We start from the raw sequence: 70,403 nt of genomic DNA, 5'->3' as shown, positions 1-70,403 counted from the left end.
CTGCAACGTGAATGCAGCCCAGTAGCCACCTGTTATGAGAGTGTGTGTGTGTGTGTGTGTGTGTGTGTGTGTGTGTGTGTGTGTGTGTGTGTGTGTGTGTGTGTGTGTGTGTGTGTGTGTGCAGCTGGGAGCAGCATCAGCTGAATGTTACTCAGCTCGATCCTTTGCTTTGAATAAATGTGGAGCTGGTGTTTTTATGTGGCTGATTGTGTTTTGATGAGGCGAAAGACCACAGAACCTAATGAAATACACAAGATTGTAACTTATTATTTTGATCCTTTTTTCTTGTCTTTGCAGTTTTCCATGACACCACCTCTTTTCTTCTCTACCTGGTAATACTGGCTGAGCTATTTGTCCATTCGTCGTCCCGTCCCACCCCTTGTCCGTACAGCGTGTTTGAACCAATGATTCATCAGTTGGACAAGATCATCACCTCCTCCAAAAAACTCCATGGTTTGGTAAGGTTTAACTTTACACTTCCTGTTCCAGATCCATGTTGGCTTTTCTGTCATAGAACCATTTTTTTTGTTTCAAAACTTGTTGTTATTAGGTCAAAATAAATCAGATCTTTCCTCACTGACCGAAAACTGGACTCCAACTAAGAAATAGAAAAATTTGAGGCGTAATTAAAAATAAGCACGATACACTCGAGCACAAACTTTGTAGGAGTGTTACTGCAAAAGGCTTGTAAAATGTCTCGGTAAATGAGAGAATTGGTTGTGCGCTTTTTAATAAAGCAAGTGAAAAATGAGTCATTTAAAGAACATAGTAAATCACCAAAAGTGAAAGTGCATAACTGTGAACTGAAAGCTTGAAAAATGTCTTATCTGATTCAAGTGAGCATTCTAGTTTATGTTTAACAATTAAAAATCCTATATAATAAGTATTATAAGAAAATGTGGTTATGTTTTAAACCTCCGTTTTCGCTATATTTTAACAGCCAGAAGCCGAGCTTGTGACCTTCATGGACATAGAACACAAACTGGACAGTCTTCCTGTAATAAAACACACTGCTGCCCATCTCAACTCGTTGAAGGTAATCATCCAGTTTCTCCTATCAGTGATTTAAACGGTCGAAATGCACTCTAAATGCTATCAAAGTTTAAAAGATATTCACTTAATTTGTCGCCTTAACATCTCTGCAGGTTAACGAGTCTCTCTCTCAGCTCTACGTGTACGTCGAGTCCTTCAGGCTGCACACCAAGTGGTTGAAAACTGCACAAGTAAATGTCAGTGTGCCCTTTCAGGCAGCTGAGGGCGCCAGCAACCACCTCGAGCAATTGTCCGATCTCACTAAAAAATTTCTAGAAAAGGTGAGAGCAACAGTATGGCTTGAATTTACTGAGTCTGCTTGTTTTTAGAAAGAAAATCCACTGAAAATGACACACAAGAGATTTCTTACACTTTAATTTAATATTAACTTTAACTGAAAACTGATACTGTTGATATTAGAGCAAAAAGTAAATTAAAGAATATGGCTACAAAATGTAAAAGATAGTGTTTGACATAACAATGTAAAACTTTAACTTTGACTCACATTCATCTTTTGATTTTTTTGTTTTTTTGTGTTGTTTTTGACCACGTAGTCATTACATAATTTAATCACCACCTGGGTTAAAAAAATAAAGGAATAAAGACTAAATTCTTAAACTCTTTTTTCCTGTCTCTCAAAGAAAGCAATGACCAAAATATAGATTAACAAAAGGAAACAAACAAATTAAGAACAGACCTGACATTTAATCATTCAACTCCACAGCTAAATGTATTGATTCCCATTAAAACTCATCCAGAGAGTGAAGAGAAAACAATCAGTTTTTGTGCTTTCTCTGATTCAACCAATGACTTTGGTTTCTTTTTCTTTCCATCTTCAGATCGGTGAACAAGTTCCTCAGACGGCGTCTCCCTCCCTCCCGGTCGTCTCCACAGCCTTCGAGGCTCTCAGGTTCTCTGTAGAGATCTCAGACCGGCTACAAGTCTTCTGTCACTGGTCAAAAAGAATCTTACGGCAACTCCAGAGACGATCCCCCTGTCCAAAACATTAAACTCAAGCCTCCAAGACAAAACTAGTGATGTCTTCCTACATAACCACTGTCACGTTTTATGATTTTCCCTTCAGCATTTGAGCTGGACTAAAAAATATTGAATATTTGATGTCATATCATGTCATGACAGGATATGATATTTAATTTTCCATTACTCTGAAATTTCTCATATTTGATTGAGGTCCATGATACAGAACTTTGAGTTAAACGTCTCAACAGTGATAGGGTAATAGATGTTGATGTCTCCCTTGAGATGAACGGTCTGACGTCTTGTCTGTATTTTGTTTATTTGTTTAAAATTCAGTTACTTCACTTTAGTTTATTTTTAACAAATGCCTTTAAAACTGCAACTCCCAGCTGGACTAAACTTTGTGTTTTGTGCTAATAAGTCAGTTTTAGCCTGCTAACATGCTAATCTGAGACAGTGAACATTGAATATCTGCTAGCACCAGAATGTACTGTCATTGTTATTGTGAGCATTCTTAAATAGCTACTGTAGTCCAAGTACAGCCTTACGAAGCTACTAGCATGTCAGAAGTGGTGAGTAGAGAGTAGAGCTACAGAAAAGTTCAAAAAAATGCAAGATCAAGGTTTCAGCATTTTTAAAATGAGAGAAATCTTACTGGATTATTGGGATTTTCTTTATGCTGCCTGTCATTAAGACCTATTTTGAGAAAAGGAAACGGAATGTACTGTACGTTAATGTAATTTGCTATTTATAAGACGTGTATGTCACAGTTTACGTGTCGCCTTTGGAAATGTATTGTATTAATGCACTGTGCTAAGGTACTGTCACCCGTGACCTTTACTCCCTCTCAGACTGTTTACACTCACAGTGCCTGCAGTTCGTGTTTTTTATTGTTATTTTCGGTACATAATTAGGTTACTATTTATAAGCTTTTATATTATGTATTTGTATATCAGTTTAGCTGCAGATGCAGGCATCTCCAGCTAAACATTTTTCTATGTCAAAGTATTTTGTAATATTTAATAATAATATCTATTATCATTCTATAAACCATCATATTGCTATTTATATATTTGTATGTCTTGTTTTACAGTCATTAATAAAACTGCCTTAGAAACTGATGTAAGTGCTCAGTGTGATACTTTTGGGGTTTAGGGACACAAGAATAAGTGTGTGTGTGTGTGTGTGTGTGTGTGTGTGTGTGTGTGTGTGTGTGTGTGTGTGTGTCTGTGTTTGTTTTTTGAATATAATTACATTAAAGAGATTTTTGATTATTTACTTTAACATTTGCTCCTCACTTGTTAGAAAAACCTCAGCACTGGTGTTTTTTATAGTTTTGATCATCACAATCTCCTGTGTTGAGTTCAGTATATTTTTGAGTGCATGATGCAGGAAACAGAAGTACAAACATAATGGGAGAGTTGGTTACTGATTGTGCAAACCAAACACAAAATCCAAAATTGTTGAGTCCATGAAGGCATGATGAACAAACCACCAGGGAACCCAAAGATCCAAAAAGGAACGTGAAACCGGAAACACAGAGATGACATTTTTATATTTTGGCTGCTTTGACACAGTAATTTCCCAACCTTTGAGTAAGATAAAGCATATTTCTATTTTAACTGAGACCATAAACTCATTAGGAAATCTTCACTGAGTTGTAAGTCAAAAGTAATTTCCAAACCCTTGAAGTTGCTTTTGATGTCATGGGAGTCGCCCCCTGCTGGCTATTAGAAAAAATGCAGGGCACTTCAGCATTGACTTCCCTTTTTAGTTTATATATATATATATATATATATATATATATATATATATATATATATATATATATATATATATATATATATCTGCTGAATCCCAAAAAGGAACATGGTTTTATACAACTTTTCCCCTTAAAGCTGAATAAATACTCCTAGCTTCTTGAGTAGAAAACACAAACATGCCACACATGTCAGTGGAATGCTAAAACTTTTAAATAGCAGGGGTAAAAGAGCCCACACAAGTCCAGGTGACACATGAGGGGAATGTACCGACTGCCACTGTTCAGCTGCGACCTGTAACCCTGAACTGAAGTGACACCGTGTTGCTTGCATAATGAGGATTGCATATGAGCGTGTTGACATTTAGGCACAGACAGATGATCTCACTCACAGACAGACTTTCACTGTAACTAATATGAGGCCTCCAGAGGAACACTGCAGTTGTCCAGTATGTGTGGACTGTGGTGGCTGGTAGCAGCTGAGAGCAGGATCAGTGAAATCACAAGGGGTCCGGGTGTTACAGGAGAATCCTTTCACTGGATATAGAGCTAGAGAGGGTTGAAGAAAGGCGTGACTATATGTGTATGATGTGTGCTAATGGGTTGACTTAGTGACCAACGGAGCAACAAGGGACCAGCAGAGGAGGGAATAACCAAAACAACAATATGCTGACTAAAAATAGTTTTTGTTTTATTGGTACCATTAAAAAATATGACACCAATGTTCAGTTTGGTTCAGTTCCTCATAGATTACTATGAGCTGATAAAATGCTCTTCATCTCGGTGCCAGAGGACACTTCACTGGTGTTTACAAGTCAATGTTCAGAGCAGCTGTTGAATATTTAAAATGACAGAGAAAAAAGAAAAAGAGGAAAGGAACATAAAAGACATGCTGATCATGCTACAGATTAGAAACAGGCTGAATAAAGATTCTTCAGCTTTTTTTGAATGACACTTGTTGATTTAAAATCACAAAGCCAAATATTTGGGTCATTACAGGAATGTAGTCTCATATGTTCCATGTCCTCTGCTTCACCACATCTGCACAAGAAGAGTAGACCACAGTTACGTGTGGGAGCTGAAAACAACTCAATACATTACTGTAAGTGCAATAAATGCTTCCCAGTGAGTGCTGAACCTAACATGACTGCATGAGGAAAAGAATCCAACTGTCGGCTACATTTTCCTTTGAGAGCAACAGATTTTTGTGGGGGTTTGTACTTTCTCCTTCCATGCTCTTCCAAGCTAGTGTTCCTTTTTGAAAGTATGCAGGTCTACCATTGTTAGGTGGCACTGAGGTGTGGTGTAGAAAGCATTGAAAAACACACCACTCAAGCTTTGGCATTCAAAATAAATATCAGATCTCAGATATTTGCATTCCAATCACAGCAGTAATAAATTTTATCAAACTGGGTGCCATATTAAGTGAGATTTATTCTTTGACTTGATCACCTATCCATTTTCTTAACCATTTATCCAGCTATCCAGGACTATATCATGGATCCAGACTAATTCCATTGTCCTTTGCTGCAGCTGTCTATTGTCAAACCACCAACATTTATTCTTTAGCAGACAACAAAAGCCATTTAAGATGTGTCATACTTTCTACAAATTTCTGGGGGTTTTTTTACTTTATTTTTATGACAATGTGCACTAAAGATTATTTCATAGAGAGTCATGTTTTTAGCAGTCGTCAGTGCCACTTGTGGAATTTTAAGTCAATTTTGAAATTACAGTCACCATTGTAAAATGTGTGAAATGTTCAACAGAGATAACTGGTGCAAAACACAGGTCAACTGAACTCAAAACCCAAATAATGACAGGTTGGAGGTAACATACGGTCTTCTACACACACAAACATGTGTGGATCCGCCTTTCACTGCAATAAGAGAGGACACGAGGAGGAGGGGAGGTGAGGACAGAACACTTTGGGATAAAGGTTGTAGCAGCAGCAGCAGCCACGAAAGCCTCTCGCAATCCAGTCGAAGGGTTTTCCTGACTGAGTGCAGACTACAACCAAACTCTGCCGGCTGCGACAATTCTGCATTTTGGTGCGGTGGGTGGAAAGAAGACTCGGTGTGGAGGCTCTACCAGCTGGTGCACCTGCTAAATGAAGAGGAGAACGTAGCTTTGGATCACCGACTTTGAACTGAACAACTGCAGCAACATGACGGTAAGTCAGAGGTGGAGAAGTATCCTGTGTAACAAGGACAGTTATTCTCGAAGGAGATATTTTAATTATTGATTTGTCCTAACCTGGACCAATCAAACCCAAATTACCTCTGGAAAACTTAATTTAAAAAATACACTGGCTCATCCAATCATTTAAAAATAATTTAAATAGAGTAATTGGATACAATGCACACTGCACTCACAGTGTATGTGCATTAATATGTCGACCCATCAAACTTGGCCCAATTACAGTTGAGAATTTTAAAGAAAATATATTTAATTACTAAGAATTTGGAACCATTAGAAATTCATTAGGACCATGTAAACTATAAAAAGTGATGGTATGGTAATGGCCACATCATGTATTTAGTATGGCTCATTTCAGCATCAGCTGTTTACAGTGATTGTTTTACACATGTTTTCTATTATTTGTAAATGTTGCTCTACATGTGAATCATAAACCCAAATGGCTTAATTACTAAATTAGTGCAAAATATGATTTTGGGCAGAGGGATGAGTACAACAACCACACCCATCATTCGCAGCAATGCCTTTTATGGCAAACATGGTCAAAAACTGGCCAGTTCTTAACAGTTAAATCGTCTGGTGGTCAGTAAAAATATAACGTGCATTTGGACAAACAGTACTTTGTAATTGATGTAAATATTTTGTATTACCACACAAATGCTACAAATCTTGGTACCCTAAGTAGCTTATAGGCTTAGTTTCTTCAAGATTGAAGCAGTAATCTACGAGTTTGGGAACAGACATAGAGATATACATATACTACACTCATTAAAGTATTTCAGACTCTATGCATCCTTTGTATGTTATTAATCTTCATGGTGTAAGATCTAACACGTGTCAGTCTCTGGTTTTGCTAAGGTGAAGAAACACACAGACACATTAAAAGGCACAGAAAGAACATCTTATCATCATAGGTGCTTTGTGGTCCCCAGAGATCCATTTTCATATAGAGGACATCACCAGGTCATTTATCTCTGAGACACACACATCAGTTACTACTGGTCCAGCTTTGTGTTTGTCTCAGCCCGGCATCCCACTGAGGGCTGCTGGAGTTGTTCTGGTCAGGCTGAAACTGATCCTGACTTCATCTTACATCTTTCTGACCTCCGAGGCCGTCGGCTATGCTGCTCTTTAAACACCGTCTTAACTGCCTCTTTGCATTTAGTCTCACTAATGGAAAACTTTGGATTTTTCCCTGTTATCTGAGCAGGAATCTTCTACATGATCCCTGCTCTTCAGTTAAACCATGCACCTTCATATTTAGAGATAAAAGAAGCATATTAAAATGTATACTGTGCGTTTTAACACTTATTATTAGACCCACAATAACGAAGATGTTATATTTTTAAAAAGTCACAAACAATTTACTCCCTCATTTACTGATCCTGTTTCTGTTGCCAAAGTGCTTCCTCACAGGGTGTCTTGTCTGATTATTGGGGTTTTCTCTGTGTTTTTGTCTTTACCTTACAATATAAAGCACCTTGAGGTAACCGTTGTTGTAATTTGGACTATATAAATCAAATTTAATTAAATTGTTTATCTAACAAATTACATATAAACTGCTGCAAAGGATCAAATGGTCCTGCCATTTATCTCTGATAGTTTAGTAATCTGGGCATTACACAGATGCTCAGAGGGTTAGAGTTCAGTTTCCACCCAAACCACCCAGTGGAGGAGGATTAGAGAGCATAAAATGACACCCACTGATGTTGCAACAGTTTTTATTATTATTATTATTATTATTGATAGCTATCAAAAAGCATGGGATAAATATTTGTTGCATTTATTTTAGGAAGGCACATTTTGCCAAAGTTATAATCTTCATTTCTTTAAAATGGAAACTTAATGCAAAAACTTAATTTGGTGCAAATGATTAAAAATAAGGTGCATTTATTCCCAGCTAACTGCTAATGTAATGTAACTCTTTCTCGGGGCCCTTTTATGAAATTAAAGACAAATAAGAGTAAAATTCCCAAATTTTATGGGTAGAAAAATTTTAGGTAGATCCGAGTCATTCTCTTAGTGTGAACAAAGCCTCAGTGAAGGGTTCACAGCACATTGACGGCTCTGAGCTGTTCACTGATGAGCTGTAATGAGAGGCTCCCTGTCTGGATGCGTACGGTGACAGTTAATCCAAACTAACCCAGGCCCGAGGGTGCCAGCTGTAGTGGAAACATCACCAGACAAAACAAAACACTGCTGCGTGTGTGACTGTGTGGGGGGATTTAACGAGGCTATTAACAGACATGTTTATACCCGGGAACGAGTATTGCAAGCATCACCATGACGACGATCATCCCTGCAATGGTGGTGTTACATTCCAAAGAGCTGCGAGGGATTCAGTTCAGAAGAGAGATATTTTAGGAAGTCAGTAGTATGATATCAATAAATAGTGTGGAGTCTTGTCACCATCATCTGCTTACATGAAATATAAGAAACCTGCTTATTCAGCCTGCTTTTACACAGGGACACTACTTACCTAGAAATCTTATTATGCAGATTTCTCACATTCCCACCCATTAAGCTTTGTATCAACAAAGCCAAAGACATTATACAAGTAGGAGACATGACACTCATGAATAGAGATCTATGAGAGGAAACAATCCCTGCTCCCTAAGGACCCACAACCTGTTAAACAGGAACCATATTAGCCAATCGTGTTGTTACACTGACACCTGTACACAGTGGAGGTTCATAGTCAGAGTATAGGAGTACAAACACAAAAAGATATTTTTAGCTTTCTTTAGTCAACAAACTTTTTTTTTCATTGGATTTGACCAGTCAGTCTGTACTGGTTTAATGTTTTGTTATCTCACCCCCCCTATTCAATTAGATGTGGGCTTTAAATTAACCACCAACACTCAATTGCAAGACTAATATAAAATGTTATCACTATGCGGGTTTCTAAGCAACCACATAATCAGGTACTCCTGAAACCTACTGAGCACTTACCCAACCTACTTTGTTGCGGTAAAGATCTTTTAATAGATTTAAGAGATTACCTGTTGATTTCTTATTGACTGATACAAATTAATAAAGGTCATGTTGTTTTCGGCTTGTCACATAGGTTTTAGACAATTTTTAGACACTTTTATACAGACTTTTGAGTGGAAGTTTTAAAAGAAAACTGCCATCCTGTCGTGAGTGATTATGGTGAGTCAGATCTAAGAAAGCTGCTTGGGATAGCCAAAGGTCTTACTGAATATATGCCCCCCCCCCCCAAAAAAAAAAAAAACAAAAACCAAAAAACAAAGAAACCACTGGAAGAGCATTGGTGTAATTACAGTACTTTGTGTTTATTTGTCCAGGCTGCCGCAAAACTTTTGGATGAGATGTGTCATCTGACGGCTCAGTCTCTGAACTCAATGGACACATCAGAGCACTTCAAGGTCCTGAAGCTGCTGGGTGAAGGCTCATATGGAAAGGTTATGCTGGCTGTACACAGAAAGAGAGGTGAGGAGCTAAACAAACACATTATGGCTTCAAGATCCCCTAAAAACACACCTACATCAGTACAGTATCTTTGGATCTTTCAGGTACTCCGATGGCTCTGAAGTTCTTCCCTCGTGACTCTACTTCTCTGTTCTCTTTCCTGAGGGAGTATAACCTCTCCCTGTCATTCTGTACACACCCATCCCTGACCAGAGCTCTGGGAATAGCCTATTCCACACCATCACACTACATCTTTGCTCAGCAAGCCAGCCTCTTCGGTGATCTGTACGAAGTCATCATACCTGAGGTATAAAGATTTTAACAAAGGACTTATGATTCCTGAACAATTTAACTCACACTGTATTTATGTTTTGGAAGATAATTTGTTTTGTTAGACGTTGAAATAATTATTTTATATTTCTATCTTCTTCTTCTCCATTTGTTCTGTAGCTTGGTATGGAGGAGGACTGCTGTCAGCGGGTGGTGTCTCAACTGTGTGGTGCACTTTCCCACCTGCACTCTCTTGGTTTTGTCCACAGAGATCTCAAACCAGAAAACGTCTTCCTTTGTGACTCTGCCTGCCGCTGGGTCAAACTGGGAGACTTTGGCATGGTCAGTATGAAGGACAAAACTAACATAAATAACAATAGCATCTAGCTGGCAGGTCTATTAACAAGCTGTTCACTAAGATATGATGCAGAAGAAAACCAAGTAAAAGCAGCCGCCTATGGCTCAGATGTGTTCTGCACAAGACTTATGGCATATTTCATCTAATTTATCCATATTTGCATCCACTATCAGTCTAAATGTGGCAAATCAATATTTACCCAGGTAAAGTCCAGGGGAACCAGGATCCCAGAAGTCTGGTACAGTTCTCCTTACTGCACCCCCGAGGCTGAGGTTGCTCGAGGAAACAATGACAGCAGCAATATAACTGATGGAAATGATGGCATCAAGGATGGTGAAGAGAAGAAGAAAAAGAGAGTTTGGGTTTCCGTGGAGCCAAGTACAGACAGCTGGGCACTGGGCATCCTGACATATGCCATGCTTACCGGCAGCCACCCCTGGGCTGAAACAGCCAGCGACTGCCACTCATACCTGAAATATCAAGAGTGGTTTGAAAGAAGTAAAAGCCCCAACGATGAACTGGACGTATGGGCTGAGCCACAAACAGAGAGCCCGCAGGATCTGGATGAGGCTGGACTGGAAAAGAAGAAGCACATTCCCAAAGCTCCCCAGTTTGCATGTTTCACCCATTTGGCCTGTTCCTTTTTCCAGTCACTCCTCAACCCACGGCCACAGCTACGTAGGCAACCTGATGAGGCTTTGAGTTACCTGGGAGGAGACTGGATGATGGAGAAAGAGAGGGTGAGGCTGGAGAAGGCGCGTAAGAAGAGTAGAGGGAAAGGAGGGATCAGAAACATGAAAGAGATGGAGGGGAGAGGAGAGCGTTAAGTTAACAAAGTCTACCAAAACTAAGCTGAAAGAGACAAATGTCTTTCTATGCTCTTTTCTGTCTTCACTTTAACCTTACAAAAGCCTCACACTCCTGGAGTTCTCTTCCTGTTAAAAGGAGTTCTTCCTCCCTACTCTCACCAAGTGCTGACTGATAGGGGATCATTGGGGTTCTCCCTCTGATACCGTGGAGGCTTCACCGTAATCACAAAGCACCTTGAGACAACTTTTGTTGTGACTGCCCACATTAAAAAATGAACTGAATAGAAATTACATTTGAAAGTTGAGCACATACGATTTATGTTATTCACAAGTTAATTTTGTAACTTTACATCACTGCTTTTTAAATTCTTTCTGTTTTTCTGTTGCATAGATTAACACAAAAAAAATACTACACTATGGCCAATGCTGAGGTAAGCTTCTATTACATTTAACTGCGAGCCATCAGGTTGTGTAAGGGAAAGGAAGCAGGTGGTCGATGTGTTAGAAGAAAAAAAAAATCACCTCCCACATGTTTAACCTCTAAACGTTAAGAAAACAACTTTGGAAAAATTCCCCTTGTTAAAACAAAACTGGTTTATGGGGAATTTGCTTTCTGGGAAACTGTCGGTTAGTGAGGAAGTCTAACAGCTGCTTGATTCACATCAAATAAATGAAAAATATTTACTTTAACCAACATTTTAAATGACCAGTGTAGAAACAGCTGTAGGCATCAAGATTATTTGCATTAACTGGTGTGTAACTAGTCTGTTTAGTGTGTAATGATCACATAACTTCTGCAAAGCACTGCATCTATATTTGACTCTAGATTTCAGAGAGTATAATACGTCATAGCAGGCTATGAACTGTAAATAGACCGCAGCAGAGCCAAGTCATAAACACCTCTGAGGTCCACTTTAGACCACGGAGGGGGTTTTGACTGTTTGGTTTTTGGCTTTAAAAAACAGTTTTCTGAAAGTAATAATATATATTAACACTTTAATAGCACTTTTATACCCTAAAATGCTTACAAAGTTTAGCTAATGTAACTCATTATTATTGTTATTATCTATCACTAAGCTCTTGGCAGCTCATGTGCAGCATTTTATGCGCAACCAAAAGACTAATTTTGTTTTATTTTGTATTGTAAAACATTATAAAATATAAAAATTATTATACATAATAATGATAACAGTGCAATATCTTACTGAGACTGTGTAAATACTTCTGTAGCTGTATAATGATATATTGTTTATAAAGTAAAATTATTTTTATATATATGACCATTTTATTTGAATGTAAGTTGTTTTACAATTATATGCATTTTTGAGGATTTTAAACATGCTGACCTAACATGTATGCACTGATTGGATCATATCTCAGTAATGTTCTAGTAAGATTATATACCACACATGCACGCACTCACAGACAAGGATCCGCTGGAAAGCTTCCCAATGTGTTTGCAAAAATAGGGCCCTGGTTGTAAATGTGTCGTTACAACCTTTCAGCACTGAGTATGTGCCGCGGCCCACAGTTCTGACCCCTCAGCACCACATTGCAGCCGGATCGCACACGGTCATACTTTCTCCTGCAATTGCAATCAGCTGGACTTTTAACACAGAGGTCAGTTTCACCACAGACACAGTGAACTTCACCAAACATGGACTGACAACTGAGACAGACAAATAATGACTGAAACACACACAACTCTTACTCAAACACACACATAGGGCACAAAGGAGACCCAGTGAAAATAAAACATGACAAAAATATATAGCTGGTCATTTGTGAGTACCAAAGGTCTATGAACCTCAAGAATTGGCAGCTGAAGTCTTTCAGGTGTTTTCAGTCCATGAAAGGTGTGAACTGATGCTCCTATTTTATCTGAAGAGCAGTGGGATCCATCAGAGTCTGACTCCATTACTGAGGACCACCGAAAGAGAGTTATTGTTGCTCATCACACTACACTACACAGTCTGACAGATTATTTACAAACACAAGAAAACACTTTTAACCATCAAATGAGCGATTAAACAACAAATATCCCTCTGAGAGTAAGGCGTGTATTAGGAAATCATAAAAGTCAAAAAGGTAGTAAAGGGGGCAACTTTAGGGAAAGGGAAAATCCTCTCATGTCTGCTAATGTTCATGTTAATGAGGAATAATGTACAGCTGGTCTAAATCTGTAGTTTGCTAAATATAACCTGGACCTGCCAAACATCTGTTTGAACAATGTTTCAGATGAGACTAAAATAGAACTTTTGGCATTGAATGTAAATTGTTTGGAGATGAGAAACCATTGCATTCCTGCATAATGGTGTCTTTTTTTGGGTCTGTTTAGCTACACTGGGGTCAGGACGACTCACCGTCTTTGATGGAGCAATGCATTCTTGAATAATACTTCAAAGGAAAATGTTAGGATATCTTTCTGTGAACCGAACAACGAGAGACAGCAAGAAATTTAGCTTAAGCACACAGCTTCTGCTACTGAAGAATGGATGGTGATATTTTTGAATGACCAGGTTTAAGTGTTGACCTTAATCCACCAAAAATGTTGTGGAAGGATTTGATTGGAGCAGCTTATGTGAGGAAATCCACCAACACCGCAGAGCTGAAGCTCCTGAGCAGCTAAAATTCCTCATTTATTGGAATAATGAAGGTTCTGCTGCACAGGCACTGAAAGCATCATACCTGTATATTTGTTTTCCACTTCACAGATATGTTTTACCAGCTAAGTATAATATCACTGTGGTTTTGGTACATCTTTGGAACATTTGGCTAATGTTTTGGTTTATATTTACAATTAAATTCACCTGCATGATGCTGTTTCAGATACAGGAGGAAATGATATGTAACACAAAAATACAATACCATTACCAAAACTGTTTTATCTGCAAAGTTGCACATAATAAAAATAAACTGGATACATTATTTCGGTTTCACCATCTGCACACTTTGAGAGTCCAACTTAAAATCACAATTTCTCCACTAACAGATACTTTTCTATCATTTTCATAGTTGGAACTGAATGCTACAGGCTTATATATGCTCGCTGAAACTTCTAGTGTCAATTTCTCTGGCTCAGAAGGTGACAAAGCCAGCTACTGTATCTTTGACACATCTGTGGAAAAGTGAAAGTCAGCAGCTTTCAGAGTGTGAGAGGTGAGGGAGAGTGGGAGGTGTGGCTGACCGCAGAATGCCGAACTGCTGCCAGGCGTAATAAAAACCTGCAGTCGTAAATGACAAGCAGAGGTGAAATCAAAAACAAGACAAGGTTCTTTTTGTACCTTTCACTCTCTTTGAGAATATAAGATGCACTCGCATGAAAGTAAGTTTGCTTTTGGCCCACAGCTTTGCTATGGAAGCCCAGAGTTTCCATGGAAAAGCTTGAGGAGGCAGCTGTGCTATTAAATGGAAAATACAGTTTTAACCAGACATAGGTTTACCAAACTTTCTGGTTATCTGTCATCTTTATGATGTTATGTTTAACAACACAAAATTCAATAAAGAAGAATTTTTGTGCGGCTTTTTTACATTTTACTTGGCGTCTTGTGCACCACACTGTGATGAGCTCATCGCTGTCATCTGTGGCTGGAAGCCAGAGACCCCACTGGTGATTGGTTAGAATGCAGTTTTAGAGGAAACAGATGCACAGATGACATTGATGCTTTATCTGAAGTGTTTCCAAACTGCACTCTTTAACCACCTACACCACCAACCACAACTCTGCCCTTTTAGGACTGGAAACAACTTCAAGGCTAATTGGTTCTCATCTATAGTTAAAAGAGCAGCTGCTTCCACAATGGAGTTTATTGTAGAAATAATATATAGTTCTTCGAGTGCCCCCTACAGAGCCCTCAGTAGCAAATCTACACAGCACACACAGCCATGATCGTGTTTCACCTGATGATACCTTGTAAATGTATTTTTAGTCGTGATCATATCTTTAATTCAGTTGAGAGTTTGCTCGTCAAATCTTTTCCCCATCAGTTGGATAAACTAAAGCGCACATGGCCATGAGGCTAAAACTACAGCTGGATGGTTTCTCTCATTCCTGAAAAGCTGAGATTCTAAAGTCGTGAACTGTGTGAACAAACTTACAGGTGCAAATATTTCTTCGTTTATACAAAGACATCACTAGCATGAAAATCATCCAGCTAAGTTGCTGGTTCAGGTTTCTCTGAAAATGTCAAATCAAAAAGGTCACTAATCTTTTAACCTTTGACCTTTAAGCTCTGACCCCAGCAATACCTGAATCACCCTAACATCCAGTTTCATGTAGATTAAATCAAGAAGCATAGTTAAATGAAGAGATCATCTGCAAGGAGCAGCAGTTTGTAAGTTATCTCATAAACCTCGCCGTGCCAGAAGTCGTGAATTAGTGAGCTTGTTAAAGAGAGACAGTTTGATGATCGTATCATTCTCTCGAAGGCCAAAGGCCCCGGGGCGGGGGCCAGACGTGGCCGGTGGCCTGAGACCTGCTCCCATCCAAACTTCTGACATTTCACTTGATATGTTGCATTAACGCTATGTGAAGTATGCCAAGATTGTGTGACAGTATGTATGACTGTGTATTTATCTAACAAGCCGACAAGATTAAATGTATCCTATAAATGTAAGGAAGTAATTAAAAACTGAGAAACTGAATTTTAAAAAACTTGCTGTGTTTTGAAAGAAAAAAACAGAAAATATACAGCAGCGTACTGTAGCCCTGTGCAGTACCTGGTATTTCAATTGAAATATGAAAAACTGCAGGCCAAATACATCAAACAGACTCTGGGCTCAAAAACTACACATGTACCAAATAAACAACTCACAAAAAATATGAGCCCCAACCAGAGAACAGCTCACTCCTTAGTCTGGATCTTTAGACGTAACACAAATTCATCATATTCATCTATTTGTTTCACTTTGGCTCTCATTGATATTATCCAGTTTAATTAAGTTTCATTTTCACTCTGCTTGTTAATTTAACTGAAAAGTTACAGATGAAATTTTTCCTGGAAACAAGCAGCAAAAATCATCCTTCAGCTGTTATTCCTGTGAGAGCAGCTTTACTCCAGTTCTGCAACCAGTAGGACCTGTAGTAAGAATAGGACAAATATCAGGGGAATTGTTCAAATTTGGACAAATATTGTTTTACATTTTTACATTTACAGAAACCTTGCTACTAAAAGTGAGCATTTTAAAGATTAAATATAAATATAAACACTTTTTATGTGACTGCAATAGTTACTTGATCATGTGACTGTCTCGATGTTTTCACTGAGATGCCTAAATGAGAACAGCTGAGGCCAGTTAATGATTTTGAAAAGTTTTTTGTTCTTCTGATTCTGAATGAAGCCACTTCACTGTTCCAGACTTTACTTCATACCATGCTGATGTAGAATTGGCATTTGTTTGGTGGAGCAGAGCGTGTACCAAAAAACAAACAAACAAAAGTTTAAAAAAAGACACTGCAGTGTTGTTTTGTGGCTGACTTTAAATGAAACTCACATGTGCTGAGACAAGAGATTCAGAGCAGAATTTAAATGTACACTTGAACCTCATTTGGATCTGAAGGAGGAAAATCGATCTCCTCTAATGGGTACATGTTGACTCCAGGAACAGGCTTTGGATTCTTTAAATCGTATCCCTGAGCCAAGAAATAAAGTACTTATGTATTTTTTATGGAGTGCTGATGAGTGTGCTCTTGAAGGTGATGCTAGGCTATGATTAGACTCAAGTCCAGCTGGCTGTTTAGTTAGTCTGTCTGAGTGAGCTGCACCAGACTGGTTTCACAGACTCTGTTGTAAATGCATCATTAAAGCTGTCATTTTTTTTGCAGTCATTGAAAAGATGGTGGATTTTGTGGATTATTTACATAACAGGTTAGGTATAAGGGTTGTGCAGGGACGTAGAGACAGTCTGTAACTATAACTGTACAAAAAGAACAAATATTGCTGGGATATTGTGCGCAAGCATAATATCAGTATTAACTGACTGTTCATGGCCAAATCACGCCCAGGCCAGAGAAAAGAGAAACGTGTCCCAGTGCTCCAGATGGGCAGTTTACCTGCCAGTGACTTTACTCTTGCAACAATGGCATCTCTTGGTCAGATGGCAAAATTTTAATTTGTCCCAAAGGACGACTAACATTGCTGTTGAGTGTTTAAAGTACGTGAGAACCTGCAGGGTTTACAGGCGTCAGAAAGGAACAAAAACAAGTTTTTATCAGAAGTTTCAGTGTTGAGAGTAATGCACATTACACATCAGAGTCAGGAATGACCTGTTAAATTTGATAATCACACTTGTGATAGAGATGAGGAGATTCTCTGGAAAGTGAAACTAAATCTTTAGTGAGAATGCAGGGATAACTAGTATAATGAAAGCCCAGAATTTCTGTGTAGTGTGATAGAGAGATGTTACAGAGCATGAGGTGACCCAGATCAGAAAAAGGATCTGGATTTACTCACATATACATATGTTGATCTTCTAACTGTCTTTAATAACCTAAACCTAAAATTAATTTTAACCTTTAACCTCAAACAGTCCTTTAAAATCATCTTTAAGTCAACAGCCTCTCACCATTCTTCACTATGTGCACACAAACACACTTAGTCCACCCCCAGGTCTCATTTAACACATTCAAAACAAGTTTGCACAGGAACACACATGCACGTAAACATGCATCCTGACATACAAACTTCAAGCCTTCACACCTGTGCTTGCACGTGTTCGGTGCTGGTGCAGCTTTAGTGAAAAAAGACACCATAAATGACCTCAGAGGCCAAAATGGGGTGACAACAAAATCAGAGGAAGATGAATCGTGTTCCTAATGAAGCTCGGAGGAGACCAGCAGTCTGTCTGTCCAGCTGTCTGTTGCTCTCTTTTTCTGTCTGTCAGCAGAGCTAAAAGCTCCTACCCAATGAGGTCACCTTACGCAATATTTCTCACTTCTGCTACAACTGTCTCCCTAACTAGCTTCATGCTGAGTTCATAATATGAGAGCGATTGAGAAAATATTAAAATGCTCGATATAAATTCAGCACTATGTTTTTGTAAAGAAAATGTATGTAGCCTATGTGCAGTAGTATGATCAGTGATTGAAGGTCAAGTTTGATCTCAGGTCACACAAAAAATGTATTTGAGCATTTTGTAAATGTGCAAGTGAGAGCACGTAGTTCCTGAACAACATACCATTTTTAATGCATTTTGAGTAAAAAGGAGTTCTCCGTGCAGATGAAACAAGACATTTGTGAGCTGCAAAAACAGAATAAAATCCATCCAAGAAATTGCTACAATATTAGGAGTAGAAAATCTACAGTTTGGTACATGCTGAGAAAGACAGAAAACATTGGTGAACTCAGCGACCCAAAAAGACCTCGACATCCACGGAGGACAACAGTGGTGGCAGAATCATTTCCATGGTGAAGAGAAACTCCTTCACAACAACCAACCAAGTGAACAACACTCTCCAGGAGCTAGGTGTATCGATATCGAAGACTGTATGAACATAGATACAGAGGATTCACTGCAAGGTACAAGCCAATCATAAGCCTCAGGAATAGAAAGGCTAGATTGGACTTTGCTTCCCCGCACCCTCACAAACCCACTGAATTAAAGCTGAAAGTCTGCACTTCAACTGTGTCTCAGTTGTTTCACTGAAATTCATTGTGATAATGTACTGAACCAAAATGAGAAAAGCTGTCTCTGTGCAAATATTTATGGTCCTAACTTTACATTCAGTACACGTTACAGTTGAAATAATCACATCTACCCACCTGCCTTCACTCATTTTTTGTTGGTTTTTTTGTACATTTCTAAAAAATCATAAACTTAAATCTGTCATTTAGACTCTTTATTTTTAAAGTTCCTATCGGGTCCAACATGTTTTGCTCTAGTTATCATTAAGCTGTGGCAAAGTGAATCATTTGGACACATGGTTGTTTAGAAAGACACACACCTACGTGTATAAGGTCACACAGCTCACACTGCAAGTCAGCATTGCTTCTAATATTAATTCAAGATGAGCTGATCATTTCTTCAGAGCCAGCAATGAGAAGTTTTTCCTGTAACTCAGTCTTCTGAAGGAGGAGATGACTTGTGGGGCGATCGTGGCTCAAGAGTTGGGAGTTCGCCTTGTAATCGGAAGGTTGCCAGTTCGAGCCCCGGCTTGGACAGTCTCGGTCGTTGTGTCCTTGGGCAAGACACTTCACCCGTTGCCTACTGGTGGTGGTCAGAGGGCCCGGTGGCGCCAGTGTCCGGCAGCCTCGCCTCTGTCAGTGCGCCCCAGGGTGGCTGTGGCTACAATGTAGCTGCCATCACCAGTGTGTGAATGTGTGCGTGAATGGGTGGATGACTGGATATGTGAAGCGCTTTGGGGTCCTTAGGGACTAGTAAAGCGCTATACAAATACAGGCCATTTACCATTTGTATGATTTTAGGCCAGAACTCTGGGTGACTTTGTCTTTACGGTTGTCAGGTGCTAAAGAGGACACACACAGATCTCCAAGTTCATGACTTGAACTTTGAAAGAGTCAAAAATATGATGCAACAGTATGACTTACTTTCCTCGGGCTGCCGCTCTGTGACCACTGACTTCCTGCTTTGTGTCGAAGGCCAACATATCACCTACTAACCCCCATGTGACACATCTCTGGTGGCTGCTGCCTCCCAGTGACCCAAATACATCCCACTGGTGGTTATGACTTATGAATCTATGCTACACAGCCAGATAATAAGGACTAAACACCTACTGCTGTGGTGAATTAGACAACTGCAAGTGTGAAAAGCCTTTGTTTTACACGCACTTGCAACTTTACAGGAAAGGAAATGCAGTACGTGGGTTCTTTCCGGGTACTCCGGATTCCTCCCACAGTCCAAAGACATGCAGTTAGTGGGGTTAGGTTAAATGGTAATTCTCAGTAGTCCATAGGTGTGAATGTGAGTGTGAATGGTTGTCTGTCTATATGTGTTAGCCCTGCAACAAACTGCCGACCTGTCCAGGGTGTACCCTGCCTCCTCCTCTAGCTTGAATAGGGAGGAAAATGTGAGAGGAAAAATAACAGAGAGAGGGGGGAGAGAAAAAGGAGAGAGGATCAGAGCAAATGTGACAGAGATTGAATGAAAGAAAAAGTGCAAAAGAAACAAGAGTGTTTATTTTTCTTTCATGTCTGCGGTTCTGATTTATGCTGCTGAAGATGTGGCGTCACATTTGTGTCCCAGTGGTTCACCACACGGTCTTCTTGCTCCACCATCAGGATTGTTCTACATACTTATTCAAATTTATCACAAAGGATTAGAAATAATTAATCTTATACTCAAATGAATTCGATGCGGTTTCTCCTGGGGGCTTTAAATATTCAAAAATAATAATGACGAGACTCGGAGGGTCCTTTTAAAGGATTTATTGCCTCTTTCTCATTAAGTTGGTCATAACTCAAAAGGGTTAGTTCAGTGATTTTACAGCCAAAGTGGAATGAATGAGAAGTGGGAGACATTTTTAAATCTTAGCCAGCGATGCGAGCAATGTAAACAACAGACACGTCAACATATATCAGTCAGCCCTGTGTCTTAATGCCAATTAAACACAGCTCATGTGATTTGATCACAGCGATACTATGCAGACATATTCACAGTCAAGGCATGTTTTATGTCAGACATGTTCACAATCACCCAAAGCCTTCTTAGCACAAAGATTAACATTTCATTTGCTGCCATTAAACATTCATCAGATGATTTAACACAATCGTTTTGTTTTTCCCCGCCATAAATCCTGAGACTGATGTGTTCGAATCTCTTACAGCAAACAGATCACTTCAATGAAAGGAGCATTTCATTTTAAATAGGCTACAAAAGGATTGCCACTTTATTTAAGAAAACTCAATCATATTTAACACAATATAGTGTGTTCATCAGTCTCCTTTAGAGGTATTAGAGGTGGACTCTGTCACAGCCAGGTGTCTCAGATTTCTTTCATCGTTAAGCTAAGCTAACCACCTGCTTCAAATTCATGAGAATCAACCTTCTCATCTAACTCTCAGCAAAGAAGTCAAATGGTAGATTTCCCAAATTATCAAACTGTTTCTCTAATTTCCAGACATTATCCACAGACCATCAAACCTCGTACAGTCACCACTGTTTGGGACTCATGTGGAGATTCTTCAAATCTGCCAGATTTATTCTCATTTCCATAATGATGAGTTCACCACACGGCCGTCTTTGCAGGTAAACTGCAGCACATGTGGAAAACTCTTCATGGTTGTTTCATTAACAGAAACCAGCAGGCTGTGAAAACTGCAAGTGAAAATCTGGAGCACTCAGACTTCTTCCACTGCACAAAGAAACTGTCAGTTTGTTTTCTCATTTCCAATAATATTGTGTCTGTGCACCAAACATTTTCCTCTAAACCTTTAAATCCAGTTGATATAAATGATTACTGCATGTTTCATATAGAAAGTGAAGCTAAGCTTTGGGCTGACCTCTCTCACAGCAGTTTCCCCTCTAAAATAAATACAAAAAAGCAACAAAAAAAAAATAGAAATGTCTGATAATAAGTCCTACATTTCTGCTCTGATTCATTTTAACCAGACTTGATTATGTGTCGGTTAATTCAAGGTCAAGAAGATTACTTGGGGTGAAAAAAATAGCCCACTTCGTATTTGAGCAATTTTAATTTTTCTGCCTCCAGTTTGATAGAAACTGAGTAGGACATGCAAATATTTCATCCTTCTTAGCTTATGTAGTTCTTTAAACATGCAGCAAAATATGTAAAAATAGTGATAGTCTGGATTTGGCAGCTGATTTTCTGATTTGCAAATATATTAGCTAATCAGAAGCACCCAGAAGTAAACAAACATGATTTCATAATGTAAACATACATTTTTACATTTAATACACCAGAAAGAAAACTGTTAATGTATTCATCACTCACATATTGTAACATCAGCATCTCATCCAACTATTTCAGATTGAGCAATTTTGCAAACATGTGAATAATTTAGAAGATTATTGATTCCTGTAAAGATTTATTCAGGAAATTTGGATAATAGCAATTAAACTTGTGCCTCACGTCTGGAGATTCATGTACAAATTCACCTGTATTATCAATTTCTAATCAAACCCAATATGAGCTGAAGTTGTTAAATGTGAATGCTGACATACACGTGAGAATTTTGAGCCATGTAACTGCATCCACCCTGATGACAACGCTGTAATGCTCCACATTTCACAATGTGAAAAGGAGAGAGTAACTTAAACTCCACTTCAGAGTAAATTTATCATCTTATATAAACTCCTTCTGACCTTGATCATCATGATGCTTCATCAACTGTTCCTTTGTTTTTAGGATCAACATTACAACTACTCAGATCACTGCTGGAAAAGTGAATAATTTACAGAATTAAGATTTATGTTCCAGTACAGAAATCATCGTATTTTCTTTTTTTAATTTGTCTCCTGCAGCCTTCACTTAATCTTTGCTGTGTTGCTCTTTACATGTGATTCACAGCAGGATGCAGAAAGCAAAGGTGTGTTGATGTAGTGCTCTGCAGTGCCTGCAGGGGGACAAAAACATTCCAGATCAAAAATGAAGCTCTGCTCGCAGTAGGAGCCACCTACTGGGGAGGAGATGCAGACACATGAAAGAGGAACACCTGCTACTCGGGACATCACGCATAGCCCTTAAATATCATTGAGATGGCGCATATAGAGTGATGGCTTTAACGCATTAATGCTTCACTCTCTCTGAGTGAAGTGATTCTACAGCTCTGTGGGTGTGTCATGTCTCTGCTTTGGGTTCAGTGTGTGGGAGTTACACTCAGTGTGATGCACAGGAAGCTACGGACACAGATGCAGGTGAGATGCAGGTCACGGTCGACGATCGACGACTCAAAACTGGATCCAGTTTGTGGCGTTTTGTGGTTGAGGCGGAGGTGGAGCAGAGCTGAAAACAAAAACTCGCAGTCAATTTCCAGTTATTCAGATGACATTTTGAAATTTAGGACAGGAAGTTTGTTTTGCTGCTGCCACAAATACTTAATTACTGTAATCGTTTATCAACAAATCAATTCTATTTAGTGTAACAAAAAGATTAATTAATATCTAAACTAATTGTTTAGATATTTTGTATAGTTCTTAGTTTCCCTGCAACAAAAGAATGAATAACTAATGACAAAGTAATTAAAAAAAATAAATCAGCATCAAACATCAGCCAAATACTTACTGTAAACAATTTTAAGTGTCAGCTGCTTTTACACACACACAGTAAACCTATTTACATGGCAAGTTTAGTTGCATTAGAGTATCTGGAAATATTTTTGCAACTTTTAGAATAAACACAGGCAAAAAAAATGGACCAAATGCCAGAACTGACTAATTAACCATCTTAATATGGCCCTGGACAATCTAGCAGTAAAACCAAAAAAGAAAACCCTCAAAAATTAAAAACAGGCAGTTTTGTGCTGAGGAACCTCACAGGGAATGACTTCAGGTAGCCTTTACTGCTATTTAACTTTACTAGAGTACAACATTTTTAATCACTCTTTAGTATAGACACGAAAAATTGTGACAAGTTTTTAGGCCATTTAAATGCTTATATAGCATTAAGTGACTTTTCTTTAATGTTAGTAATATTTTCCACTGTAACAGTGTTTTCTCTTTCTTTCTTTTTAAAGGAAAGGACATGCTAATATTAATGGGAATGGACCTCAGTATGCAAAACTGTAAGATGCAAATGGCAGATTTGTGCAAAACTGCTAGTTTACATTGTAGTTTTGATTCAGTTACCAAGTGTATGACCCTTCACTTGCTTAAGCTAAGTTGGTACGGCTGGCTGTGAAAAATATGTTCCCTCCTGCCCTACAGTATGGCAAGGTCAGTCCATCCCTGTGAAGCACCATGTAAAATCCATTTCAAGTGCTATCACATCAAAGGTATGTTTGAATGTCCTTCATCATTACTATGACTGCTATTCTCATTCTCTGTGTTTTTTTGCAGGTGCTGAATATTTTAAATGATTTATTAAAGAACTCTCTTCATGTGTGGAGGGCCTTGACTGGTCTACAAAAAACACAGAACTCAACTTCAACTGCTTTCAGCACCTTTCAAACCGGGAGCCAGTGCTAATCAGTGATATTCCTCCACAAAGTCACTTGTGGACAAAAGCTTAGAAAATACCCAATCCTTCAGTGTCCTCATACATTTAACACAAGAAATAATTTTCTTACCTTGCAGGAGCAGAAAATTCTCCCCAAAGAAGATCTGAACTAGTGTTTGACTGAACCACTGTGTTGGAGTTACTACTGTCCAGCTCCAGCAGGCAGCCTGACAGACGGAGACAGAAGCAGAGCTCGTTAGCCTACGAGCTGGCACAGATTTTACTCATTTTCTGCAGCCTGAAGCTTGAAGACGAATGAGTCATCTAACAGCCACTAATTAACACAGTGCCTGTGGAAACGGGTCACTCGTGTACTCATGTTAAAGCTGCACAAAGGGGAACATCCCACCTGACATCCTGTGTGCACTTTCATTTGCTGATGAAGATGTTTATGTAAAGTCAGTTTGCATACCTGTCGCTGTGCTTCCCATCTGTGGGACGATGTTGTGATTCGATAACCCTGATGAAGGAGGAGGGGCTATCTTGCCTCCAGGTGGTGGTGGGAGAAGTCCAAATCCACCCGATCCTTGTGGGCGGGGCTTATCCCTCTTTTTCCCTTGCTGCATTTGGAGAAGAATGAAGTTAGGCTCATGCGATGACAAAAACAATGTATTTCTTCATACTTCATTGATAGTTAAAGAATTGGATCACAAACTGTAACCTTCAAATTTAATCAGGATTTTCATTTTTATGGGGTATTTCTGTTTTGTTTTTTTAAATGAGACTTAAATGTAAGTTTAATAAGAAATATCTGTATTCATTTGTCTGCCTGCACTCCTGGGTGCTCAGGCTGTTCTTCTGTCCTTTGCATCACTGTCAAACTCAATTCTGTTGTCATCACTGGTCCAATCATTTTCATGACTCATTGTGTCATTCTGCCTTTCAGACTCATTTGTGTGATCTGCCTCCACCCCATCCTTCAACAGCACAGCCCTGCATGTGCCTCTTTTATAGACAGATTTTTATCTGCATGTATTGTATATGCACATAAGCTGGTTCTCACCCCTATGTTGAGTGTGATGGTCTGCCCTTCCTTAAAGCCCAAGTCCAGCTTTGGTCCTGAATCCCCAAGCTGGGCATTTTTACTGAGTTCGGTCTCTTGTTTCACCCATCTGCAGAGAAGCAAGACACACAAACACACACTCTCAGCACTGATACAGAAATAAACAATGCACCTCAGCAGTTTTAACAACAACCACAGCAGCTTTCTACAAGCGCATCTCAAAAACAACACTTCACTTTGATGTGGAGTGCTTGTGTTGCAGACAGTTACAGTGAAAGAGAAAAATCAATACTCTGAATACCATTAAAGACAGGATGTACATCTGATGCGTATTAGATTCCTCAAACACTCAGAATTTACTCATTTTAAACAAACCTTTATTTAAATGCAACAGTCTAGCACACAGGTTTGATGAGCCCCTAAAACACTTGGTTTAAATGGTCAGACTTTCTCCCTCCTTTCTTAAATATTTCATATTGTATGGTTGAACCAAAACCTAAACAAACTTTTTTTTTTCAGCTTACTGCTTCCCAACAACCACCAGCTAGGAGGCAGGAGGAGTTCAGAGGCTCAGGGTAGAGCCACTAGATGTGGCTCAGATGCCTCCTGGTGCAGGCTGCAAATACTTCAGTATCCCAGGTAGAGCTGAAGGAGGTGGGCATGTAGGAAGAGGGTGGTCAAGGCATCCCTGCTTAGACTGGTGCCCTTGCGACCCAGATCCAGATAAGTGGCAGAAGCATGGATGGATGCACCCAGCTCTGCTGCTTGTTATATTCATTTCTGAACAACTTCAGCCGGCTGAAGGCCTGTAAGGGGAATGAGGGCAGTACTACTACTTTTACTCAATATCATTCTGCATAGGAACATACAAATATCAGCATGTTTTTGGTCGGTTGCTTATTTGTGGTGTCTTGATCTGAAACTTCAGGAAATTCTGGCGTGGTCAGAATGGCTACTGGATGATTTGGCATAACCAGTGTTTCACAGACATTACATGTTTCAATCCCCTGCTATCAGATTGTCAACAAAAAACAGAAAGTAATCCACTAAAACCACCAAACCACCAAATCCTGCTTACTTGAAATGATCCTGCAAAGCCACGTTGAAGTCAAAAGCATCCCCTCGGTCACCAAAACCAACTCCTATGAAAGCACTGCGACCTGCCAGTAAGAGATGATAACTCACATTAAGACCAGAAGAGAAAGGATTTAAGTCTTTGAGCAAGGTTAAGAAATATTCTGGAGTTGCCGGGGTACTTAAATCCTCACCGTTGTCATCCTGTATCCGCAGGACAAAGTAGCGGCTGGAGTCGCTGACGGTTTCCACTGCTATACCAGGATACTCCTTCACTGGTGCCTGGGCAAACAGCTCCCCTGCAACAGCAGAGGAATGTTAAACCAATACAATGCAGAGAGGAAAAGTCGTGCTTCAGCACAGATGGGTCATAATTCTGAGTGCAAACATCACCACTAGCGTGACTTTCATGTTACAGCAAGTCGGTGTCAATTTTACTATAAAAATATAGTTTTAATGTAGTTTTTAGTGCTAAACCCAGTGATGTCATACCTGAGATTTTGTCCTCCAGTTTAACGTAGGCTGCTTTGCCCTTGGCTGTGATCCTCATTCGACCTGACCAGTCTGGAGCATCGAGCTTCCAATCAGCTGCCCTGCAGAAATTATTTGACATAGTTTAGCATTTTCAGAGCTGCAACTATCAGTTAGTCTGGTTACATTTCAATTAAATGTTAGTTATTCTCTCTGTTAATTGCTTTGTCTCTAAAGGAAAAAAAACAAACAAACATTGTAAATGGCTTCCAAACAAGACAAAGAAATCAGGAAAATGCTCCAACTCAGGCTACTAATACAGTACATTTCTGCTTAAAGAATAACCCAAACCTGGCTTTTGAGGTGTGATTGGCATAGTGGATTACAGGGCTTGAGGCATACTAGAGTGCATAGACATTTACCTATTTGCATATCACCAAATAAAGCTACAAAACAGACAATGGAAAGAGAAGTGATGCTTCTTGTAATGTATTTTTAATTCTTAGAGAATTTAATAACCTTTAGATTAAATGATTAGAATCCAGGGCTGCTTAAACAGTTATTTATTTTCAGGTCATAATGTGGCCTCATGAGTGCTGACAAAAGTCCAATGAGGTTCCACTTGTTTCACTGACACTAATATGTACAAAGTCCAAAGTGACTTCTTTTTATTGCTTATTTTGAACAATAAAATCCAGAGATTCAGTGATATTTGGTTGAAAATTTATATTTCTAACATCTAACAAATGTTTGAAGGTGGTATTAAAAGGATTTGTGTATTTTAAATGAGGAGAATCTTTATTTTCTCTCTCTGATATTTCTTGATTTAGGTGTTCATTTACTTTCATTATTGCAGTTTTAATATGTGCTGCCTCAGGAGCCACAAACCATTAGTGGAGGCTGCACATATTAAAGTGGGATTATTTATTTAATTGTAAAAGCAAAAATCCAAGGTTATTGCTTTAATGTGGTTATGTCATGAAAAGTAATTTTACTTTTTAGCAGTTTAATTTAAAATACTATTGAAAGTGTAAGAGCATTTTACAGAGAAATGGGTAAAAATGGGCCCATTTTTCCTCCATTCGTACCCCTTTAAAAGAAATCTTGAGCCTCCTGGTTTATCTCCAGAGCCCTTTTAGACGTTCCAGAATCACAAAGCAAATTACTTTGATTACACTGAAAATATGCATTTATTTTACACATTGGAGCTCTGGCTCACAAACAAAAAGGATGGTAAAAGCTGACACTTACACGTCACCTTTTTTTAAACAGAGATTTTGTTTTGGGTTATATTTTTGTGTTGCGTGATCAATTCAAATTATTTTTAATTAGTGTAATTTATTACTAAATTTATGGTCTGATATTCTTCTACACCTGCAGTAGAGGGGTGCACTAACAAGGTCCTCTTAGAGTCATGTTATTCCACATTACTCGGCTTGGCCTTCAGTAACACTTCAGGAATTTTGTAGTCATTTTTGACCAAGATATCTCCATCAGCATGCATGACAGACAAATATGTAGGACTGCTTTCTTGCATTTGGCAATATCGCTAAAATTAGAAATACCCTGTCTCAGAGTGATGCTGAAAAACTAGTTCATGCATTTATCACTTGACTACTGTAATTCATTATTATCAGGATGTCCTAAATACTCCCTAAAAAGCCTTCAGTTGATCCAAAACACTGTACCCAGAGTACTAACAGGGACTTGAAAGAGAGAGTATATTTCTCCCATTCTGGCTTCACTTCACTGGCTCCCTGTTAAATCCAGAATCAAATTAAAAATCCTTCTCTTCACATACGAGGTCTTGAATAATCACCATCTGATCTTAATGACCACTGTTTACTGCACCCCAACAGAGCACTTTACTCTCAGATGGCTCCCTTATTTTCAATTTTAGGTTAGGTAAGGTTTTTTACCTTACAGTATTAAGCGCCTTACGGCAACTCTTGTTTAGACATTACACTATAAAAATTAGACTTATTTAAAAAGATTTTTTATTAATGGCATGTTTCTTAGAAGTATGAACTAATTAACTGTTAGAGAAGTAATGATAATAGTAAATACTAATTTGTAGAGATACAATTTGGGGATTATTCTAGCTTAAAAGAGCTATATGCAATTATTAGGGAAAAAAAGTGTTTGAACTCTTTGATTTAATTGCTTCTGTGACTGGGACAGAGAACTCCATAACATGGTTGTACGTGAAGGTATCATGGCTGCAGCCAACAATTTTCTTCATTCCTAAATAAAAAACCATTAACTTAGATTGAAAAAACAAAAGCTGTTAAGGTGACTAACATAGAAAACTATGGAATTAGCAAATGTTCACATATTTTAAAAAAAAAAAAGCAGGATCCCATGAATATCAGCTAATAATTTCATCTGGTGGGTTTCAGGGAACAGGTGCAGGGAGAAAGGAGTGCTTCAGCACATCTTTTCCCGGCTCCAGGAAGTTAATACAGCCGTGCAGCAGAGCGGGATGGATTTGAAGATTTTATCTGAAAGGATCAATTAAAAGCAAACAGAAGATTTCAGACTGAAGAGCCTGAACAGTTTGTGGAGAAGACATCCCAGCTGTCACAGAGGAGAGTGGGACTATCCTGGCAAGCCGCCCGTATCGAGCCAGCATGATGACAAATACCCCCGGTCACATCTCTGACAGCTCAGCGAATCCCCGCACACCAAACAACCAACATTTCAGCCTCTCTTCATCTTCACAACACCTGGAGATGGACTTTCATCTCATCAGCTGCTTCCGACATCAGAGCATAAAGCCAGCACTGTCCCTCCGTGATTTGTAAAGCATGCGCTGACTATCGAGCAGTTAAAGTACAACACCCAAACCCGCCCAACAAACGCATTTAAACTGCATTTCACAGCAACATCAGCGAGACACTGGTGTGTCTTTACCTGTACGCTCGGTTTGAAGCTCGCGGCGGGATACGGTAAACGTTGACATCGGGTTTAACGCACAGGATCGACTCGTACTCTCCCTCGGCCGCCATCTTGGTCCAACTGTTATTGATGTGGGAGTTGTGGTAGTGACTCATTTATTCAGCTCTTTTCAAACGGGGGCATGTGTGTGTGTGTGTGTGTGTGTGTGTGTGTGTATGCATGTGTGTATGTGTGTATGGTTCAGGGGGACCTAACTGACACACGACGTCATTTAAAGCTTAGACCGTAACCGTAGGCAACAGAAAAAAAATTGTACTTTACTACCATAAAACTGAATGATATTTTAAATTTTAAACAAAAAGAAAATTTTTTTTGGCACAAAAGAGAACTAGATTGTTTATATTGGGAATTTAAATCAATCAATGAATAAATAAATATATAAAGACATAAATAACACTAATTTTGAGAGGGGGCGTGGCCTGGCAGGTGCTGAAAACTGCGGAAGCGGAAACCGTCCGGTCGTGTCGTCTCCTCGAAGATTCCTGAATATCTGCTCATGGTTAGTGCTTTATTTTTACTGTAAATATGCATGTTTGATATGCAAAACGTCAGTTGTAGTTTTGAACTAAAAGCAGGGGACGTTTCGTGGAATATATCCCACCATTTGAACACTAAAATCGGATATTTATGATGGAGCTCGCTGCCTTGACAACACCGCTTGGCTGTTAGCCATATTGACGCCTGCTGACCGTCTTCAGTCGCTCTCCGAGGTCCTGAAAACACCTACCCTGACTCTTGTTACAAACACCACGACTGCGTATCCTAAGACTAAGTATCCAGTTGCGCTAAACATGCAATTTTATCTTTTCTTTTCTTAAAATTTATCTAACATGCCCTGGTAGCTAACTAGCTTGTAGCTCAGCTAGATTCTGAGCTAACGTAGGTGGGGATATATGTTTGTCGCAGTGACAAAGCTGTCACCTACATTAGGTTAGTTTACGCTTTGCAGTCAGTTATGTGTACCTCCCACTGGTCAGCTCTTTTATATGTTGACTGGTTTCTCATTGCAGCGTTAGGATCTGGTTTCTGACATCCTCAGACAAACCAATGCAGGCAGGAGGAAGAGGGGATCAGCAGGATGAATGCTAACTGAGCCAGGAGCTGCACAAATACAACCGAAAGTTAGACTTTTACAACAGAGGACGATTTTACTGAAGGTATGTCACTGTGTTGTTCATGCGCGAGAACATATAGTTGCATTGCATATGATTTGTGTATTGATTACTGTTATATGTGGCATTGCCATCGTCAAAATCAACTGAGTTGTAGATTAAAAAGCAGGCCAGTAGGTCAGAGTTGTATTGGTCCAGAGTGAAGTACAAAAAAAAACATAACTTTATATGCAGCTGCAGACTGAAGCGTTTTGGGGGGGGGTTTTCGGGCTCAAAGGGAAACCAGTATTCATAGCTGAATGAAAGAGCAGTTCTTTGACTGTGTCTTTCACAGTGTTTTTCTCCATTTGTGGCATCTACACCATGCATGACATTTAGATTTTTATGTAAGAGTTTTGCCTCTGCACTAGCAACTATAATGATTCCTATCATCTGACAAAAGCGTTAACAGACTGCTTTTTAGTTGTTGTTTTTTTTTAGTTTGGGGGCTTTTTTGAATTCATTTAATAGCACAGTGAAGATTACATGGACACACAGCAAATAACCTCAGGTTGGAGTCAACCATGGGCTGCTGCATCTAGCCTTGCAGCATATCTTGACTTGCTTAGCCTACGAGCTAATTGAGCATCCACTTTAACAGAATTTTCTAAATAATTAATTAAAAAAGTTTGTGCAGATGCATGTTGTAGAAATAACAACAAATAAAAAATGATTGTCACTGAATGACAAGGCAAAACTTGGCATTAACATGCCTCAGCGAAGCATTAGGGAAACAGTGGCTAATTCCCGTCTCGGCCCTGCAGGTGGTCTATTATTCAAGCTCGAGTCCTCTACCACAGGCCTAGGATTTTGAGGGTCCTGCGCAGTATCTTTGCTGTTCCTAGGACTGCGCTCCTCTGGACAGAGGTCTGTTGGAGCCACTCGCCTAGCTTGGGGGTCACTACACTAAGTGCTCAGATCACCGCTGGGACCACTGTTACCTTTACCCTTGACAACTTCTCGAGCTCTTCTCTGAGCCCTTGGTACTTCTCCAGCTTCTTGTGTTCCTTCTTCTTGATTTTGCTGTCATTCACTATTGTTACGGCCTCTTCCTCTGCTTCTCCACCACTACTATGTCTGGTTGGTTAGTTATCTCTAGTTTGTCTTTCTGTATCTGGAAGTCCCACAGGATCTTAGCTCAGTCATTCTCGACCATCCTAGGGGGCGTCTCCCATTTTGACCTTGGAACTTTCAGGCCATACTCGGCACAGATGTTCCTGTATACTTTGCCAGCTACTTGGTTATGGCGTTCCATGTGTCCCCTGCCTGCTAGCATCTTGCACCCTGCTGTTTGTTTGCATTTGTTTCACATTTCACGTTCAACATACGTTGCCCATATGTAACTTAGAGGTCACTCAAATTTATATCCATGATGGAATTTTGTTCAAGTCGGAGTGAAGTTTTCAAAAAGCAGTGTAGGCCTGGCCTGGATTAATAATAATAATAATAATAATAATAATAATATATAAAATGGCATCATTTATTAGTATATTGTCTGTTTTTATGAATGATATAAAACAGGAAAGTATAAAATAACTTGAGCTTTAGCAAATAAATGTCATAGAGCTATTGTGACTTCCCTTTTGACTCACCCTGTAATGCTGCAGGTATCTCTGCTATAAAGACAGAAGCAGGACGGTCAAATTTAAAACTGACAAACTCACTCAGTTTATTTGTATAGATTATACAGCTGTCGGTGTATAAAACAAACAGGTGTTTGATGGGAGGATCTCCTTTTCATGTTAAGGGCTACTGAAGAAATAGCTTGATAAACGACTCGTGGGCTTTTTAATTGTAAAGGTTTGATTGTGATTACAGAAACAAAGTGTTGCTGTTTGAAACTATAGAAAAAAAACTCCACCTGAGTCTCCGTCCAAGTGCTCACTCTCTGCGGCTCATAAAGTGAGCCCATCAGAGACGCTGCACTTCAAATTACACCAAATCTTGTGAGTGTTTTTATCACACACATGCTCCTAGACATGTGGATCTACAAGATTTTCAGTCATTATTATAAGTCAAAGTCTTGTGCTGCTTCACTGATTGTGCAACAAGCTGAAAGATGGGGTTTATCTTCTTCCAATTTGCTGTCTGATGAAAAACTGATCTGAATAGGCCAACAGCTGGGTAGTTCCTGGTCCAACATAACATTTTACTGGGTCTTAGCAATCAGAACACCAGTTATGTTGAACCAAGCAATCTGACTAAAATAAAGATAGCATTTTCACAAAACAATAAACCTCTGCTTCATCTCCATTATCGACCAACCGTCAACTACAAAAATGATGCACAATTAGCAAAAAAATGTATATGTGGATGTAGCTTCAGATAAAAGTTAGGGTAAATTTCCTTGGTAATCGATGTAGAAATCCCCAAAAATTTCAAAAATGTTACATTTTTAGAACTCTTTGTGTTTTCTTTTGCTTTGTTCTCATGTTTTCTCTAAATCAGATCGCGGTGGTTTGATTCCCCACCTCTCCTCCGGACATCATGACGTCTTCTATGCTCCGTCGACAGCTGAAGAACCTGGTCCAGAACTACTCTGAGGCCGAGGTCAAGGTAGGAGAAGCTAGATTTAAATTGTGTATGACCTCAAAACCATAATGTTTTCAGCCTTTCAATTCAATATTACCTCATCCAGTAATGCAAATAATATTTAAAAAATTATGTAGGTTAAATTTAGGAGGACAATAAAGGTAAATATTTATTATGTAGTCTGTGCATCATTGTATGCACAACAAATAATACATTTCTGGCATGTGTTTGAACACTAGTAGCTTTAAATTCAAGTCGTCTGGTGTGGTAACAATTGCTTATACTTTAAGAGGTTAGAGTGACTAAAGGGTTACTCAAGTAAAAACCCTACTAATTAAAACAAAGCAGAAACCATCAATTTTAAGCCCTGAACCTGAATTTCTTAGAGTCAAAGAAAATATAGAGATGAACTCCTTTTTTGGATGCTGATCTCAAACATGATCAATAATGTCCTTGAGAACTGATTACTAAACATCTTTGGTAGCATGGCTCATGTAATGAGATGCCCTGCTGCTGCCAGTCCTCCAAAACCCTGATGTTAACATTTTATAAGTTAGCATCTCAAACTTTCAACTTTCCTGAAGCTGTTTTGGCCTCTTTCTACTCTCTTTACTTCTGTTGCAGGTGAGAGAGGCGACATCCAATGACCCATGGGGCCCATCCAGCTCTCAGATGGCCGACATTTCCGACCTAACGTACAACGTTGTGGCCTGTAATGAGATCATGACAATGCTCTGGAAACGGCTGAAAGACGACAAGAACTGGAGACATATCCACAAGGTGAGCGACGGTGAAGGAGTAACACTGGAACAAAGAAGGGTTTGCTTTAGAGGATAGATGCTGGTTTCAGACATATATTGGATTCTTCGGGGATGAGATGTTAAGTGTGGAATTGTCCATTTATTCACAAAAAAGATGGGAAACATTCATCTTCAGATATAGTCAGTTTCTGTCTTCTGTTACTCATCTCTACAATGCGGTGCCCATCTGAAGTGAGGGTTATTTTTTTTATTTTTTTATTTTTTTTTGCAGCTACAGTTTCCAGATGTCCCTTTAATGCACCACATGCAAAATCATGTTATGTTGATACAGCTACACGATACAGTCACTGAATATGTCTGTGTGATTGTGCCTGTTCAAAACATGGCTGTACAGACTGTGTGTTGCAGTTTGCTCCAAACTACATGAATGACTGACAGGAAACAATAAATCAATAAAATTAACACAAAAGAACTAGTTTGAGTTTTAATCCATCGCAGTGTTGATTGTTTGAATAAGAGTGAGGGCAGCATGTAAAACCTCATATACCACAGCTTTTGTTTTATTTTTGTGATTAACAATAAAAGGATTGTTGCATTGGTTAAACTCCTCAACTATTCCCCAAGCCTCTTACCCTTAAGTTTCATAACACTGTTTCTACTTGTTTCCTGTGCAGCCATTATCAAATGAAAAGCAAAAATAATCTAATAAAACAGACTGTGTAAGTTGAATTCAGTAGAACAGCATAACAGTAAACTAGCACATAGGGAACCCTCTATCAGCTTGGTGTGAGGGTTGGTGTGACACAAGAGGATGCGGAGAATAGGGTGAGATGGAGGCAGTTGATCTGCTGTCACGACCCCCTGATGGGACCAACAGAGAAGATAGAAGGTATTCTTCATCTAAGTAGCATGTACAGTATCTATATAGGAATATGCAAGGTTTTAAAAATAAACATTTAACTTTGTAAAGTTTTTTAATATTTAGTGTTTAAAAAAAACAAAAAACCTTACAGCAAAAATATATTTAGTTTCTCTTTAAAAGCACAGTTTAGTCTATTAAGTGGCAGTTATTACTTTCTGAACATCAGCCGTATCACTGCTTCCATTTCAGCTTTGCCAGTCAGCCACATGACTCAGTGTTGGCTCATCAGTTCCAGAGAAATTATGTCTTTTCAGTTGTTTTTCTTATCTTTCATCCATTGCACCAATATTTTTTGTTCCTTTTTACTTGTCCTATTTATTCCCTAATGCAGATAAAACAAGAAGCATTGTAGTGATAGGAAACTGCATTTTTATTGTATATAAATGAGTTTGTGTTGTCATGTGTTTTTTATCCTAGTCCCTGACACTCCTGGAGTACCTGCTGAAGACCGGTGATGATCGCGTGCTTCTGAAGATGAAAGACAACATCTACATTGTCAAAGCTCTCACAGAGTACCGCTTTGTAGAAAAGGATGGCAAAGATCAGGTGATACACACTTCCTGATTATGTCAAATGGATGTAGTCTTTTAGGTTCCATTAAAGGATTTCATGCTATGCATTAAGACAGTTACTGGTACTATAATATTTATGTCATTAACCTTCAGACCAGGTTTACAGCAAGAATGAAAGTGTAGTCTAGGTTTGCTGCCTCAATCACCTTAAGATACTCCTAACTGAAAACCTTTTCAGAGTAACAAACACATTTAATTTCTCTACAGCATGAATAAACTTGTTTTTTTTTTTGTTTTTTTTAATCATGTGCTATAGTTTGTTTTAAATTAGATCTTGAATAGTTCTGATCTTGTTTAGCAAAAAGCATTGGGGTTTTCTTCAAGCACAAGTATTTCAGGCTTAAATAATTTTTCTGAAATGGTCAGAGCCAAGTGAACGCTTATTGTAGCCATATTTGTGCTAGGGTGTAAATGTGAGAGACAAGGCCAAGGTTGTTCTTGTTCTTATGGAGGACGATGAGAAACTAAAGGAAGAGAGAGAGTTTGCTGTCAAAACCAGAGAAAAGACATCAAAAAGTGCAGCTGGTAAGCCTTTTTTTATATCACTGCTATATACTGTTGTTCCAACAGGTTTTCTTCACTGATCATTTATATTCTTTTGCTTACTTTCTAACCAGCATCATCTACGGACAACGTCAAGGATCCAAACTATAAGCCCTGTTATGTACCTGGGGCCTCAGGGCTTCCATCTTTGGACAACATACCCTCTGTAGCTGACTTGACGGCTTCCTTCGCCGCCCGCAAAGAAGAGCGGCTTAAACAGGAAGCTGAGAAGAAAGAAACAGAGAGACGGGTAAGTACAGTGCACAGGTGTAGAAAGATCGAACATTACGCCAATATGATGCTGCCAAGAGGCTCTATTTCAGATAAAAAGCCATTGCCGATAAATGGTAGGCTAACGAGGAAACTCTCCAAACATTTAGCCAATGTGTTTACATTTGAAGGCCTTCTGTTTTATTAAAGTAAACAAAAAAATCTCAATAGGCAGAAGTTATATATTGAGAAGCCCATTGCAGATTCCTATGATGTGTTGCAGTTTGATCTCCATTGGTTTTTAGGGCTGCCTCAGTCCAAGAACCTGCAGTCTATCCAGCAACTATAGTAGTAGTAGTAGTAAGAGTCTAACCTAGCTATATATTTTTAATTACTGTATGTGCTGATTAAGAACAACTATCGTCTGTATTGTGCCATTAAATGGAGGTTAGCCACAGCATATAGCATTTTGGTATATGAAATTATTATGGCATATGAATTATTTGTATTAACCATTTTGCAACGATATGCTAGGCCAAGATGAGTGAAGAGGAGCTAAAATGGGAGGATGCTAATAAAGGTTCTGATGTTAAAACTGATGCTTGGGGAGGAGAGAAAGAAGAGGAAGTAAAAACGGACCCATGGGGAGCCCCCAAAGAACCTAAAGAGGCCGTAGATCCATGGGGCACCCCCTCAAGACCTGACACAACTGAAACAGCAGCTAGCAGTGGTCCCTGGGGGGCTCCAACAAGTCCTGATAAAGATCCATTTGCAGCAGATCAAACTAATGATGATCCTTTTGTGGCATCAAAAAATGGGGAAGATCCCTTTGCGGCTCCGAAAAATGGGGAAGATCCTTTTGTGGCACCGAAAAATGGGGAAGATCCTTTTGCGGCACCGAAAAATGGGGAAGATCCCTTTAGTGCATCAACACCTTTCAACACCCCAAAGGACAGTTCAGACCCTTTCAGTGCCCCCAAAGACACGGAGGATCCATTTGCTGCTCAGAAAGATGAACCAGACCCTTTCAGCTCTTCTAACAATGATCCGTTTAATGTTCCAAAGGATGATCCTTTCAAAGCTCCAAAAGATGACCCATTTATCGCCCCAAAAGATGATCCTTTTAGTGCCCCTAAAGAAGATCCTTTCAGTACCCCAAAAGACGATCCATTTAATGCACCTAAAGACGATCCATTTAATGCACCTAAAGACGATCCATTTAATGCACCTAAAGACGATCCATTTAGCTCTCCAAAAGATGATCCCTTCAGTGCAAAAGCATTAACACCCCCTAAAGAGGACCCATTTGCAGAACCGTCATCAGGGAAAGAGGACCCTTTCACTGCTCCCACAACACCACCTAAAGAAGATCCTTTCTCAGTGCCAACCAAACCTGTTCAAGATCCCTTTGCTGCACCAACAACACCACCCAAAGAGGATCCGTTCTCTACACCATCTTTACATGCAAAAGATGACCCCTTCGCTGCCCCAACATCTCCACCTCAAGAGGATCCCTTCTCCACAACATCTAAACCGACCAAGGAAGATCCCTTTGCTGCACCAACAACACCACCTAAAGAAGACCCATTCACAGCACCATCCAGTCCACCAAAGATAGATGCCACAGATCCCTTCGATGCCCCTCTAGTGAGCTCGCCTCAGAGTAGCACAGCTGCATGGGGAGCCCCAGCCACTTCTCCACCAGCCACCGGGTCAGATCCCTGGGGGACCACGGCAGGTGCTTCTTCACCTACCAGTAATTCTGATCCATTTGGAGATGCATCCAAAGCAGACAATGACCCATGGGGGCCTTCAGGTAAGAAACAAACAAATAAATACTTGTATATGGATAGTACTTCTCAGAACGTAAAGCTGAAGAATTTTGCTAACTTCTAACCGGTTTGAATTAGTCGTAGTTCAAAATGACTGTTATACTTATCTGAAAAAAGATGCCAACTTTTTTTCATTGGCTGACCCTTATCAACAGAAGGTGGGTGGGGCTGCTGTGCTCACCACTCCTTGCACTGAGAATGCATTGTAAGTAGGTGTATATGCCTTTCATTTCCACTGTGGAGTTTTACATGGCACTTTAAAGTGCACACATTCACAAAAAGGCATATCAAATTCAAATTCAAATTTTATTTGTCACACACACACAACCATACACAGTATGACATGGGGGTGAAATGCTTGTAGCTGTACAATGCCCGACCATTAAATGACAGAAGAAAAGTTTTACAATATTTACAATTTACACTTTACTACAAAAATTTACAAATTAACTTAGGAATTTACAGTAAAGAATGTGCAAATAGCAGAAGAGATTATAAAGATAAGGATTATAAATTATAGGAATTATAGGATTATAGGAAATGTGTGGTGACGTGTGTGAGAGTCCAGTCTTATAGTGACGTGTTTGGGAGAGTCCAGTCCTACACCTGGTTCAGGCCCCGAATAGCCTGGGGGAAGAAGCTCCTCCTCATTCTCTCTGTTTTGGCCTTAAGGGAGCGGAAGCGCTTCCCAGACCTCAACAGTGAGAAGAGTCCATTGTTGGGATGGGAGAGATCCATCATAATCTTCCTAGCTTTGGACTTGCACCGCTTGGTGTAGATGGACAGCAGGTCAGGGAGCTCTGATTGAATGATGCGTTCTGCCGAGCGCACCACCCTTTGCAGATCTCGTCTGTCCTGCTTGGTGCTGTTCCCAAACCAGGTGCAGATGTTTGCCGTCAGGACGCTCTCCATGGTGCAGGAGTAGAAGTTCTTGAGCACCTTCAGTGGCAGATGGAAGTCTCTAAGTCTTCTGAGGAAGAAGAGACGCTGACGGGCTTTCTTAACCAGGGTGTTGATGTGACAGGACCATGACAGGTCCTGAGTGATGTGGACACCCAGGTATCGGAAACTGTCCACTCTCTCCACTGGCGTGGTGCCACTGATGATGAGGGGTTTGTAATTCCTCGCCTGCTTTGTAGTGAAGTCCACGATCAGCTCCTTAGTCTTGCTGATGTTTAGGAGGAGGTTATTCTCCTGGCACCAGGTCTCCAGGTTCCTAATCTCCTCCAGGTAGGCCGTCTCGATGTTGTCGGAGATCAGGCCCACAACAGCAGTGTCGTCAGCAAACTTGACAATGGAGGTGGTGTCTGATGTGGCTACACAGTCATGAATGAAAACTGATTTTGGAAACTGATTTTTATTAGTTGTAGAAAGACCTGTGACTGAATTTCTGTACTTACATCACATGTGGCACCTTTATGTCTTTGTTGAAGAAGGCTGAGTAGCATGGTCCAAAACTCTGGAATAACCAGAGGAGTTAATTCTGTCATTTATTTCTCCATCACCTGAACCTGTCTGTTTAATTTACTCATCTAGCTTTGGCTCCTGCCAGTACAGACGATGCATGGGGTGCACCTGCTCCACCTTTAGACTCCTCCCCATCTAGTGACCCCTTTGGAGATGGAGCATCTAAATCCAATGACCCCTGGGGTGCATCAAGCAACACAAGTGGCAATGGCACAGGTACATCACATTCTACACACTGTCTGAATACATGTTTGTGTCATTTATCCATTATTCCCATGAGCAAACACTGATTGTCTGTGTATAATCACCTATAACACACTCTGCTCTGATTTAATTGACTAAATGTTTGGCTTGTCTTTAATTAATATCCTGAAAGTGGGGACTCGTTAAACCTTCATTATTGTGTCCATACATGGTGATTTGCACTTGTCACCATTTTCCTTGTTTTCATCCTCATTTCCCCGTCAGTCAGCAGTCACCTAACAGTCTTAATCTATTAACCTTCTCTTCCACTTTGCTCTCTCTTCTTCCCTGACCTGTCCCCAAAAGAAAACACCTTTTAGAGTAGAACTGGACCTTTATTTTATTGCAGGAAAGCACTCGAAGCAGGAAGACGCGATGTATCGAAAGACTGCTTCCTTCTTGGGCTCAGCAGAGGCATCACTGGTTGACTTGGACGATCTGTTTTCATCTGACCCTAAACCCAGACAGCGCCCTCTCATTGACGCCCAAACACAAGCCATCGGTAAGGACAGAAAAAATGACGCGTCAGTCTGGGTGAAAAGTAACTTTTCTGACAAATTCATCATGTGGAAATATTTGTGGTGCGCTTGACTCAAACGGATGCATGAACACCCTCGAAGACCTGACAAATGAAAGTCACTCCCTGCTGATTTTAAAAATGCATTCCACTTGTGTTCGTCTGAAGTCATTCAAAGATAAGATGAGAGGGGTGATGGCTAATATTTATCAGTAGGTTTGTATGGAGAAACTTATTGTGGTCGTGTGTTTTACCTCCCCTTCCTGCCCCTGTGGCCTTGCTGTAGTGTGTAGATGTTGTTCTGTACATTAGTGTGTGTGAGAGAGCATTAGTGAAGTTACTCTGTATAAAGACTAGTGTACATTAACCAGCAGATGTATAACCCTTCTCACCCCTCTCTCTGCTCTGCCTTGGCACATTTTCTCTTTACTGGAATTCTTCAAACTGTGTTTAACTCCCTCCCTCCGTCCTTCCCCCTCAACCCTCCATCTTCCTGCCACTCTCCTTGATTTCCCAGGCACTTTCAAAACAGCGGGCATGACATCCAGCCCTTTGCTAAAACCAGGAGCTTTTGCTGAAACATCACCCTCATACTCCAACCCTTTCATTTCGACCATAGCTTCCCCCCATGGTGCACCAACTCCCACTTTTGGAGCTAACAATCCTTCAGCATCATTGAATACTCTGGAAATGTCTAATTCTTCCATCAGTATGATTCAGGCATCTCAGATAGGTCCAGAAACACAAATGATACATCCCATTTATATCAATGAGAGTCCACAATTAGGACACAACATGAACTCCCCCATTGGAGGAGTGGGAATGGTGCAGTTTGGATATCCAGGCTCCATCTTAATGGGAACTGGAATGATTCACTCAGGTGTCTTTCAAGGAAATCACCCATCAGGTGACGGTCAATTTAGAGGCTCCGTCCCACAGGCTGGCGCTGAAGTCGTCTCAGGCAGCGGGTCAGATGAGATGGTGAACAAAAATAATCCATTCCCGTTCTGACAACTTGACATGTAATTTGGATCTCTGGAATCACCAAAAAGGTAGTTTTGCATGTTTAGTGCTACAGTTTAGTGTATGCATTCTCATTAGGATCAATTTTAGAGCAAAATATCTGAACCTTACTTTGAAGTGTCTCTTTCCCCCAAACCAATGCAAAGTTGTTCTGAGTAATCACCTTAGCCTGTAATGGAAATTTCTATCTTTATGGTTGTGGAGCCTTGGTGGAAGACATTGTTCTCCATAGATAAGAAGGGGTCACAAAAAGGTAAAACTGATGTGAATCATGTGATGTGGCCTTTGCAGTGACCTGCTGTGGCAAATCTAGATCAGCATGTTTGAGGGTGTTCTCCACCGCCATTATCAAAACACCAAATGAGGCAATATCTTTAAAAGACAGGAGTTCATCCCTCCAGTAGAGTTCCAGAGACGTGAGTCATTTTTATACAGAACTAGGCTGAGAATTAGCACAGAGCACAAGAGCCCACGTATGACACATTCTCACTGAATCATATGCTTTTGTTTGGTTTGGACAAGCAAGCTGCCTGAGAAGAGCAGGAGACAGGACGCACATCTACACTCCCTAGTGATGAACACACAGGATGATTATCTGTTCAGAGCTCACCACGTGGAAGCTGGCATTCACAATTCAAATATATAGTATACGTGGCAGTTTTTATGTTTCTAAGCTTGGTTGTCAAAGTGCTGTTGAATTTAGCCAGAAGGAAATGACAGTACTTAACATGTACGAAGCAATCTAAATATTTGACATGGTAAACTTACATCTGTGTCTTTCTAGAAAGAAGGAAACAATCGACAAAAGTGGTGTATTGATAATGGGAAGTGGTGAGTATATATTTATACATATTTAGAAGCATAAACATGCAAAACCACCTAATGATGCTTTAATAAAAAACCCTTTCATTCCTGAGCTTACACTAACCTCCCCTGAACTCAAGATGCTGCCCATGAATCAAATATATACAAACACAATGTGTACAGCGTAATATATATAAACAAATACACAGATTATTAAAAAAAGAGCAATGTAATTCTTATTTAAAAATGAATTTATTAGATTTTTTCCTTTCCCTGCACAAGTGTGACAAACGGAGAGCACCTCAGTGTGTCTGTGTGGAAATCCTAAAGAGTTTTCGGTGTGTTTGAGTGTTGTGACAGGACCTGTAAATCTTTGACTGGGACATGCGTCACTGTAGGATTGTGTGTGTGTGTGTGTGTGTGTGTGTGTGTGTGTGTGTGTGTGTGTGTGTGTGTGTGTGTGTGTGTGTGTGTGTGTGTGTGTGTGTGTGTGTGTGCAGTATTTTGCTGATGTAAATAGTGGAAGTATTTACAAGTAAACCTGGAAATATACTGTACTGTATATCAGAGTGTTGCAATCACAAGTAACTATTTATTGATCTATTTATTAATTTATTGCTTGGTTAATTATTGACACAGCAATGAAATCCAACAAGATCCAAGGTCAGGTGTAACTTTCATTTCAGGCAGGCTGTCCTGGTGGTATTGATCGTGTGATGTTAACTGACTTTAATCTGATTGGTTGTTTAAATATTTCTTTGTGAATCAGCTCGGTAACCAACGGTGGCTTCATCTTCCCGTTTAGCTCTGTAGACATTTTTGAGTCATTGTGTAATTGTCTTCTTGGTTTCCCGGCTCTTTCTGAGGAGAAACTGAAATACCGTTTTGGCGAAATTAAAAACAGAGTTCAAGAATATCAACTTGTTTAATGTGTATGCTGTTTGAGCGGACGTGTATGTGTACTTGCTCCTCATTTACTTCAACACAAACATCTGAAAGGAGACTAAATGGTTGTATTTTCTCTTCTTGTTACATTTTACTTTGAAAACTTAAATGGTAGCAGGATTCATCATCATCATTTATTAGTTTTGAAAACTGTAAATTAAAGCCACAGTGAAGCAGGCAAACCTGATGAAGGGATCACATGGCTTTGTGCTTCATGGGCTGTACGAGTCCTTACTGTGTTACTGACTCGGTAATATGTGAACGTTGGTGGAAAAACAGACTGGAATACAGTCTAGCTTCACATGACTATTATTTCTCAGATTTAATTTTGTATGAAATGAATTTATTTTGCTGTGTATTAAAATGTATAGTTGTGTTGTAAACTGTGACAGTACATTTGAGAAATAAAACGATTCATGATACAGTCACTCTGCCTCTTTTGGGTCTGGCTGTCCACAGTGGATCCCTCAACTTCTCAAATCTCACTTTTAGAATAGAATAGAATAGAATTCAACTTTATTGTCATTGCACATGCACAGGTACAGGGCAACGAAATGCAGTTTGCATCCATCCAGAAGTGCTTTAGTGATATAGATATATTACAATATATATTAGCAATAATATAGATATGTGAGTATATTACAGAAATGGGTCTATTATGGTATGTTATAATGTACACGGTATGAAGTATGTTGTGAATATTCTATAACTATAAGTATGTACAGGCTCTTAACCTGAATTATTTCTCACTCATGATTTCTGTCTTTGAGGACTTTCTCACTGTCACCACTAGAGGGCCATGATTACCAACATTTACACAAAACATTTTCCAGCACCCGTGCAGAAGAAACGTTTAAAGCTATAAATATTTGCACATTGATAAATTCCGCATCGTTAGCAAATATGGGATTTTTTTTTTTTTTTAGTTATTATTACTATCATTATGATGTTTAAACCAGTTGTCTTAGATTTTTATGGAATAAATATGCAGACATACAGCCACAAATTGTCAAAGTTAAATAACTGTCTTCAAACAGTATCTTTAGCCTATATTTATTTGGCCACAGCATTAGGCCTGCTTTAATTATTCATTCACTCATCATTCATTAATCTCCTGATTAATTTAGAAGTGCAAGGGTGAGTGGAGGGCAGATGAAGCCATTACAGATATTGGGCACAAGAGCAGAAAATATAGGATTGACAGATGAGCTGAGTCCCTCCATTCATGAATAGAGGGCTTTAGTGTCTTAAAAACAGACCAGGGCAGATTGGGAATTTGACAGTCAGCTTCAGTCATTTTAGGACACGATGGTCAGTTGAGACCTTGTGTCGCCTTTTGTTTTTTTGTACAGTAAGTAGAGTTATATAATCCTAGCCATCGCCTTCATACAGCGGGATAGATTCAGAATAATGACCATGAACAATTTTTTTCTGCTCATTACGAATCCTTGAACTAATTAAACCTCTGTAAGCTGATTCTGAATAAAAAGTGTCACCATATTAAGTGCAGGTTTTCCTTTAACACCTGCCCAATTAATTAAATAAATAAATCACAACCTGACAAAATTTTCATAATTATAATTATTAAAGTTTGTTGTACTTGAGTCCCTCTTTAAACCAGTTTGGATGGATAATAATCATAAAATCCTCGCTCGCAGGCTGAGGAGAAACATGTTTAAAATAGCCCAACAACACATCATTTGCTATCTCAGTGTGTTTGGTAACATTTAGACGTGTGATTGCTGAACATATTGCTTTCAAAGTCAGTGATGCCCACTCACTACCCCAGGGGGTAGATGTGAAGAGCAGTTCAAGTTACTTGAAACCAATGCTTTCATTTTAAAGGACTGGTTAAAAAACAAGGTTAAATATTAATGCTGTGTCAGGGCAGCTGGTGAAAATGTCACTTAAAGCAATAAATCTGGAATCAGGGAAAAAGAGTACGTTGGTTAAAAAAAACAGTTAAAGGGGTGTAAATGTACCTGTTTGGTTACTGTGTGCCTTGAAATGAGAACAAGCCCACAGAGTGGAGCTGCTATAGATGAGAATGAATCCAATAAAGTAACAGGAGAACAAACAGTTTTCTTTAAAAGGTCAAACTGCATCAGAGTAGTTAAGATAATGTCATAGAGAGTAAAGTCACTTGCTTCTTCTTTCTATCGTTCCCATTTCTGTTGTCACAGCAACTTGCCTATCCCTTACATCCTCTTATGTGACACCAGTACTCTTCATGTCTTCTTTCCATGAGTCTTCTTTGTGGTCTTTATCTTTTCCTCCTGCCTGGTAGGGCCATTTTCAGCATCCTTTATCCAATTTATCCGCCATCCCTCTTCTGCACATGTCCAATCGATCTCGCCCTTTCCTCTGTACCTCTGCCTCCAAACGGCACAATCTGAGCTGACCCTCTGATATACTGTCACAAACCAGGCTCCACAGCCATGACAAAAAGGGAGATGCCAAATGAATCCCAATTAAAACACTGTTTATTTTGAATGTAAGAAACAAAGGAAAAAACTAAACTAACCTAGGCTTTCAATGCATGATGAGGAATGTGTTGTTTAGTGCAAGAAACAAAACCAAGAAGCAACCACAGAAGACATCTGGAGGCACGCCGCTCAGCCTTAATGTGCTTCTTATTTAGCCACTCCTTTGTTCCCTTGGTGTTCTGAGTCACTGTCATGCTGGAAGAGTCATCGATGACCCATCTTAAGATTAACAGAAGTGGGCCCCATCCATCTGCATCATGATGTCATCCTGCACCCTTAGCATGAAAACAGCTCCAAAGCAAATGTTTCATACTCAGCATTTCACTTCCTCCAACCACAGTGCGTTGAGTTGATACCAAAGAAGTCAACTTGTTTTTCATCTGATGGCAGCATTTTCTCCCAAGACTTCTCTGAACCATCTCTGATGTTCACTGGCAAACTTAAGATGGCCTGTATACATTCCTTCCTGAGGAGGGGGATACATCCATCAGTGTTAACAACAGTATTCTTGGTGACTGTGCTCCCAACTGGCTTCAGATACTTAATATAATATAATAAGCTCCTCCCATGTAGTTTTGTACTGATCCACCATCTTCTCATGATCACCCTCACCCCATGATTCAAGAGCATACATGGAGCTGCAGACCAAGGATGACTGATGGCCGTTTAGAGTTCTCCCTCTTCCGGACAATTGCACCTACACCTGTCACCTTCTCACCAAGCTTCTTGCTGATGGTCTTGTAGTCCATCCCAGCCTTGTGCAGGTCTACAGTCGTGTTCCTGATGTCCTCTGGGAGCTCTCTGGACTTGACCACAATGGTGGATTGATTGATTGGGAGAATTCTGGCTGGGTTCCAGGGGATTCCAGCCAGAATTTCACTTAAATTTCTCAGTGAAATTTAAGTCAATAACTTTTATGTGATGCAATTTCTTCTGGACTTTTGTTGGATTTCTGTCTCTTTCAATTAAAATGAAACTACCATACAAATGAATTTCAATACAGCAGGGGATCAAATATTAATGTCCCTGTGTACAACACAAATTCATAACATTAGCAATTTAAAGCACTTTCACAATAGTATGCAATGTTGATGACTAACCAGATAAGAAAACCAAAGCTGGGCCTCACATGATTTCTGACTGGTGACTGATAATTAGAGAGTGTTGGTAAGGTTTTGGCATCATCTTAGGATACAGATGGAGAAGTTCTTAAAAACGTTTTTTAAGGTGTAGCAACAAAACAGATGTTTCATTTCAACAGACCACAAAGGCAACTGAAGCAAGAAAACATCCAGCAAACTCAAAATCATTTTCTAATCACGGCCCAGTGATTTGTGCAGTCATCACTCAGTATAAACAGTAGCTGCACCTCACTTGTGTTAAGACGGGTCAGAGTTAAAGGAGCAGAATTACAATCACAACACCAGCTCTCGTCTCAATCTAAGCCTTTCTATACCATGTATACAAATTAATCTATAGAAGGACAGGTCAGCAAGGCCATGACTGAGAGAGGAGGCGTGATGAGGAAGGCAGGCGAGGCGAGAGTGAGAGTGGAAAAGACACTGCAGGGAGCAAAGGGGAGGGAAAGTAACAGATGGACTTGGGAGGATTAGAGGGAAATCTGGGTGGGTTTCTGATGGAAACTCACCCAAAGAAGCACGAGGGAGTAATAAGGGAGCATGAAAAAGAAAGGTGAAGGAAACTGGAACCCTGCTTGAAGACAGGTGAAGGAAACACAAAAAGAGCCTCTCCTGAGATCCAAGGAAAGGTAAGTAGATTTTTTTTTCATTATGTTCTGCAAGTGTAAGCCGATCAATCGGCAGCAGCTGGATTTCAGCGTTTACTGATGAGATGAAACAAAGAGCTCTCTCAAACAGGGAAACTATATTTTTTTACTTGTATTTATGGAAATCTGTGATGCTTCAACGAGCTGTGTTAATTCAGTTTTTCTATCGCTGACATCTTCAGTAAAACCAGCATTTCTAATCTAAGACTGAGATCAGAGTCAGTAAAAATGAATGTCTTGAGGAAGGTGTCACCATATCGGATCGTCACCATTGTTGTGTTAAACCTGACAATGATTTTATCGTGATGTCTGTGGAAAATCTAAAAAATAAATAAATAAATAGCGGTAGCACTCTCAGCTCAGCCCCTCTCCTTCTAGGGATCTTTGAATTTCAGGTTTTGTGCAGTTTGTCTTCATCATTTAGACTTTTATACTGATGACGTGGTCAGGTGCGTGGTACCAAATAATCCAGCAGAACAGTACATGCATTTGTGGAGTGTGTGGATTATAGGTTTGCCTCACGCTGATTTGATAAAATGAAATTAAACCTCAGTGCCTCGTCAATCAATCTGTGTTTATAGCGTACACAGAGAAACTCCTGCTGTGATGCCCATCAAACTTGATCTAAAATAGGAAATTGGAAATACCTAATTTTTTATAGTTATCAACACTTTAATTCACATTTAGTGGATAATAAATTTTGAAAAGAAAACTGTCAAATACTGGGAAATATGATTTCAAATATGAAAACACACACACTTTTTTTTATTTAAAAAATGGTGCTTTTCATGTTCTAGACGTCTTTAATGATCTGTATGTTTCTGACACACTGATCGTAATTTGTAATTAATTGCTTTTACTACAAAATCTGCACACATTCAGACTTCAGTGGAATCTTTTTAAGTAATTGCTTGTGTACAAGCAGAGAGAACACAAGAACTGGTGATCAAGAGGTCAGGCCCAATACGTTTGTGCTTATAATGTATGATGTGTTGCAATAGGACATGATACAATACAATATGGTCTGATGGAATCATATTATATTATATTATATTATATTATATTATATTATATTATATTATATTATATTATATTATCACAGGGGGGTGGACCCTATCCCAGAATTATATTGCTACATCAGATTGTAGTTTAATGATTTGAGTCTAATACGTTGTATTAAATATAACCAATTTACAAATGTGGCACCTGGCAGGATTAAGTGCAGCTCAAATTACTTGGACATAGACGTGACTCTGTCTTCATGACTCCTAATCCCAGATCTTTGCCTCCATCATCTGTTTTTCCCTCTCTTAGGTGGTCGTTCAGACAATGACAGCATGAGTGTCAGTAAGCATTAAACTCATCCACCTAACCCCGCAAGATTACCACAGATTACCAGGCCACGAGGCAGGCCTGAGACGCTGGACTAATCACTTCTTCATGAGTTCAATCCCTCTCACTGAGGTGGAGGAACAGGTTGAAGAACGGGATGTGCCCTGAGAGTGGAACCGATTAGTCTCAAAATCCACAGGATAAGATTTAGATGTTTGTCTTTATCTGAGAGGGGAGAAGATATTAATATGAGACCCGAGCGGTGACTGCAGTAGAAACATGGGCTAAATTTGTGACCAAAGTCTCCAAAAGGAAACAAAGGTCCCAAATTTAAACCTGGCCTGCTTCTCTTCATCATGCTTATTTCCTTTAAGTGACACTGCAGCAGGAGGAGAGTTAGAGCTCCCCCTGCATCCTCTGGCCCGCACATCTGTCTCTTGTTGCTGGAAAAGATTAAATCCCATAGCTTCATCTTTCTTTATTCCACTGTTATTTGACCTTTGCTCAGCGCTAGCTCTCCTTCTCCAGCGCTGCCCTACTTCTATCTCTCCAACAGACTACTTTTTATCTTCCCCTCCGTCCTTCGTTCCACTTCTCAAATACCACTAATCCCCTCTCCTCACTTCTGTCTCTTTCCTACCACTTTATTTTCAATCTCTATTGTATTATTGCAGAAAGCTCCCCAATCTTCTGCTCCAGACAGGTCACCAGAACCTGTCTGGCTCTTGCAGCTATTTTTGACACACACTTGCCAAAACCATTTCATTTCTCATTTGGCTGCTTTTGAGTTGAGACACAGTCATGCTGGAGAAAATGTCCAGACGTAACCGCTCCCTGCTGTCACTGTTCCTCACCTCTCTGGCCCTCACGCTGTCTGTCTGGGCTTTCTGCACCTCTTATTGGTGCGAAGGGACACACAAGGTGGTGAAGCCGGTCTGCCTGTCGCCAGTCAAGATGAAAAACTGCGGGCAGAACAACAGCCAGCCATACACCACAGGTAAGACACACGGGCCACACAGTGCTTATTCTGGACATTTCAAAGATTTCAAGGATCCTGGTTAATTTGGCAACAGCTGAAGTCACTGATGGTAACAGCAGATGCAGTTTAATCATCTCAAAATGGAAGTAATGACACAACTATCTGCACAGTTTTCTTAAAAAAAATGAATTTTAGGGTAGCTGAGGGACTTTGTTCTTATTTCATGCATCATTTTGAGATTTTTTGCTTTTTTTGCACTGTTGGGAGTTTTACTTTTTTGTAGTTCTCCGTACTTTGGGATTAGCTGTGATCAAATAGCCCACAAATTAACCAAAATAAAATATTTCTGTAATTTTGATCTTGATGGAAATCCTCAGGCTCTGACTGCACATACACTAAAATTATTTATCATGTGATGGATGTTGCTGACATTAGTCTGAAGAGGTGAAACTATATGCTGCTGTATATACTTCGTGCTTTGTTCTTTTACTGCCGGTCATATAAAACCAAACAATCAATAAAAAGCTGTCATCCACTGATATTTTATTTTTCAGTTGGACAGATGATTCAGTGTAACTCTGGCCTTTACTATTAGGGATTTCTATATTTGTGACCAAATTAAAATGATTTATGATAACCCTAAAAACAGAACAGCAACAAACTGAGAAGACAACTGATACAAACTCATAAATTCACACACGACGTTCGTTACAGAAGGCAACGACTTGCTAAGATGCAGATATTTATCATAGCAACCTAATGTTTATAGTTTTGCATAAACAAGGTTAAACTCACTTTTAACATTTACATAATCTGTGTCATCTGTTTTGCTCATTGTTTGATGTAGTGTCACTATGAATTATGGGACAGCATTGTCTCCTTTGGTTTCTTGGAGGATGAGCCAGAGCTAAGGGAGATAATAAAGGATTCGAGCTCCTTTCCATAGAGAATTTAAAGAGCTCTTATTATGTGCCTGCCACACTGCTGTTTCCAGGTCACTTCACTCAGAAGAAAACAACTATTTGAGTATTTGACGGTGTCTGCTGTGCTCCCATTAGAAATGGGTGCTCCCCTTTCCAGTATTCCCAGCTTCCTTACTGTGCCGTGTGCCAATCCTGACACTGGCTCCACCACCTTATGTGGGTAGAAATTTAGGTTGTCATGACCAGACCTTCTCCATAACCTATGCAAACCCTATCTCATGAGTTCTGGGCCACATGTGGGCCAAAGCGCAGAGTCCTCAAAACGTCTGTTTTCTTGCTCATCTTAACTGGCTTTGATGGATGTTTAAAGACAACTCAGAAGAGCATATAACAAATCTAAGCTGTATTCACTACTTACTCACAGCTAGCAGACAGTTGGAGCATTTGATACATGCCTAATTGAATGAAAACCAGCTTCTAAGAAAGTGCTTTCACCCTAAGGTCAGTTTAAACATGAATTATCTCTTTTTCTCTGAGTTCTCTTTTGCCTTCTGCCAGCTGGATTTCTAATTTCTCTTGGCTGCACGTGCAGTTTGTGCAGAAAGTCTGAGCGCAGGAATTCTCAGTGCACCACAGTGTTGTCGCACACCAAGTCATCAAAAATGATCTTTTCAAAGTGCATCTGTGATGTTGTTGTGGGGTGTGGGATCGTCCAGGCTTCCCTGTCACTTTTACTATTTTCCTGTTTGCTTATTACAGTATGGCATTAGTAGTTTTACTATTACAGGATCTCCACAGCTGCTTGGGTTGAAGTATTTTTAGACTTTATTGCCAGAGATTCACATAATCCCGGCTTTGTTGCTTATCTCAGCACTTTATGGCAGCAGCTGCATGTTGTCTGGATTTGCTAACCCACTTTACCATCATTCAGCTTTAAACCAATTTTATCTCTGTGTAGTATTTAATTTTTATTACATAAAACAAGGGCTGATAACACGGAGAACAAGGTTTCAGGGCTGGATTGTGTTACACACTGTGACCCAAAGGAGACCTACTTCAGGATTTACAGCACTGTTTGCTGGCATACTTTTCTCATATTTCCGCAGCTCTAGTCTTATTAGAGCAAAAGCTCCTTGGAAAAAAACAAGAACACAAATGATTCTGTTAATTACTTAAGTTTGCTCATTTCAAGCAAAAAGGTATGTTTTTATACCGTTTCTGTCCCCCTAAAACTCCTGTCCTCTTCATCCAGAGGTGCCCACCCCAGACCCCAGGAACCCAGCCTCCAATGTCACGCTGTCTCCTCAGCAGAAGGAGGAGCTGGAAAGGATAAGGAAAAAGCAGCTGGCCAACGCTGTCCACTACATCTGGGAGACAGGAGAGGACAAGTACATGCTGAGATACTTCCACACTGGCTTCTGGCTGTCCTGCGAGAAGCACAATGAAGGTTGGTGAGTGGAACAGACTTTGATCAGGGATCGAATAACTGGGGGATTTTTGTGCCTGAATAACCTCCATAAAAAACTCTCTGTGCAACATTCAACTGATTTCTTTCATAATCTCAAGATGACACTCTCATGTCAAAGGGGCTATGTAAAAGTAAATGAGGTGGAAATAAATTACCTTTTAAAACAAGTTTAATTACAACATTTTAATTACCATAATGACCCAAAAACTAAAGGCAGGTTGAGATAGAGGAATAAGTTAATGCATACATTAAAATGCATCAAACATCACTTAAAAATGGGCAACAGCAGATTTTCAAATATTATTTTAACCCTGTTCATGTGCATTAATTAAAATAGCCTCTTCAGACTGCAGTAAACATAACTGTGAATAAACAGAGCCTGCATGAAGCCCTGTGACTAAAGTTTACAGCATTTTTTACTTGCAAGTGAAATTGAAACTAGAAAGTGGCTGGAACGCATTTTCATATTAAAATTATCCAAAATAAATAAGAAACTAAGAGGAAAGATAAGTAAAATAAATCCAAAAAGCATAAAATCTGAGTGTCTCGGGTGAAAGTTTGGTGTGATCTGCAAATACTTCCTTGACAAGTCATTTGTCTGTCCTCTTTCAAGGACAAGCCACAGTCAAAGGAGCATTAAAAGCTAGTAAACAGTCAGTAGAGCTAATAATGCAGTTATTATGCCATTAGATTATTCCTGCCTTCACTGTAAGAACAATTAATGTTGCAGAGTATTTTTATGCACAAATACCTGGCAAATAATATTATTGAACCATTTATTATCACATGCACAGCTGTAACCTTATTGGTCATGAGGCCATCTTGCAGCACTGACGGTGTGAAATGGCAGTGCTCAGGTATGTAACTTAAAGCCTGGCAGATTCTTAAACTCTTAAATCTTGTGAAACTTGCATCAGTCCAGATGTCCCACAGAATGAACCTCACCTCTTCCTCTGTCTGTGTTTTAACTGCTTCACAGATTTGTGCAAATTAGAATTTTTTTGCAAGAACCTATATTATTTGTTTTAACAGTCACTGGCAATCTGGTTGATGAGGACAAGTTGGAGATGTGCTTTCTATAAGGACACATCTCAACATGAGGGGACAAGTCTAAAGATTTTATACGCACAAACACATTCATATGTTTTAATCTTCATGTGAGGTTTTATCCAAGCTTTACAAATCAAGTGGAGATGCCAGCCTCTTTAAGTATAAATTATTATTCCCTCTTTTTTAATGTCCTTTCACTGGAGCTCAACAGGGACATGCTGTCCAACGAATAAAACACAAACAGCAAACTTGGAAAATACCCATGTGATTTCGCTGACTCAGCCCAATGAAATCCCGTATTTGCTTCAGAGGAAGATTTGAATACATTTTGTTCACTGCATCAGGATTGTGGATTTTCAGAGTCCAAATCTATCATTTAATATAGTGCACCTCATTTAAGCCGCTTTCTAAGCCTGGATTATTGTTGCTACGCAAAAAACTGTTGGTAGTATTGAGTTAACACATGTGAGTCACACAATAAAGTGCAACCATCCTCTCTTAATGGCAAAAGAAGCTTGAGAGGGTTTCTTCTTTTCACGAACTAAATGATAATAGAGACCAAAGAAAACATTGTTATTGTTGTTAAGTGCCATATGGGCTACATAGTTATGAACACACACATATAAAAGCATATACAGAGTGGTGTTGGGTATCCTGTAAACAGAAAGCAATCACTGTCTTATACCCTTCGATGGAGTGATTGCAACTATGACTGATTGTGGTTCAAAGCTGATTGTAGCTTTAAATTTGACCTTTAAGTATGTGTGTGCCTCTCAGTGCTTACAAAGGATTATTCTCCCCAAACCTAGTTTGTATAAAACAGGTAGACCCCTGTAAACATTATAGATTTAAAGACAATATAACAAGCTTCTTAACCCTTGTTTTTAGGTGCAGATCAGGAAGAAAAGTGTCGAAGTTTCATTGAGCTGACACCAGGAGAGACACAAGGTTGGTCCAATACCAAATTTTCATCTCACAACAGAGAAAATCTTCAATATTTAACCTGAAGAAATTGTCTCTATATCCTTAAATGCTTCCAGGTGTGCTCTGGCTGTCTGTCATCAGTGAGTTCATGTACATCGGTCTCCTGGCTATGGGCTTCTTACTGATGTGTGTGGAAGCACTGTGCCTCTGCGCCAAGAGGGAAATGAACGCCCTCAAGATCAATGCCTTTGCAGCCATGTGCACTGTCCTCTCAGGTGAGAACAAAGAACATTTTCTGAGTCCTAAAAGGCTGTGGGCACTTGCTTGCTTGCTTGATCTAAAAACCTCAAGAGGAAAAGGGTTGGATACAAATGGTGGAAATTACTTTCCTTCAGATGGTGTGTGGGTGAGGACCTCAGTAATTCAGGAGGGGCTCAGAGTAGAGCTAGGATGCATGGATGGATGGATGGATGGATGGATGGATGGATGGATGGATGGATGGCAGGACTGCCATGTTTCAGTCATTCCTACAATAATAACCTCCAAAATTTGAATTATTTTATCTTACTTTTTTATTTTTTAACCCTATTTTTTCAGGTTGCAGCAAAGGTAACCGTATCTCCATGTTTCTGTCCTCTCCCAGGCATGATGGGGATGGTAGCTCACATGATGTACACAACAGTGTTTCAGATGACTGTGAGCATCGGACCTAAAGACTGGAGGCCACAGAGCTGGGACTACGGCTGGTCTTTTGCGTAAGTTTCAATTAAACCAAAGTAATTATTCTGTATTAAAGTAAAATATTCCCCAACAATCGTCAGATTAGATGAAATATCCCACAGAGTTTGATTATCACCCAATATTGTCAAAATATTTTATATCTGCAAGGTGTGTAAACATTATCTGGTTAGCAAGCTATACAGAAAGCTGTTTTGAGAGTGGCTGTGACAAACACTAACATGGTCTCAATTACCTACAGCTGTGGTCAGGAGTTCACATGAACGATTGACATGGTGGCTTTTAATTATTTTTCTATATTTCTTTTTCTAGGGTCAAATGATTGCACAGAACACATCTTTAATGACTTTAAAAACAATAATTGAGAGCACGAGTTTTTAATTTATCTGGAATTTTCTGTGATCCACACGGGGTCAGAAGCAAAAAAGATACATATACCGCCACAAATATCTGGTTAAATGTCCCTTACCAGACACTTTTGGTAGTCATCAACAAGCGTCTGGCATAATTCTAGCTATTCTAGATATTTGACCAATCTCATTGGCTGATTTGTTGGATTTTCAACATGGTTGAGGTCAGGGCTTTAGGTAGGCCATTCTGGGTGCATAATGCTAGTTGCTTTGTCCATTTCAAAACCAGTGTTGATGTGTGTTTTTGATCATTGTTCTGTTGAAATGCCCATTTGCATCTAAGGTGCAAACATCTAGCTGTTGGTTTGAGGTAAAGTTGAATAATTTGAACATATTCCTCCATTTTTATTATCCACTTTGTGAAATGTATCAGTACCACTGACAGGAAACGGCATGATGCTTCTACCACTAAGCTTAACAGTTTGTATAGTTGTCTGAGGTTTGAAAGCCTCACCTTTACTCCTCCAAACAATTCCTACTATCATTGTAGCTCAGTCTTTGTCTCATCTGACCATGAATCTTTCTCCAGGAGGAATTTGGCTTTTCCATGTGGGCAGTTGAAAATTTCAGTTTAGCTTGAAGGTGTCGGTTTGGGACCTGGGACATCTTTCTTGGTCTGTACTCTCAGTCCATGGCAATGTAAAACTGGTTTCCAGTTCATGGGAGGCTTGAGCCTTTGTGGTTCCCAGGCTGTTCTTGAACTTAATAGGCCTTATTTGAAGTGAGTGTACGTATATGTTTGAGCCTTCATTGATACTCCTGACCATGTGTGGATTAGAGAAAATTTCAAATACATTCAAACTTGTGTATCCAGTTCTTGTTTTTTTAAATCATTAAAATGTATGGTTTATTGTCATTCCACTTTGGGAAAAGAACCCTTCAAAGAAACAATTAAAAGCCCCAAATTTCCATGACATTCTTGCTCGTGGTGAGTGGATGTAAACTAACTGACCACAGTTAGAGATGCTGTCTCTCCAAGCTTCAGTAGTCATATGGCACTTTAAAGAGCTTCACTGTACCACTTTCTGATCTGATCGAATCTTTACACAACCTTTTGTATTGGCTGGTCATCATACTAGAAAGATTCAATCTTTCCCCCTCTCCAGCATGGCATGGCTTTCATTCAGCTGCTGCATGGCAGCTGCTGTGGCCACATTGAACTCCTACACCAAGACCATCATTGAGATGAAGCACCGGGCTCGGGTAAGGCTGGAGGAGGCCCAAAATACCACCAGTGCCCCCTCCTATGAGGAGGTTGTTCGAGCTGGGCCGGGAGGGATTTACTCCGTCAGTCAGCTGATGCAGCTTGGACAACAGGGGGCTCTAATGGACCCAATGTGGCCCAGAGGAGTGGGACCAGCTGTTGGACCTCTGGCATGTGGCGCTGGGGGAGCACTGCTCGTTGGTGGAGGAGGAATTGGAGTTGGAGGCATGGGTAATCTTGGCGTTGGGATGGGACTGGGAGGAATGCCATCTATGGCAGGTGCTGGGGGAAATGGTGTTGGAATGGGAGGGATGGGAGGTGGAGCAGGGGGAGGAATGGGAGCAGGTGGAGTAGGAGGGGGGAAGCTGGCAGACCCTCATGGTGTGGTTGTGGTGGAAGGCTGCGGCACCGAAGGATGTGAAGATTGTGAACGTGAGATGGACGAGATAAATTATGCCCTCCAGGAGGAGCGAGAGGACTCACTCTGCTAAGACTTCTCGGGGCAGAAGACCTCGACAAACATCTCTCCACGGCAGATTTTACTTATCTCACTAAAACTACAATAAAATATATTTTTTAAAAATTCACAGGACTTGCACAGACACACACACCTTTAACCTTTAACTGCAGTTTTGTACATGTGGGGTTGTACAAATGAAGTTTCAAATCAATTCTGGACTATTTTCAGTACTACATCTATTACAGTATGAGAATTTCAATTTCTGGACCAGTAGCGAGCAAAAGAGCCCGAACTATTAGTGTTGTGGTTTATTACTGTAAGAGTTACCACAGTAACATTTTCATCCTATCTCAGTAATGTTTCTGTCCACATGGCAAACTCTGCAGACGTATGTGCAGTAGAAGAACCAAAATAACTGGCTTAAAGACAATGCAAGCTTCACAGAGCTGCAAAGTTGGGATTATTATATTGGCAAGCGAATATTTGAATAGGGTTTAATACTTGAATCAGAATATTATGATGTAACATTTATTAGATTTGCCCTTCTACATGTCTTACACATGGAGTTAACTTACAGTTGTTCCTGGCTGGAAGTACATATAACTTTAGGCAACTGAAATTTAAACACACGCACACACACACACACACGCACACACACACACACACGCGCGCACACACACTCACAGTTTGATTTTATAAAACTGCACAAATCATTTTGTTTTTCAAGCCTTACATTTCTTCAGGGATTTGATGTAATTCAGTGACTCGTTGGATGTTAGAGATGATGTGAATGTATTCAAGGGGCAACAATACATAACAAATAATATAACACAAGTTTGCAATCACATTTGCTGTATGTATATTTTTATTTTTAATCTGTTTTTGCATGATTGTATAAAATTCTCTCCACATTAAGGTGATGAATAAACATGAAGCACATTCATTGCATGACTGGACTCGTCACTTGTAATAGACTTTAATGGAGTCAATGATACTAAAGTTCTTCAAGACAAGAATTTATTTTCTTTTTCAAGTTCATTCAAGTTAAGGGTTTAGGCTTTCAAACCTAACTTAACTGTACCATTCGGTGCTATGTGCACCCACATAGATTTGCATTCAAACAAATAGACTTTCTAAACTTTCTGAACATGATGTACCAGTGCGTTATTTCTACTTTAGAAATTTATAGAGTCGACCTCTGTAAAAACCTTTTCAGGAAGAGACTTGTCAGGAAGAGGCCAGACTCTATAGATGCCCTTCTGCATCCAGCAGTATGCGCGGGTCCACTGGGACACCCGAACCGCAGGTTTTTGGTATTTCCACATTGGCTTCATTCATGCTAGAGCTACAGCTCCAAGGTAATGTATATTTGCATCGATGAAATCAAGAAGAACCAGAATTTCGAGTGTTTGTCATCTAAACCTGCAGATATTTCTCAAAACTGTCAGAAAAATGTAGTTTATTTACATTTCTGAAGAATAAACTGGAAATAATCAACCCACTATTTTGTCTGAAATATTTGGGTATGACATGGCTCGTCTTTAGCCTGTGGCAATAACGGGGTATACTGTGATCAATGCTGTCTTGTAAACTTAGTGTTGACATCAGAGTTTTTTATCAGTTTTTATCATTTATGAAGATGCTGCAAGCGTATTTATCTTTTTGCAATGTAACTACATCACTACAATAAATTAAAGAACCAACACTCGCTGACATCTTTAAGTCAAAATACACAGAAAATAAATAAAGGCAAAAAATACATCTGCTTTTACATTTAAACAAGAAGTTACGATTTTTAATTTTTTGGTCTTTAGCTTGGCTTTGACATGTTACATATATTGACCTTGACCTTGAAATAATTTCGGATGATTTCTACTCACTTTGGAATTATTGTGACTTTTTTTCTTCTTGTTATTATGAGATCTACCTTCATATATTGTATTAAATATTTAAATAAACAACTGGCAACATTTATAAAACATTAATTACTTTGGTGATCACTTTACCTTCCACTCAGAACCATCTAAAAATCCAAGTTTTAACTCGCAGAATAGAATCAAATATCTGCAGAACCAATACCTGTTAATGGTTCATTTGGGTCCCTCAGACACAGATACAGTAGATCGAGGAAAGAAAGAAAAAAGAAGGATCAACAATTACATTCACAGAGAGATTTGGATGTTCAGACAGATGCTTTCAAATGCTGGACAGAAGATTATGTCAGTAATCTCTGCAATCAGGGGAATGAGAACGAGAGAGAGAGAGAGAGAGAGAGAGAGAGAGAGAGAGAGAGAGAGCTTGACATCATGCGGGGACAGAAACAGATAAAAGTCAACTGTAAGGTCTCTGAGCAGTATGTGGAGAGTAATTAAAATGTATATAAACAGTTGAATTATGCAACAGTTCCACAACCAACAACATATACAAATTTTGGGAACACCAAACATGTTTTTGAAGGAAGCATCTGAAGTAAATTTATTCTTCTGTGACTTGAAGTGAATAAAAAAAGTAAGGCAGATGTCTCTAAGAAACTAGAACAAGAAAGTAGGTCTTTTTTCTTATGAAACAACATTAATCTTTTATGCAGACACTTCTGTGTCTTGTGTAATTTAAGAAAGTGTCCACTGTTAAACAGGGCATCTGGAGATGCATGCATGAAGGATTTGGCTCTTATTTGTAGATAAAATATGATCATGGTGATTTTCCGATCAGTTTGGTTTGGTGACAAATTTCTGCTACTGCAGCAACATAAAAGAGGAGATTTTGATGCCGAGGTATTTAAAAATCCACACAGTAATACTTGTTTCTTTGGATTATCTACAGACCATAGTGAGAACACCAAGGATTCGTTAAATCTGAATTATTCACAGCGGGATACAAGGATTGTACTATAAATAGTTTTGTTTTTTTTTCGTTTGCTTTTTAGGGTTTTTTATTTTTCAAATGTAGTTCTTTTTTTGATAGCACAGTTACAGATAATGCATTATTAAGTTTTAAGTCATCAAATAATATATATGGGAGAAGATAAATGGGAAAGATGTAATAATAAAGAGACACAGTCATTAACAAGAAATTTAGTTGTCACTTACTTCAGCACATTTGCTGTTTGTGACACAAAAACTGTGCAGCTGTGTAAATAGCAGTGGAATACTTCAGCAACTACAGATTGACATTTTTTCTTCACTTCTTCATTTCGAGCACGCTCTAATAAAGAAAAAATGGCAATATTGTCATGGTTGCTTTATTAACTTTGTCTTGACATTTTGTGCAAGTACTGCATACTTAGCTGTGGATCATCAACAGTGGAGTTACATCACTATGACTTGAACTATACCGGAAAGCCAAATCCTTTTCAGAGAGTAAATTTGTTATGATGTGGCAAAAAGGAACAAAATGCAGACTTGAACAAAAAAATATAAACTTCAATTAGGTGGCATGCATCAGTCAATCAAAATCTGCATGTTTGTGTACTAAATTTTTTTTTTTTTAAATGTTACAGAAGCCATTTTCCAGTTAACAATGTTTTTGTTATTTTGTTAATTTCTTAATTTTAAGAGGAAATAACAGTTTTTAAATTAGATTTACATCGACATAAAAAAGACTTTTGATAATAACATTTGAATTTACAATTCCAACATGTTTTATTCAGTGTATTGTACAGGATCAAGACTTGATTTCACGTTGTCTCACAATAACAAGTCTATTCTCCATATTCAACACTTAACTAGGACATTGAACATTTAAGACTGTGACATATGGATACAATAAAGAATGTAAAAGACATGAAATTAGACCAGGATAATGGAAACCTCCTGCATTTACTGTAGTTACACCGTGGGCTATATGTTGGTTTGGGTTAGAAAAGGAGGTTGAACATAACTTGTGGTAGTAATAATTTTGGCTACTCTGAATGACACTTTGTAGCTTTCATCTTCTTAAGAAATTCAAATTAAATACTTACTTTCTAAATGTGGAAGAAGCGATCAGAAGATGGACATTTTATTTACATGCTGTAAAACTTTGTTCACAGGTTTAAGAGGGGATGTTGTCTGTATGGTAGACACATACCGGTGATACTTTGAAATTTGAAATGCTTACAGTTTGTCCCATTTTTTTCCTCAACATTTATGTGCTGTAAATAACTTAGACAGCACATATGGGTATACAATAAATGTTATAAAACCATTGAAGAGGTTCTGTGTCATTGTTTAAATTAGACCATCTGGTCATTATCATCACACCTACAATGTGTTCATGTTTTGTGAAATTGCTGTCAGGTGAAGTGGACAAAAAAAAGACAGTGACAGAACTAGAGAAATATACAGTGAAAATGTCTGAACAGCTACTTTAAAGGTGAGTATTGAATTAAGCGAAGAGCATCGTCATTGTCCAAAACTCCCTGGATGAACTCTCCTTCTGCAATTCGGTCTGCAAAGAGAAAAAAAAAGTTTCTTATAGTTTATTAGTTTTGTTTATTTGGAGTAATATCAAAAACTGAAAGGAAGTCTTCAAAGATGGACATTAAACATAGATACACTTAAAAGGCATCGCAAATACAAACTGTGTAATTGAGGAATGTCATTTACTTTGATAGTATTACAATCCAGTAGCCTAACCTATGACTACCAGATTTGTCACATTCCTCAGGGATTTACTTCTAAACCAGTGTTTTCACTATTGCAAGTGTGATCTACTTATCTGTCCATATTCAATGTCCATATACGTCTTCACTATTTCTTACCGTTGTCACCCTTGTCAAAATAATTCCAGAGTTTATCTGCCCTCTTCTGAGCTGTGTTTTCATCTTCAGGCAACTTTTCCATCTCTTCTTTGGGAATCAGCTTAAAAATTGCCTGTCAAGGGAAAAATAACAAAATTTGGTGAAAAGTGAGAAAAGATTTCACTTGTGTGAGCTACAGCTGTATACAGTAAAATCTATTTTTGTGGCTGCAGAGGGAAATGGAGCCATTGCCCCCAAATCCTCCTTTAATCTGAACCGCTTTGTCACATCTATGAGCTGATGAGCTGCCTCGCAAACAAAAACAGCAACAAACTGCTGTGATTCTACAGATTAACCAACCAGCTCTTTTGGTCTCTCTGGCTTTATTTAGTGAATATATGAATACTAATCTTTAAGAATGAAATGTGGCTGTTCTAATAAGGTTTCCAAGCAATATAAAGATACATTAACACTACACAGCACAGTAATACTCTTCAGCTGCCTGTCTTAAGAATATATGAAAAAAATTTATTTTTCCAAATGTAAACCGAATAATTTTGTTACATATCAGGGAGGATGCACTACTGTGGGCACAAAAAACTAAAGTGAGAAGGCACTGGCTTTATATAATTCTAAGTGCCTTTTTATATTTGTCTGCATACTGTCAACAAATAATGATGGTGCTTATTGATGAAGGTTTGCAGTTTTCTCTCTAAAAATTAATTCGAGTGGCCGGTAGATAAAACTGATTAATTTTCAATTCCATTCAAATTATTTCGGTTAAATTTTACTTTGTATTATTATATTATTTGTACATTTATAGCTCCAGATCATATCAAATATTGCCTCAATGTGCTTTATTTTTGCAAGGTTTTATGACATCAAACAAGCTCAAACACTGTCTTAAATAATCCTGTGTGCCCATCACACATTTGTTTCCGTTATACTTCATTTGCTATTCAAAGTTTAATAGCTAACATACTGTCATGCTTCTTTGAAATGTATTAAAATTAGAACATTTCACTTACTAAGAGTAAAAAAACGAATATGTGGAAAACCGAGGCTACGTTGTGACATATTAGAATAGAATAATCCTTTAATTGTCCCACAAAGTTAAATTTGGGTGTAACAGCAGCAAGAAAGACACATATACAAACAAACAGTACACAAGACACAGGACAGAAACATACACAATTTTTACATATTTACATCAAGGACATTACCTGTTACCAAGGACATGACCAAGGATTTTACCTATAGACATTTCAACATTTGTGTAAAACTTTGCAAGATTATGTCTATTTCTTTAGGATTAAGTTAAATGCAATCTATTTATCAGCATTAATAAATTATTTTTTATTTATGATCATATATAAGAAAATGAAAATGTAAACCCATGTTTAGGCTCAGAATTCAAGCATATTTGGAGTCTTAATTTCAACTATAGTGGCCTGTTTTGCTATTTTACAGGTTGTACATGTAGTTCAAGACAGTCTAACATGATCTTCTATGCAGATAATACGTTTGTCTAACTTTGTTCTTGTGAATCCACCTGTTTCTGTAAACAGTGTGCAAACATCTAGAAGCCAAAGCTAAAGGAAAAGCAGTGATTTAGCACTTCATCACCACCCTTTCACTCACCGTGCAGATTTCCGAGACCTCTGACTTGGTGATGTATCCATTCTTGTCCACATCAAACAGCGAGAAGGCCCATTCGAGTTTCCTGGTGGTCTTTCCTGTTGATGTCATGTGGAGGGCAATGATGTACTCCTTGAAGTCCAGAGTGCCATCGTCATTTGTGTCAAAGGAGCGGAAGACGTGTTGAGCATATGTATTGGCATCACTTTCTGGAAAGAACTTGCTGTAGATTGTCTGAAACTCCTCTTTTGTGATGCGGCCATTTGGACACTGCTTCTTGAAGTTTTCATACCACTGGACAATTTCAGTCTCTGAGAACTTGGTGTTGAGCTTCAGATCCTCCAGGATCTCTTTGGACACAGCTCCGCTCTTGCTATTTCCCATTGCTGGTGTTTTAGTGATGTTTTAGAGCTTTATTTGAGAGTGAATATGTGGCCCCTGGCTCTTCTAGGGCAATTATAACCCAACTTTAACCTAAGAAGTTACCTCCTCTGCTTTGTTAAAGGGGTAACAGCCCTCTTGATCCTGTCTTCGCCTGCTATTCAGCCCACCAACGCAAAAGCTGTGAAAAGAACAGTCGTATGGTAAGCTCTTTAAGCCACTCAACCATCTGTACTTCCAGCAATAGGTGACAAGGTTCATTTCAGGTCAAGAGTAAAGTCCTTGCTTATCGACATCGAAGTGTGCAAGTCTCTACCCTGTTGATCTCTTAAAATAAGCACCAAGCCAGGTTGCAACTGAGGACTCAAATAGACATGATCTTGGCCCCTGAGGGCACCTTGTACTCAGAGTTATTTAGTCCCGGTAAGTTTCTATAATGAGCTTCATCCATACTTAGGAGTCTTATCTATCTATTACTTCATGGGGAAAAATGCTGTGCTTTCCAAAGTTTACATTTTCATTACCAATGTTGAACAAAAACTGAAATGGCCGAACCATAAATGTATCTTCACATGAGTGATTGCATCTATAAGTGACAGTCAATCAATAGCTTTAAATTTACACACTGGTAAGGGTCTTCAAAAGTCAGCCTGCAGCTAAGCTTGTAGTGAACATTTGTACAACTGGAAGACCCTTGTTTGATATAATATCTAGATCCAACATCATTACATGAAAACAAAAATGTTGTTTCCTTGCAAATTATAAAATACCCAAAAAATTGTGCAAGTGATTATTTTAATAAAATGAATGAATTCGTCTGTGAGAAACATAAGTGAATAGGACCAAATTTCTCTTAATTATATTTTCAAAAATTCAGTTTTGGATAAATGTTTCTTGTGAGCTGTAAAACAGAGAAACTAAAACAAAGAAAAGTTTCAGTTTCAAGTCAAAAAACTTGAATTTAACCATTAAGAAATAAAAATTCATTGCTCATTAAATTGAGTTGAACAACACCTGATTAAGATGCCATAAAGTAATAAGTCTAACAGTATCCTTAGTGTTTCCACACTCCTTATAATCAGAATTTATCTTGCAAGTGTTGCTCAGCTCTTTCTGTCTCCTACCTGTGTGATCAGCTGGGGAGTCCAGGGCAAACAGTGATGCTCTGTCTGTGAGTAGCTGAGGAAATCAACCTCCACCTGATGGGTAGAGTCAATTAATCTGGATCACCCTGAGGCGGAGCCACATCAGCACCCGTGTGAGCCCCTGAGCTGCTGCTTCCTTTTTATGTATATGTACATAGTCAAGAGGTGGCATCACTCATAAGAACTTTTTATGATGTTTCTCACAAATAACTTTCACTACTACTTATACTCAGGAAGAGTATTTTTGTTCATTATCATGACTGAACAAAAGGCTCAAACCACTATTGATATATTCTCATTTCTTTGGTTTGACACACATATAGTTATACTATGATCAGGTTGTCATTTTGTGCCATTTTTCTGAATATTTTGCACTTTGTCGGAGATCTGGTCAGTCTGTCATTGTCATTGTGACATGAAAACAGAGCCTGTAAGGACATTTACAATGAGAAGCCACATTAAAATAGCTCCACCTGACGCTTGCAACAGGACAGTCTGGCAGTCTGACTATGGCAGTAAATACTCTGTTTTTTTGTTTTTTGGGGGGGGTTTTGTGTCCTGTCTGGCACTGTAGCAATCAGAATTATTGTCTGAGGGCCAAGACAATTTGCCCAACAGATTTACTTTCCCAAGTGGGCCTTTTGCTATACTGGTCCACTTGATTGTGATAGTTTATTTGATCTTTATTAGTTATTTTTATTCTAAGTTATTGTAATCAGGCCAGACTGGACTTGGGGACGGGAAAGAAAAACAAGAAGAAAAGTTCAGAAGAAAGTTAACAGAAGGAGAAGGAAAGAAAAAGGAGAAAAGAGAGAGAGAAGACAATGAAAATCTGCTTCATCACCTTTGTCTCCCCCCCCCCCTCTTTTTCTTTTCCTGGATCACCTGTTGAGAAAAAAAGAAAACAAGCAGAAGAAAACGAGAGCAATAGAATAAACAACATCACAATGATATATGGGAATATGACAGTAAATACTAAATGTTAAACATTATTGTGCAGCACGTAAGATCGACAGCGCACAGTGTGCTTTAAGGTAGGAGCCAAAAAGGGTGTAGTTTGTGGGTGTGATCACCCGTGTGTACACCTGTGAGCATGGACGCGCTTGTTTTTTGTTTTTTTAAAAGGTTCCTACATGTAATGATCTGCTAGAGGGTGTGGGGGGGCCACAGCCCCGTCCTCCAGGGCATGAAGCAGGTATGGAGGAGATCAAAACTCCAGACATCCAGAGGCCCCCAGAACACAAGAGACCAAGGAAGACCAACAGAGGGGCAGCTGCGCCACTGTCCCGGAAAGAGCTGAGGAGAGTCCCAGATGAGGGCTCACTCAGCAGCCGCGGAGCAGAAGCCAGGGGGAGTTGCAGTGACGCGCCCGTGAGCTCCGCCGGCAGCCAGCTGCGCCTGAGTGACCGAGCCCCAGGCCGAGAGGCCGAGGGCACCCCACCCCCAAAGTGGCCAGAGAGAGCCCCAGGCTCCAGGCCCCGATAAGCGGCCGCCGAGGAGTGAGCCGGTGTGTACCTGGACGCCCATCCCCGGACACAAAGAACCACCAACGCACCGATGTCTGAGGGCGTCTGCCACTGGCAGGGGAAGTGGTGGTGGGAGATAGGCCCCCATACCTTGGAGGGCCTGAGATGTCCCCAGAGAGGTGGCGTCTGAAACCCGACCTGACATATGGACACAGACATACAGGCACACACAGATACAAACATCCATTCCCACCCTCATGCTCTCATATGCAATTACTCCACACTCAACCAACGTGGAGACAGACATAAAGAGACGCTGTACACACGATCACACTCCCCAAGCGTACTCTAAGCCCCGGGTCTAGGTACCCTTGCCCCTGGAGGGGGGAACTGCACCCAGACCCAGGTGGTGTTACCCTTTTCCCTGCGGTGGGGGGAGGCAGACCGCCCCGACTCCGCAGCAGCAGGGAGGCCCCACACTCCAGACCACAGTCGGACGGCCAACTCCTCCTCCTAGCCCCCCCGCTCCAGCAGAGAATGGGGGTGAGAGAAGACTCCAAACCTCCCTCCACCCGCTCATATGTAGTAAATGGGTAAATGTTTTGGGTTTGCCATTTTGTTTGAGACACTCCTGAGCAGGTTTTTCCAACTGGCAGTGAGCACTCATGGTCTATTTAGTGGGAGCTATCAAAGTAACATCCACAAGAATGCACAGGGTTTCCAGATGTTGCATTGTAACATCAATGCTATCCAACATTCCTGTGTACGATGACCAATCAGTTTATGTCATCTGTTATTTTCAGAAAGATTTTCTTTAAAATCCTGTTCTAGATTATATCATTAGAGTTTCTTTAGTTTGGGTATTCAGAGAGAGAGACAAATAAAACCAAGGTAATTATAATTTAGCTTCACTAATTTTGGCTGTGGTTACTTTGATCATGTAGCAGCTCATATATGAAGTCAGTTTCACTTGAGGCTGGCTGCACAAGTGAAAAATGAACAACCAGGTACAAAAATGGATTTGGTCAGTAGAGATAATTTCCTTATTATCACAACTGTACAGAGAGGACAGTTTTTATGCCTTACCTATGTAGGGATTTTTAACTGACAGGAGTAATAATAATAATGATAATAATGGATTGCATTTATATAGCGCTTTTCGGGGCCCTCAAAGCTGGCACAAGCAGTTTTTTAGGCTCACCAAATTATAGTTACAGAACTGAGTTTCTCGCCCTGGTGTATGATGTTTAGGCCTTCAGTGAAAGAAGTTCAGTGACTTGAATTAGCCAACGTAAAGTCCAGTAGATTCGTACTGCCTTCCGTCCGTTTAAATCTGACAAATACTTTTGTGGCTCCCAAAAGAATCCAAACTCTTAAACTGAGGCTACAAAATGCGCAGTTCAGGTAGTAGGAGGTATCGCAGTGGTTATACCCCTTCTTTATATACAGTCTTTGTATAGAAAGAGTCAAAACAATTTGTGAACTAATAGAATAATAACACAGCCTCTGAAACTTAGCATCATCTCACAAAGCAATGGCAAAAATGAACATATATGTTTTAAGTATGCAAAAAAAAACAAAGCCTCTGTTATTCTGGTGTGAGATTTTTATCCTTTATTATTAATCAAGCTGCTGAAGTAATTCAATTTATGTTTTAGTAATCCTATTTAATTTAATTTTGAATTATCATTGTCTATATAAAAGTTTAATTATTACCACTGCTGTAAAATATTATTCCTTAAAAGTAACAGGAAAGGCTTGTTTCTATCTTCAGCCTACAGAGCAAATCAGGTCAGCTGACTGATCTAGGCACTGAAGCATTGCAAGCGCACTGCAGGGTTTGTCTGCTGTAAAAATAAACCCGATCAAGTGAAGTGACAAAGTTAAAGGAAGCTGTTTCCAAATCTACCTTGGACCTTTAGGCGGGCCAAGGTTTAGCAGTTTAAATCCAGTTGGCAGGCAGCAGGTGGAGGATATATCTGCTGCATTCAGCGGGGGATTTAAATACACTTAAAGTGAGTGTTGACTGATCCACCATCTGCTCCACTGTCAACCAGTCTACACAGAAACCCATCAACAGAGTGCACTGAACCAACCAAAGTTTCTATCAATACAGAAAAGCATGATGGGAAAGCAACTGTCTGAACCCCACTGAAAGGTCACAACCTGTGTGACACTCCACACTTTTAATTTCGTGCGTCTAGATTTTTCTTTTATCTTGTCTAATATTTGTACTGCCCACACAGTCGTGCATAAGTGATAAGAATTACAAAAGTCACATCATTTACAGTTACATCATTTTATAAACTCAATCTCTGAAACAAACTAGGAGGGCACAGGGAATGCATTCTGTCTTTCAGTGCATTCAAACACTCCATCTCACTTCCTACCTTGGCTCATAATGATGAATGGTGACAGTGCTAACGTCCAAGCTACCATGCTAATGCTAGACCCCAGTTACAGAGGCCTAAAGACTGTCAACAACCATCTGCAAGCAGTTACTAGTAAGGAAAAATGTGTATTCTTCAATTTGTTGGAACGGTTGCTGGAGATGCATGGCAGTTGGTGGGTGGAACTGGTTGCAAAGCAGTATATTGTGCTGTACTACACCAAAACCTTGTTTTGCGTTTGCTTTAATTGCTCATGAATCACCTAGGCTGCCCATACTTTGTATGGAAGATTCCAACTTCTCTGCAAAAAACCAGACAAACTGAGGTAGTGAAACCTGAAAGGTGGAAATGTTCACCTTCAAAGTAAAAGGTGCACTTTTGAAACATGTTGAATGTGAATATTCTCATATTCTCATTTTCAGTTTTTGTCACACTTTTTCAACTTTGACTACCACTCGGTGAGTATTTGGCAAGTGTTTGCAGACAAGCTGGTGTCTTTGAGGCAATATACAAGTATATTAAGGAATCACATAGAGCTATTCGGTAGAGCACGCTCTTTGCAACCAGTTTCACCTAGCGACAGCCAGCAATCACTACCCAACCACTGGAACCCCGATGGGTCTCTGAGTGTGTGAGACTAAGACTTCATAAAGAATTGTGTTCACTGTATCATAGGTCGCACTGGTATAGAAAGGGCCCTTTACGCTATTCAGTGTTTCTGCATTGCATTCTTATCTCAGAAATTCAATTACTGGTTAGAGTTAGCACCACATCTACTTCGTTAGGTTTACAAAGACATTAACCCTGCAACCCTGAAAATATGGATACCAAGTGTACAACATACTAACTGTACAGCATCCTTGTTGGCTTTTAATGCCCATTGGTCTGCTTAAATGGTATTCATGAAGCAGCATGAGGTGAATTTCTGCCATGGTTATGGAGAAGTTTTAGAAATGAGCTGCTTTCATACTTTTTATATACAAATTATTAATTACTTTAATATTTTTACTCATTTATTTAGCCAAAAAGCTCTGACTGTTTTAGGTCCTACAATGACTTATTTTAAGTGAGTACAAGCTGATTCATAGTCTAAACTCAAAAAGTGAACTCTGTTATATAATCATCATCAACAACAACAGCAACTGTGATGTTGACTTGTTGATGGCGATGGGTCTGTTCTACCTGATTAAGATGACATAAGTAGCTACCTGCAGAAATCCTCTCCACCCACTGCTTTTCTGTCAGGCGGAGCTGTGCTGATTCTCTAATGCAGGACAAATTTAGAGCCACATACCGTAAGCTCTCCCTTGGCAAACAGCTGATGTCTCTTCTATAGAAGTAAAACATCTTAAATCCTGTGCTGATGTGCTGAGGCCTAACTTCATCATCCCGCCCTCCTCTTGGCATCATTAACCACAGCTCCACGGATCATTTGGATTTTACCACTGGACACATGGCAGAGCCAGAGAGGATGAAGAAGACATGCAATGTCAGCTTTCAAGAATAAATAACTTCCTGCAGCAACAACAACAAAAAAAACCAACCTCTGAACTTGTTCAGATTTAGTCTGACTCGAATAGTGCTGGAATAAAAAAACAGCTAATGCAGGCTAATGTTAGCTAACTATAGTTAGCAAGCTAAAATCACTACGAGTTCTATAAAATGTATTACTGTTTCAGTATATTTTAGCATGCCACAGATAAGTATTTCACAGTTTTTTAGAAAGTGAAAACAAGAAATGACACCTTGGTGATATTATCCCTTATATTCGACCGATTTGAAAGTTTGACTGACCTAAGATTCCATGACTTTGTTTACAAATAGGATTTCAGCACACAAATTAAATTGTATTAGTCTGCATACAGTGTATTTTATTCAACATTTGTACCCTCTTTGTGTTTCC

At 39.4% G+C, this 70,403-nt stretch overlaps 6 protein-coding genes across 10 annotated transcripts in view; 4 read left to right on the top strand and 2 right to left on the bottom strand.

Moving 5' to 3' along the window:
- il11b (interleukin 11b) overlaps positions 1 to 3,051 on the top strand; it is a 10,246-nt gene extending 7,195 nt beyond the window's left edge. Inside the window, exons 2-5 of the mRNA XM_085262549.1 lie at positions 298 to 458; positions 941 to 1,036; positions 1,146 to 1,313; positions 1,872 to 3,051. Coding sequence (XP_085118675.1) covers positions 298 to 458; positions 941 to 1,036; positions 1,146 to 1,313; positions 1,872 to 2,042 — 596 coding nt within the window. The 3' untranslated portion in view covers positions 2,043 to 3,051. The remainder of the gene's footprint in view (positions 1 to 297; positions 459 to 940; positions 1,037 to 1,145; positions 1,314 to 1,871) is intronic.
- Positions 3,052 to 5,712: 2,661 nt separating this feature from the next.
- On the top strand, positions 5,713 to 14,263 carry LOC146548647 (serine/threonine-protein kinase SBK2). The gene is made up of 5 exons (XM_085263245.1): positions 5,713 to 5,942; positions 9,277 to 9,421; positions 9,505 to 9,707; positions 9,851 to 10,012; positions 10,232 to 14,263. The coding sequence occupies exons 1-5, from the start codon at positions 5,937 to 5,939 to the stop codon at positions 10,853 to 10,855; spliced, it is 1,140 nt and encodes a 379-aa protein (XP_085119371.1). The 5' UTR covers positions 5,713 to 5,936; the 3' UTR covers positions 10,856 to 14,263.
- Positions 14,264 to 20,208: 5,945 nt separating this feature from the next.
- necap1 (NECAP endocytosis associated 1) lies at positions 20,209 to 29,693 on the bottom strand. Of its 3 annotated transcripts, none has more exons than XR_014890468.1 (9): positions 29,434 to 29,692; positions 26,542 to 26,642; positions 26,244 to 26,348; positions 26,054 to 26,135; positions 24,976 to 25,084; positions 24,385 to 24,532; positions 24,043 to 24,139; positions 22,633 to 22,760; positions 20,209 to 22,371 (listed from the first exon to the last, which is right to left on the bottom strand). XR_014890468.1 is itself a non-coding variant. In XM_085262842.1 (9 exons), the coding sequence occupies exons 1-8, from the start codon at positions 29,571 to 29,573 to the stop codon at positions 22,706 to 22,708; spliced, it is 837 nt and encodes a 278-aa protein (XP_085118968.1). In that variant the 5' UTR covers positions 29,574 to 29,693; the 3' UTR covers positions 20,209 to 22,371; positions 22,663 to 22,705. The 3 variants fall into 3 exon arrangements, 2 of the variants coding, with proteins under 2 accessions (XP_085118968.1, XP_085118967.1); XM_085262842.1 differs by having other exon boundaries at positions 22,663 to 22,760; positions 29,434 to 29,693; XM_085262841.1 differs by having other exon boundaries at positions 20,209 to 22,760.
- Positions 29,694 to 29,710: 17 nt separating this feature from the next.
- LOC146548645 (uncharacterized) lies at positions 29,711 to 43,428 on the top strand. Of its 3 annotated transcripts, XM_085262839.1 has the most exons (12): positions 29,711 to 29,977; positions 30,489 to 30,635; positions 31,394 to 31,612; positions 33,078 to 33,185; positions 33,786 to 33,941; positions 35,262 to 35,390; positions 35,821 to 35,941; positions 36,034 to 36,209; positions 36,704 to 37,985; positions 39,538 to 39,684; positions 40,061 to 40,213; positions 40,746 to 43,428. In XM_085262839.1, the coding sequence occupies exons 4-12, from the start codon at positions 33,117 to 33,119 to the stop codon at positions 41,237 to 41,239; spliced, it is 2,727 nt and encodes a 908-aa protein (XP_085118965.1). In that variant the 5' UTR covers positions 29,711 to 29,977; positions 30,489 to 30,635; positions 31,394 to 31,612; positions 33,078 to 33,116; the 3' UTR covers positions 41,240 to 43,428. The 3 variants fall into 3 exon arrangements, with proteins under 3 accessions (XP_085118965.1, XP_085118963.1, XP_085118964.1); XM_085262837.1 differs by lacking the exon at positions 31,394 to 31,612; XM_085262838.1 differs by lacking the exons at positions 29,711 to 29,977; positions 31,394 to 31,612 and adding an exon at positions 29,994 to 30,188.
- Positions 43,429 to 43,541: 113 nt separating this feature from the next.
- LOC146548644 (germ cell-specific gene 1-like protein) lies at positions 43,542 to 57,942 on the top strand. Its single transcript, XM_085262840.1, has 7 exons — positions 43,542 to 47,254; positions 48,587 to 49,601; positions 51,759 to 51,953; positions 53,913 to 53,972; positions 54,065 to 54,223; positions 54,592 to 54,703; positions 56,203 to 57,942. The coding sequence occupies exons 2-7, from the start codon at positions 49,406 to 49,408 to the stop codon at positions 56,789 to 56,791; spliced, it is 1,311 nt and encodes a 436-aa protein (XP_085118966.1). The 5' UTR covers positions 43,542 to 47,254; positions 48,587 to 49,405; the 3' UTR covers positions 56,792 to 57,942.
- Positions 57,943 to 58,353: 411 nt separating this feature from the next.
- On the bottom strand, positions 58,354 to 64,749 carry LOC146548643 (recoverin-like). Its single transcript, XM_085262844.1, has 4 exons — positions 64,624 to 64,749; positions 63,122 to 63,680; positions 61,502 to 61,613; positions 58,354 to 61,188 (listed from the first exon to the last, which is right to left on the bottom strand). The coding sequence occupies exons 2-4, from the start codon at positions 63,500 to 63,502 to the stop codon at positions 61,103 to 61,105; spliced, it is 579 nt and encodes a 192-aa protein (XP_085118970.1). The 5' UTR covers positions 63,503 to 63,680; positions 64,624 to 64,749; the 3' UTR covers positions 58,354 to 61,102.
- Positions 64,750 to 70,403: the final 5,654 nt, after the last annotated feature.

The sequence above is a fragment of the Mchenga conophoros genome, linkage group LG22 (genome assembly GCF_057382185.1).
Source record: "Mchenga conophoros isolate Kocher_MC1m ecotype Shallow Benthic linkage group LG22, M_conophoros_male_GT1.1, whole genome shotgun sequence".
NCBI classification, from domain to species: domain Eukaryota; kingdom Metazoa; phylum Chordata; class Actinopteri; order Cichliformes; family Cichlidae; genus Mchenga; species Mchenga conophoros.
Note: the sequence above shows the minus strand (reverse complement) of the source record. Positions and strands in the feature narration are given on the sequence as shown.

Bases quoted from the DNA above. Each gene is read 5' to 3' on its own strand.
- LOC146548643 (XM_085262844.1), bottom strand. From the start codon at position 63,502: ATGGGAAATAGCAAGAGCGGAGCTGTGTCCAAAGAGATCCTGGAGGAT. The intron at 61,614-63,121 runs GTGAGTGAAAGG...TTCCCTTGACAG, and splicing joins AGGTCTCGGAAATCTGCACG to GCAATTTTTAAGCTGATTCC. The intron at 61,189-61,501 runs GTAAGAAATAGT...TTCTCTTTGCAG, and splicing joins TTTTGACAAGGGTGACAACG to ACCGAATTGCAGAAGGAGAG.
- LOC146548644 (XM_085262840.1), top strand. From the start codon at position 49,406: ATGCTGGAGAAAATGTCCAGACGTAACCGCTCCCTGCTGTCACTGTTC. The intron at 54,224-54,591 runs GTGAGAACAAAG...GTCCTCTCCCAG, and splicing joins CATGTGCACTGTCCTCTCAG to GCATGATGGGGATGGTAGCT. The intron at 54,704-56,202 runs GTAAGTTTCAAT...CCCCCTCTCCAG, and splicing joins GACTACGGCTGGTCTTTTGC to CATGGCATGGCTTTCATTCA.
- necap1 (XM_085262842.1), bottom strand. From the start codon at position 29,573: ATGAGTCACTACCACAACTCCCACATCAATAACAGTTGGACCAAGATG. The intron at 24,140-24,384 runs GTATGCAAACTG...TCCGTCTGTCAG, and splicing joins GATGGGAAGCACAGCGACAG to GCTGCCTGCTGGAGCTGGAC. The intron at 22,761-24,042 runs GTAAGAAAATTA...TTTTGTTTTCAG, and splicing joins GAATTTTCTGCTCCTGCAAG to CTCTGCTCCACCTCCGCCTC.
- LOC146548647 (XM_085263245.1), top strand. The intron at 9,708-9,850 runs GTATAAAGATTT...TTTGTTCTGTAG, and splicing joins ACGAAGTCATCATACCTGAG to CTTGGTATGGAGGAGGACTG. The intron at 10,013-10,231 runs GTCAGTATGAAG...ATATTTACCCAG, and splicing joins AACTGGGAGACTTTGGCATG to GTAAAGTCCAGGGGAACCAG.
- LOC146548645 (XM_085262837.1), top strand. From the start codon at position 33,117: ATGACGTCTTCTATGCTCCGTCGACAGCTGAAGAACCTGGTCCAGAAC. The intron at 33,186-33,785 runs GTAGGAGAAGCT...CTTCTGTTGCAG, and splicing joins ACTCTGAGGCCGAGGTCAAG to GTGAGAGAGGCGACATCCAA. The intron at 36,210-36,703 runs GTAAGTACAGTG...ACGATATGCTAG, and splicing joins AGAAAGAAACAGAGAGACGG to GCCAAGATGAGTGAAGAGGA.